General features: G+C 41.6%; 3 protein-coding genes across 6 annotated transcripts; 1 reads left to right on the forward strand and 2 right to left on the reverse strand.

Moving 5' to 3' along the window:
* Positions 1–4,459: 4,459 nt before the first annotated feature.
* Positions 4,460–49,935, reverse strand: prkd3 (protein kinase D3). 3 transcript variants are annotated; one of them, XM_054741484.2, is made up of 19 exons: positions 49,602–49,935; positions 48,608–49,199; positions 23,042–23,180; positions 19,011–19,205; positions 18,645–18,802; positions 17,876–18,071; positions 17,723–17,800; positions 13,549–13,732; positions 12,242–12,365; positions 12,077–12,154; positions 9,671–9,947; positions 9,021–9,073; positions 8,570–8,642; positions 8,342–8,448; positions 8,109–8,270; positions 7,445–7,543; positions 7,102–7,369; positions 6,705–6,790; positions 4,460–6,168 (listed from the first exon to the last, which is right to left on the reverse strand). In XM_054741484.2, the coding sequence occupies exons 2-19, from the start codon at positions 48,878–48,880 to the stop codon at positions 5,995–5,997; spliced, it is 2,724 nt and encodes a 907-aa protein (XP_054597459.2). In that variant the 5' UTR covers positions 48,881–49,199; positions 49,602–49,935; the 3' UTR covers positions 4,460–5,994. The 3 variants fall into 3 exon arrangements, with proteins under 3 accessions (XP_054597459.2, XP_054597460.2, XP_015825906.3); XM_054741485.2 differs by having other exon boundaries at positions 48,608–49,203; XM_015970420.3 differs by having other exon boundaries at positions 19,011–19,142; positions 49,602–49,933.
* A 3,990-nt stretch (positions 49,936–53,925) lies between these two features.
* Positions 53,926–60,071, reverse strand: mocs3 (molybdenum cofactor synthesis 3). Of its 2 annotated transcripts, XM_070546726.1 has the most exons (14): positions 59,884–60,071; positions 59,679–59,773; positions 57,304–57,436; positions 57,128–57,220; positions 56,778–56,898; positions 56,320–56,394; positions 56,094–56,211; positions 55,905–56,013; positions 55,754–55,816; positions 55,316–55,479; positions 55,195–55,242; positions 54,639–54,735; positions 54,447–54,554; positions 53,926–54,131 (listed from the first exon to the last, which is right to left on the reverse strand). In XM_070546726.1, the coding sequence occupies exons 2-14, from the start codon at positions 59,769–59,771 to the stop codon at positions 53,974–53,976; spliced, it is 1,380 nt and encodes a 459-aa protein (XP_070402827.1). In that variant the 5' UTR covers positions 59,772–59,773; positions 59,884–60,071; the 3' UTR covers positions 53,926–53,973. The 2 variants fall into 2 exon arrangements, with proteins under 2 accessions (XP_070402827.1, XP_015825927.1); XM_015970441.3 differs by having other exon boundaries at positions 59,679–60,070.
* Positions 60,072–60,527: 456 nt separating this feature from the next.
* On the forward strand, positions 60,528–71,044 carry qpct (glutaminyl-peptide cyclotransferase). Its single transcript, XM_015970431.3, has 7 exons — positions 60,528–61,198; positions 62,647–62,793; positions 64,116–64,397; positions 64,786–64,953; positions 67,399–67,498; positions 67,988–68,104; positions 70,197–71,044. Exons 1-7 carry the CDS (start codon positions 61,079–61,081, stop codon positions 70,376–70,378), a joined length of 1,116 nt encoding a protein of 371 aa, XP_015825917.1. The 5' UTR covers positions 60,528–61,078; the 3' UTR covers positions 70,379–71,044.
* Positions 71,045–71,716: the final 672 nt, after the last annotated feature.

Genomic DNA, 71,716 nt, shown 5'->3' on the forward strand with positions numbered 1-71,716 from the left:
AACCGTGTCACGGACACCCTGTTGCTGGATGAAGCATCTTATTTGTTGATGATGAAGAGAAATATACAATTAGTTCCTTGTCATTGATTTGTTTACTTATTCAATGCCATTTATACTTGAACATTTGGATTTGATTACATAGTGTAGTAGTTATTTTAGTAATTTGTTTAAAGTGGCTATTTGTTTTAAATACATATTTTTTAAGGTTGACTTGTACAGCGCTCAAGTCAAGTGTGGACTGGAGTTTTAGATTTTCATTTTGATAATGAAGAAAACAAGTATATGAGAAAACAAGTGGTGTTTCTTTGATTTGTTTACATATTGTTTATGTTTTGAATGTTTGGATTTGTATCATTTAAACCTGCACTGACTACTGTAACACGTTCCAGAAAAATAAGCTATTTGTTCCTTTACTTGTGAAAAGTTGCACTTTTGCTAAGGCTTTGTGTTATTTTAGGTTTAATAAACACTGTTAAACCTTTTCAAAACTATTTCAGTTTGTGTAGAACAGGACTATCAATGCTTTCTGAACATATGCAACACCGTTTAAAAAATACCGCGATAATACCGAAAACCGTGATAATTTTGGTCACAATAACCGTGAGGTTAAATTTTCATACCGTGACAACCCTAGTGCCAATTTTTGAATCTTGAAAATGTAGCATCAGAACTTTATCAGCATGCTTCCGGCTAAAGTATTTAAAGTTATCAAATGAAATGAATTTGAAAGTTTCGTCTGCACAACATTTCACCAACCGTTCCAAAAAGTGTCCCATTTTTAGTAAACATTTGCAAACTGACGTAGATCTATTGTAGGATTCATTGTACTTTTTGAAAAGTAAAAAATGTTATGAAACTGTGTGGAAAATATCAGAGTAATCTACTTTCACACAACTGTCCTAGGAGGAAGGAGCTGCGTGTTTTTCCACTTTAGTCTTCGTCCGAAGCATGTTTCTTACCTGGCTCTATGAACAACCTCAGTTTAGAAATACGGAGATTAGTTTTGAGCAGAAAGGTGACCTAATACTAGTCTTACTGCCAACTCAGTTCAAAGAAGCTTGTGCAAACCTTATTTATAAACTTTTACGTCCTTATAAATTTACTGATAGAATTCTGGTTGTTTACTACAGAAATTAGCTTCTGAGCTAACTAATTTAGCACTTATGGCTCATTTCTATAGGAATAACCACAAAATGTAAACTAAAGGGAAATTTAGGAGTCATAAAATAATGTTTAAAATAACTGCTGAGAAATGTTAGAGGCGGGAATTGATCTGAGAATTCAGGGCTAGACGTTAGTTTTGTTTAGGGCAGCAGTAGCTCAACAGGTAGAGCGTGTTGTCTAGTAATCGGAAGGTTGCAGGTTTGATCCCAGCAATTCTGCTGTTGTGTCCTTGGGCAAGACATTTAACCCACCTTGCCTGCTGGTGGTGGTCGGAGGGACTGGTGGCACCTGTGCTCGGCAGCCTCGCCTCTGTCAGTGCGCCCCAGGGCAGCTGTGGCTACATCGTAGCTCATCACCATCAGTGTGTGAATGGATGAATGATACACTGTAGGGTACTCCCCCACAGATCACAACATAGGTTATAAATTGTAAGTCGCTTTGCATAAAAGTGCCTGCTAAATAAATAAACATAAACATAGTGTAAAGTGCTTTGGAGTCCGTACTCTGAGAAGCGCTAAACAAGTGCGGGTCATTTATCATTTATTTATCATTTTGTGTCCTTATGGCTAATCTGTTTATCCAAACTGAGGCCATTCAAAAATAAATCAACAGCATTTTCTCTGCAAGAATTAGGTTTGAATGCTGCATTTTTAGCACACGGTGGTTTAAAGGGACAGTTAGCAACATTTTCAATTTAAAAAATCATTTTCTTGAGCCAGTATGTGTTAAAATGACCCTTTACAGAGTTAATGAAATGCCACTCACCCACTATCGCCCCTATGACCAGGGGGCAACAGTGGGTGGGTATCTCATTTGCAGCTTCACAGTTGCTGGTCCGGTCTGTGTGACAGGATCTATTCCCATCTGTACCGGGTCGGCCCGGGTAGCGTAGGTTGTTTACATATCTGGGTGGCCTGGTATTTTTCCGGGCCAACCAAGGCTCATTCTCAGCCCTCTTCTCGAGGGGGTCTGCTTCAGGCCGACCAGGGCCAACACACCCACTGCTGACAGCAAATTCACACCTTCCATTAGAGCAAGACTCTGATTGGTGGGTAGAATCAGCCCACATGGGCTTAAGGCAAGGATGTGTGGAATCAACCGGGCCAGGCTGGGGCCGACTGGGGCTACCCAGCCCGGGCCGACCCGGTACAGATGGGAATGGCCCATTAGAAAAAATTGAGCTTACAAACCTGTAGCTGCAGTCTGCTTCCAGCACGTTTCCTGCACATTTTAGATCATGAAAACAGCTGATTTGCTTAATTTAGTGATTAATCACTTCTGTACTAAGGAAGGCTGGGAGACATTTCAGCTGTTAGATCATTCAATCAATCAATACTTTATTAATCCCATAAAGGATTGATTGATTGATCTAACAGCTGAAATGTCTCCCAGCCTTCCTTAGTATCTGCATCAAAGCCTAGTTTATACACCTCCATCTGCAATGGCGCAGAGACACGCGCCAATATCCATCCTTGGGAGGGCTCTCCAGCAGGCTTGCAAGAACGGACGAGGCGAGCCTACTTTTCTAAACATTTGTCAGAACTTAAGCTTGTGAATGGTCCGAACGCTGCTTTCGTCAACGGCACCACCATTGCGCTCTCAAAAATATTAAGGGAGCTGAAGATATCTAGTAACAAACACAGAGAAGTTTGATGAATACCTCGTTGAAAAACTCTAAAAAGTATGAATGTTTTATTCACCTATGACTGGAGGAGTAAAACAAATTTGCAGCGAGCGTTGTTTTGGTGGGTGGAAATGACGGAAAATGTGGGTTTAGAGGTGGTGAGCGCATGAAGAGATGGAGACGACTGAGAGACAAATTTGTCCGTGTTAAAAAGTACAAAAAAACGATATTAACGCATCAGTAAACGCATCAGGGGCGGCGTTAGGCCTGGCTACTTGGGCTCAAGCCCCAAATGTTTTATGAAAAGCCCCGGATCTAAAACGTGGAAGCAACCCGCAGTACCAAAGTCCAACAGAGAGGGAGCAGCTGGCAGTAGTTTGTATACAGCCTGCCTGAGCCTCCACCACTGAAGAAGCCCTTCAGCAGCCGGCGTCTTCTACGGTCTCTGCCTGAAACGCATGTGTGAAGATGGACATGAGGGTGTTTTTTTAGACCAAAAGTACCGTGACAGATCCCCAGCTTTGATGAGACTGGTGTTGACTCAGGTTTGTGAGTCTTATTTGAAAATATTTGTTGTGCAGCTGGTTTGCCTAAAGTTAGCTTACTATCAGGTACAGTTGTTGGAGAAAGAAAGGGAATATTTACTATCATCTCACACTAAACACTAACAGGAACAATACTCTGCCCTGAATATGCTTCATATGTAGCTTCAGATTAAAATTATGTGGTACAAGACAAATATATATGATGTTGATTAGTGCATGTCAAGTGTGTGGGTGTGTGCGCGCGCGTGTGTTTAGTCCCTGATCTTCTTCAGTCCTAAATCCGCCCCTGAGACTCACCATCTTGGACCTGATACCTCTGAACAGCGCTACGCCCACTGGTGTCCAGGTGGGGTACTGCTTTGCAACGTTCTCTGGGAGATGGAGAAGTCTGAGAGAAAAACACCTTTATCAGTACGTGCGTCTCTCCCTTGTAGAGCTGAAGCACAAACTAGGCTGAAGGTGCTAAAAAGACGAACGCACAGCAACAAGATAGGTTACAAACGGACACTAGGGGGTGCTAAAAGCAAGCCTAAACTGCCTAGTCTCCCTTTAAGGAGTCTAAATTAATGTAGTATTATTTGCAAAAAATCTCACTTAAATAGATCTGTTTTTTTAATGAGTGCAGAAATATCCCTTTCATTGTTGTGCAATCCAAAAGGCTCAAAGTGCTCAATCAGTCAGACTGACGGGTGCAAAGAAAAGTTGATTTTCACAAAACAAAAAAGAAAACTTCCACTAAAAAGAGGCAAAACGGACACTTTGAATGTAGTTTTATATTAATAAAAGCTGTGTAGTCTCTGCAGTATTTTATAATAAACATAATTCAAAAAACTGAAAAATGAGTTTTTACTCAATAAACAGGAGCGGAGTCATTATTTGTGGCTTAAATCAAATGAATACTCAGTTTAACCTTTATCACAACTGATTTCAAAGTCGTCCGCAACCCCCCTCGCCCCCATCCTCCTCCTTTACTTTGTAATTAACTCAGTGTGGTGAGACAATCATATCCAGCTGCTGGAAACATCACAGGATCTCCATCAGGATGCACAAAACCCAAATCAGAGGTGTTTCTGTGCCCCAGTCTTCAGTTTCTGATTGAAATCTCTGAAGAAATAACCAGTAAAGGCTTTGTTGAAGGTTTTATTCCATTGGTAAGTACTGAAATATACAAAACATCTGCCAATCCAGTGGCAACAAAGATGGAAAAATGACTAAAGGAAACTGAGACACACTCCCAAACACACAAACAGAGCTACAGTCTTCTAAAGGCAAAACAAAGCTCGTCTCACTGCTGAAGGAAAAGCCGTTTAAATGGTCCGGACAGGTTTACCTGCAGAGCATCGGTAAGTGCTTCAAAAATTCAACAAAACTCAAAAGAAAAAGACAGAAAAAGACAGACAAGCGATGCTGTAACGCCAGAGTCCACAGCTTGTTTCCATCTCATGATTATCAACCAGCTTTGTGTTGTTCAGGAATTTGGTTTTCACAGGAAATTCACAATCTTTAGTAAAGAAAACAGCTTTTGGTAAGTAGATTAGGAGTCCTTCGTGTGGGGGGTGGGGGGGGGGAGAAGGGTTTCTGCTGGGAACAGCTGAGCAGACAGATGGGCCATTCCCATCTGTACCGGGTCAGCCCGGGCCGGGTATCGTAGGTTGTTTACATATCTGGGTGGCCTGGTGTTTTTCCGGGCCAACCAAGGCTCATTCTCAGCCCTCTTCTCGAGGGGGTCTGCTTCAGGCCGACCAGGGCCAACACACCCACTGCTGACAGCAAATTCACACCTTCCATTAGAGCAAGACTCTGATTGGTGGGTAGAACCAGCCCACATGGGCTTAAGGCAAGGATGTGTGGAATCAACCGGGCCAGGCTGGGGCCGACTGGGGCTACCCGGCCCGGGCCGACCCGGTACAGATGGGAATGGCCCATTACACACTACTAGCTGCCACTTTCAAACCAAACCTAAAACACAGAAAATACCTGCAGCTAATCCGGCGTGAGCCAGAAACCTGCTGCTGATCATCCCCCGTCTGCGTTACAGCGGAAAAGTAAAAACTCTCTGTAGCAACGAATAGTGTTTCTATTCGGTTGCTATGCCTAATAGTCATATAGTGCAAAAACCTACTAGAAATACTAAATACATTAAAGAACATACAGGTGACAGTTCCAGTTCACGCCCAAGGACAGTTTCACAAAGACTTCAGGAGTGAGAGTGAACTCCGACTGCACATCCCTTGTGAAAAGTGCCCTTTACTCCTGCTGCCGGGCCTTTTTTAGCTGATTTCCTGCAGAACTTTATCTACATTTGCATAATTCAGCTTGTGATTGTCCCAAAAATCATCGAGAAAGTCCTTGGAATGTTTGTGGACTTTTACAGTGATGAAGAGAGAACCCTCTTCTCTCAACAGTCTCAATGCATTTCTGTCACACGCATCTCTCCTGCTCACCGCGGCGGAGCGTCGTGCTACAAAATCTGACGGGTTTTTCCCACATCTGAATCGTCGGGGGAGTCATTCTCCACTCGATCAGCTTTAATCTGTTTCTACAACAAACAAACAGTCTGGAGGGGAAATCTGCCACTCCCAAAAGCGTCTCACAAAAAGTCCCTGCGACAATCCCGCCCCCATCCTTAAATCTAGACCTGATCCAGTGTGGCTTTAGCCACTAGGGGTCCTCCTCCATGTCATCCAGGTTGGAAGCCATGATGAAATGTTTAGGGTAAACGAGACAGTGTTCATCAGCGTACTCCTCCCACCGCGCATCGTCGCTCTCGTGGGTGATGTAGCGCTCGCCGCTTCGCGTCTCGAACTCCCTCAGGTCCAACCAGGTCTGATAATCCTAAAAAGAACCAAATGTGAACGTTAAAACTCCTCGTTGATTCAAAATATTACCTTTATAGGAATAATTGGTTGACTCTGAGGAATTTAATACCTTTAATTCATTTAAAAAAGCTTTTAAAATGAAAAATACATAAAATAATAATAGTAGTAATAAATAATACTAACAATATAAATAAACTAATAAAAATGATAAATCATACAAATTATAAATAAATAACTTTAGGAATAAAATTTCTGCCTTTGAAATCTATTCTGTTCTACTTTCAGAGCTTGATTTTCTCTTTTATGTTATTTTTTTTCCAGAATTCCTCATTTTATTACAAAGTTTTATTCATTTATTAAATTAGTTAAAACATGTAAAAGATAAATAAATAAATAAACAACATTTTCTAATTCTCCTATAATAACTTAGAACCTCTTTGCTTTCCTGGTTTAAATTTGCACAGAAACCTGTACGAGCATTTCCTCTTTACACTGACTGCTGCTGCTGTTCAGGAAACTCGAGGGGGGGGGGGGGGGTGTCAAATGTGTCACCTGCAACCAGGGATGGCTGAGACACTTGTCCACGCTGTACCGCTTCCTCATTTTCACTTGGAGAAGATTGTTGATCAGATCTGTGGCTGTGAAGGAAACAAACGTTAAATCCAAAAGATCATGCAGCACATGTGGAGGTCAGAAGTACAGCGAGATCCAGACGTCCTAGAGCTGGATCGCAAAACACGAGGATGTGTTTGTTGTGGGTGGAGGAGGAGCGGCAGCTTGGACGTCTGAGCAGAACCGAAAGTGACTCATTCCCACCGCAGACAGAGAAAAGCCAGACAAGTAGGTGGGGAGGGGCAGTTCTCAAGCTACACGTCTGAATTTCACTTTGACAGCAAACTACAGGTGCAACCATGGTAACGTAAACGAGGGACATAGCAGACGCTACTACCTTCTGCTGAGATGTCCTTCCAGGGCGCCGGCGGGTACATGAAGGCCGCATTCTGGATCTGATCGTTAATGTCCTCGTCCTCGTTGAAGGGGAAGGTCCCGCTCAAGCTGACGTACACGATGACGCCCACCGACCACATGTCTAAGGAGCGGTTGTAGCCTTTGCTGCGCAGCACCTCGGGAGCCAGGTAAGCCGGGGTGCCCACCACCGACCGCCGGAACGATTTCTCACCGATGATACGAGCAAACCCAAAGTCACACAGCTTTACCTGCAGAAAAAAACTCGTATCGTCAGCAGACGTACTCGCAAAGAGAAGAAAAACACACTTTTAGATGTTTTTTACCTGTGGAAAAGGCTCTGCGGAGGCCAGTAGGACATTCTCCGGCTTCAAGTCACAGTGAACGATGTTTTTGAAGTGCAAATGCCTCAAGGCAACCAGGATCTGTCGCAAACACACGTCCAATAATTACAGATCTCACTCCACATGTTTACACATTCTAATGTTCTAAGCAGACAGCTGATTGTAGAAGCTGTGCAGTCGAATATATTAGATGAACTTCCACTGAAGACATATGATCTCATGTATATTCCCCACATTCTGGCTCATGGCTCTGTATGAAAGCCACAACACGCCAGGCTCCCCAATCCTGACCCTGGATTTAACAGAAGTCCTCCTGGCCACATCAGAGCCGGGTCCGCCGCGGCTAACGGAGCTGCTGTTGATGGCCCCACTCCCGTTTGGGACCCAGAATCCACGGAAACCCGAGGGCCCCAGCGGCTTTTCTAATCAGGCCACGAAGCCGCCAGCAAACTCCAGGCTGTAATCCACGGCCAGGGAGGAGACCGTGATGCCGTTCCCGTAAACATTTACCCCCCCCCCCCCCCCCCATCAGCTCACCACAACTATGATAAACAGGCTATAAATCTGAAGCGGAGCCCCATCATACACACCCAGAAAAGGAGACAGGATTTAATCTGTGTGAAGAGCGCTTTTCCGCCACACACACCTGAGTGACCAGGAACTTGGTGATTCGTTCTGGTAGTTTGCTCTTCTCGCTGGACAGGATCATCTCCAGCATGTCGCCGTGCAGCTTCTCCATGACAACAAACACCCGCTCCGGCGTCTCAAACATGCACTCCAGGTTAACGATACCTGGATGATGCAGATTCTAACAACAAAAGTAGATAAATAAGCAGAGAGAGGAAACAGAAAACTCTGCTGAGTGTTTTAAATCTTTACCTGCAATATGGCCACCTCGTTCCTGAGCTGGCTCTCCTGCTTGGTGGGAAATCTCATCTTGTCTATCACCTTGATGGCGACATCCCTCCCACTTTTTCTGTGCTTCCCTAAAATTGAGTAAACTGGTATAAAAATGACCTCAAACCCCACATTATGACATTTAACACTACTCCAGGTTGAAATATAGTGGATATTATATGAAATTAATAAAAAAAAAGAGGAACCTACCTCCATACACAATGCCAAACTGGCCGGATCCCAACACCTCATCGGAGAATATCTGATACACCGAGGCGATATCCTACACGGAGAGCATTTGTTATTTCATGAACTTCCCATGCATCATCAACAATGACTTCATCTTTGGTTTGCCAAAACAGATTCTTCTCCTAAAGTTTTCTGGGGTATTGCCAAACATTTGACTTTCACTCGGTGCAGAAGTGGAACCGAATCTAAATGCCCCGTGAACCCCCCGTTAGAAAAGAAATCTGCAGTTTCCTCATTTGTGCAGGGCAACAAGTTCCACTGAATGTTTTTATTAAGCTACAATTTCTGGTTTCACCACAACAGCCTCTCTAATAGCGGGCTAATGCATGCATCTGCAGGCAGCTGCTGGGAAATTGTGCAACAGTTTCTGAAAAAAAAAAAAAAATACAAGAAAGAAACAAACTCCATTTACCACATTCTCCTGGATCTGGCAGTTGGACACGGATATGCTGATGGACAGCTCTTCTGATGGAGGAAAAAAGTGGAAAAACAACATTTCACTCATGCATTAAGTGACTTTTACAGACTTCAGTGTGATTTTCCCTCCAAGAATGATCCCAGCTGCATGCAGTCATAATGAAGCATTTTATTAGACTATAAATAAATTAGCAAAAAAAAGCGACGTAGATTGTTGCAGATCTGCAAACTAATGCAGCACAGAAGCGTTTCGTTTCAGCGGAGAAACAAATGCATGAAAGTTACCCAACCCCCAGACTTTAAAACAACGCCGATACAAGTTAATCTGCATGATAAATTAACCTAAACCAAAATAATTGGTGTTTTGATCGGTTTTGCTGTTCCAGAGCATCATGTGAATCCCCAACCTACATATAAGCCAGATAAAGTCTCTGCTGAGACTAACGAGAGTCTGGTTTCTCTTCGGTCATGTCACCTCAAGTGACTTCACGCTCTTATTTCCTAGTTTGCAGGGTTTCCCCCTTACTCTAAAAGCCACACTAGGTGAAAGAATAAAACTTCCAACACGCAAAAAGTCAACACATTCACTCAAACAGTCTGGCAGGTGAAAAATCCTCATTAAAAGTGTTTTTTTTTTAAACTCACTGTGATCTTTGCCCTGACCAGCAGCGCTGGCCACGCTGGGCTGAGGGGTGACGGGCATCAGGGCCTGTCTTATGGCCTTCTCCCAGCCTTGGGCCACCTCCATGCCCACCCCAGAAGCAGCCAGAGCAGGACTGTGGTAGTGGCTGCCATTGTTCTCGCCCACATAGTAGACCATGGTGGCTGTGATGATCTCAAAGCAGTGAGGGTTGCTGCCTTGAGCCAGATTACTGTAATCCCTGAACGGTTCCACCTGGAGGATCTCGGACAGAGGGATTTCCTGTAAAAAGGAGCAATCGATGAAAAACATCAGAGAAATGAGGAGAAGAGAGCTCTGTAGGTGACAACACTCCAACAAAACTCGAGTAAAAGCACCCGTTTATTTTGTTTTAGCTGTTTTAAGGGCAATACATCAAAGTAAAAATGTTTTCCAAGAGGAAAAATGAAAAGATTTAAAAGTAAAAAATAACATTTTTCTACTAATATTTCATTATTTTTAATGTATCTTCTCACAAATGTATAAAATCATCCCTTAAGTTCCTATTATTAAACATTTAAAGCAATTTTTGGACTAAACTGCTGCAACAAGTCAGAAATATGAAGCAATAAAAACACAATACAAATAAACTCACATGCAACAAAATACCACAGAAATCTAAATATGACAAGAGATCAAATATCTGCACAAATCAAACAGGAATATATATTTTTTAAATGACAAAACACCTGATAAAAAAATTCTATAATTCACAGGTTTAATGAATGGTTTTAAGTCAAATTAAATTTATATTGTAAAATCAAGATTAAATATCAAATATCTCCTCTTTATAGCAGCTAAACAGTTTGTATACATGCAGTCACACTCACACACTCCTAAAGTTGGTCCAAGCTGTGAATTTCCCCCGTCCTCATGAGCACAAACTGAAAGCAGCACTACTAAAAGTTCCCCTTCCACTTGAAACTCATCAAATCAAAAGAAGGAGGGAGGGTCAAACTAAAATAAAATAAAAAAACAGCCAATGGGGGCTGAGAGGAGCGCACGCTGTCCCCTCCACGCGGCTCACCACAGAGTATCGGGTGAAGTGCTTGTGGTTAGCGGGACCGGGTCACGTGATCGGGTTCTGCGGCAGCTGAAGTGCTCTGGTTCCCTGATTACAAGGCAGGAGCAGCCAGGGGCCCCGTCTGAGCACGAGCCACTGGTGCTACCGCGAGCCGCCGGGACGAAGACAAGGAAACTTACCGCCCCCCCCCCCTCCCACCGCACAACCACCGCCACCCCACAGGAAAGAGTGTGAGAGGGCGTGTGTGTGTGAGTGGGTCCAATACTTCAGAGTGACAGTGCAGAGACAGAGAGAAGCCCACCCCATGAAAAGGTTCTTCAGAGGAAGCCACAAGTACAGGGGTCTCATCTTCAAACGGAGAACCGTTATGACTTCCAAATGGTGAAAATGGCTGCCATGCCGGGCGGGCAAGCCACCGCGCGACCACCACTAATCAAATCAGAGGTATGGAGAAAAGAGAGGGGGTGGCCACACACTGATGAGCAGCAGCAGGCAAAAAAATTCAAACCTTAGAGAACACGAGTACAGAAAAAGAAATCATCTCATGTTATCCATCAGAGGAGGGAAAAGTGGATTTTCTACCCTTCAATTTGCCTCCTGAAGTTTTAAAGTGCATCTCAGTGCCAAGTTGATAATAAAGAACCACATAAAGTCAGCAGTAAACACTCCCAGGGGAGGTTTAGGAGATGCAGGGTGGGGCGGAATAATCGGGAATAACGGAAGAGGAACGTTAGCCTGAATCCAGAGCAAGAAAAAAATTATAATATGAAACCTGCTTCATCCTACTGCTCCAAAGCCACAGCTCAAAGAAGTGTCTCAGACACACACACACAAAAAGCTAAACTAACAATAACACACACGAGGAAGGCTGTAGTTTCCTCCCTCAGTCCTCTGTATGTAATTACTGCCTTATTAAGCCCCTGTGGCTGAGTAATGACTAACTACAGCCAGGGAAGAGTCACACAATCTCCTCAAGTGATTTTACACACTCAGATGACTGCGTTCACTACAGCTAAAGGCCTCCGAATGCCCTTTTCGTTTCCTTTCTGCAGCACCGGCAGCAAAGGCTAAAGCACTGAGACTGTAATTAGCGGCATGACCTGGGAAAAGGGACCAGACTGCATGTGTGTGTGTGTGTGTGTGTGTGTATATATGTGTATACGTGTGTGTGTGTGTGTGTGTGTGTGTGTGTGTGTGCGTGTGTGTGTGTGTATATACATGTATAGGTGTGTGTGTGTGTGCGTGTGTGTGTGTGTATATACATGTATAGGTGTGTGTGTGTGTGTGTGTGTGTGTGTGTGTGTGTGTGTGTGTGTGTGTGTGTGTGTGTGTGCCTCTTAAAACGTACTTTGTAAAACTTGGCTCCAGTGTCATTCTGGAAAAGACTCAGACTCTTACTGTCCAGCCTCCAGTAATGTCTCTTCCGCTGTTGAAAGATAAAGAAATGCACTCATGGGTTGATTTTTGTCTCACAAAATACTGAAAGGTTAACTTGTTAAAGTCCAGCGGTTACCAGGTTATCCCTGCTGGTATAATGAACCATCCAGCCCTCCTTCACCACAGTGGAGCTCCGTCTCTTGGTGTGTTTGATGGACTGGACCACTCGCATTAGAGGGATGTTGCTGCTCGTGGATGGACTGGACACAATAACAAATGAATGTGTGACAAAACAGAATAAATATTTAAAGTGTACAGTTATAGTTTATAAAATGATATTTTGGCCATTCTGATGTGTCTTAATGTAAAAAAACTATAAATAAATCAATAGCATCTTACTCATTTTATTAAGCTTTCTGAACTGCATTTGCTCATTAAAATAGTTTTTAACGTGCAAAACATCATAAAGAAGCTTCAACCTACAAAAGTTAGTGCAAACGTTCTGTTATGAATCAATACTCACTCGTTTAGCACAAGAAACAATATCTTTTATTGTTGCCGCCTCCAGTGAATGATAGTTTAAGAATTAGGGATGCTCGATATTGGCTTTTATACCAATTTAGTGGAATTCTTCATTTCTGATACCGATAGAAATTGATAGCAATATATGCAGGGTCGCACTGTCATTAAGAAAAGGAAAGCTAAATCTTTTTAAGTAACCAACAGCACCTATCTCCTATCATTTGTTACAATTTAATCATTATAAACTTAAAGTCCTGTTCGTCATCACACAGTGGTGAAGTTCATCTCCACGTTTGACCCATTCCCAATGGGGAGCGGTGAGCAGCAGCAGTGGCTGCGCTCGGGAACTATTTGGTGGTTTAATCCCCCAATCCAACTGTTTAAAGCTGAGTGTCAAGCAGGGTGGCACTGGGTATGACTCGACTGGGATTTGAACCCCGATCTGCCAGTACCAGGGCTGACACTCTACCACTAGGCCACTGAGAAGGTATATAATTATAATTCAAATGTAAACATTATTAGTGCAAAATAAAACAACCGCTTCAATTAAAGTTGTGCCAAAAAAACTAAACTATCTTAGAAACTACATCGGAGATATCGTATGTTGATGTTATGAGTGAGAGACGTGGCTGCAGCGTTTGATGTTAAAGCTTGTATCATTAAAGAGTAAAAATGATACAGATCATTTCCCATGTTGCATTTTAACACCATTATCGGACATCCCTAAGTAAAACATCAACGGTGGTGCAAAGGTTCATATTGTAGAATTAGAAACAACAATAAGGTTTTGGAAATTAAAGTCATCTTATGAAGGCAACAACTCTAATTTATCATGGCTGCACTTGAACTGATATGCTAAAGGCTAGTTTAAGTAAAACAGCAATTGTTTCGCTCAAAACTGCCAAAATAACCCTTTAAGACCTTATAGTTTTGATGGGCTCTTCATCCTTCTCTCTGTCAACGAAGGGGGAACCCATGCCAAACATCCCATCCGGAGTGGACGGCTCGTCCGGATCATCCAGTCCTCTGCCACTGTCCAGATCACTGCTGTCCACCTCCATAGTATCCATGGTGGTGTCGGAGTCAGGTCCAGGGCTGGCTGGTTCTGCTCGTTCACACCAAACATGGTCAGATGTCGTTAAACATTGGTGCTTACATGTTTGAAGATGGAAAAAATTCAACATTTATGCATCCTAACGTTAATCCTGGAGGTTTTTGTCATGGACACGGATTAGGATTGTTAGAATTTTAATTCTATTCTAGATTTTTAGGTTTATTTCAGATTTCTTTGTTTGGACCAATTATTTATTAATTTATTTGTAATTTTCCTCGTTTTAAATCTACAAAGTAAAACTAGGATTACATTTCTGTGCAGGAACTGATCTCTTTTTAGTGACTGTGGATTTTATATACATCATTTATATTTCTAATATATTTTATAAAACATTTTATATTTTGCTGCTTTATTTATGATATCTGTTTAATTGTGGACCTGGGTCTGTCAGTAAAGTGTGACTGGATGATATCAGCTAAATTATGGTTTAACACATACATTTTTAACATTTCATGCATATTTTACACTTTAAAATCTTCTGTTGTTTTTCCAAAAGCACAAAATAAGAATAAGAGGGTGAAAAAAGCTAGACAGAAGGGTTTGTAATGGTAAATGGTAAATGGCCTGTATTTGATATAGCGCCTTCTAGAGTCCTGGAACCCCCCAAGGCGCTTTACAACACAATCAGTCATTCACCCATTCACACACACATTCACACACTGGTGGGGATGAGCTACGATGTAGCCACAGCTGCCCAGGGGCGCACTGACAGAGGCGAGGCTGCCGAGCACTGGCGCCATCGGTCCCTCCAACCACCACCAGCAGGCAAGGGGGGTTAAGTGTCTTGCCCAAGGACACAACGACAGCAACAGACTGAGCGGGGCTCAAACCTGCAACCTTCCGATTACGGGGCGAGCACTTAACTCCTGTGCCACCGTCGCCCCATCCCTGTAGCCGTGTATGAATGTGCATCCTGATTTATTATCCCATATCCCCATAAATCTTATTAAACAAGGTTCTATTCGCTTCAGACATGAAGGCGTTTCGAGTTACCTTGACATGTTTCGACCGTCGTCTGCGGTCTTCATCAGCAATGTCACAGGTGTTTGTGTGACGCGTCTATCAGCTGTTCTTCTGGTGGGCGCCACCAACCCGGATCTGTCAGATCTACCGGGTCGGTCACGCCCACCTCCGCTGGCTGGTCTTTGGAGAAGGGAATCCCAGGTGCGAGACAGCTGATAGGCCCCCTCGTCTCTGTTCATGTTCCAATGTTCCCATTTCCTTATTTCTATTGCCTCCCTGACCCAACGCTTGAACCGGTTGTTCTCGGTGATAATTTTCCCTCGATCCCAGTCCGTGATGTGATCATTTCGTTTGCAGTGATCTGAGATTACTGACTTGAGGGTTTGTTCCTCTGCTTTTTTCTTTGTTGTCCTTGTGAGGCTTTCTGTTGTTTCCTTCTCACATTCCTTCTGGTGCTCTTTTCTTCTTATATCATATGTTCTGCCGGTTTCCCCTATGATGTTTTATTGCACGACATGCATGGTATTTCGTAGATTACATTGCATTTCTTGTCTGGTTCTATTTTGTCCTTGGGGTGTACTAGTAGCTGTCTGAGTTTCATGTGTGGTTTGACGGTTGTGTTGATTTGTTGTTTTTTCACGGCCCTTTGTGTACGATCTGTGACTCCCCGGATGTATGGAATAGTAGCGTTGGGTACCGAATTCTGTAATTTTTAAGGTACCGACCGAATTTCATAGTACCGACTGAGCACCGATTCATGCCATCTGAAACAGTGCCTCGTTTCGGTACCCGTCCTTCATAACGAGAACTTGCCTAGACAGCTGCGCATGCGCAAGAGCGTTACGTCGGTTGCTGCGAGCGAGTTGTAAACAGAGCAGCATGGTAGAAAGAACGCACGCTAAAGCTTGGGTCCACTTCACTAAATGTGATGGGTAACTGGGTGATGATGAAACCAGCAACGACGATCTAAGTGAGACATCCTCATCTTAATCTGCTCCGTTAGGTAAATAAAATGTTTAAGATAACGTTAGCTTGATATGTTAGCTTCCGTTCCGCTAATGGTGCGTTCGCTTTCTCCTCGGAACTCCGAATTTCCGACTGGAAGAACATGAACGCGCTCTGAAGTTTGGCTTCACTTTACTAAATGCGACGGGTGATTGGGTGAAGATGAAACCAGCGACAACGATCTAAGTGTGAGGCATCATTGTTTTAATCTGCTCCAGCAGCTAAATAAACTGTTTAAGATAACGTTAGCTTGATAAATTAGATTCCATTGCCACCATTGTTATCAGCTAATGGTGCGTTCGCTTTCTCCTCGGAAATTCTAACTTCCCAGTGGGAAAAATCAAATGAAAAAGGACGGCAAAAGGAATGAAGTTACACAGTAAATTTAGTTCACAGTAAAGATGTTTGCTTCAGTTTAATTATCAGCTTATAAAACTACAAGGACGATGTTAAAATACAAACAGTTGATATTTATCAAATATGGTTATATATTGAGAAAAATATATATTTAATTACAAAAGAGAATTAAAATATTAAACACTCAAAAGTATCTAAAATTGGTACCGTTAAGTACCGGTATCGATTCCTAGGTACCGGAAATTAGTACCGAATCGATTCAAATGTCAAAGGTACCCATCCCTATGGAATAGGGATGGTGTCTGTGTGCGTGTAGTCTGGTCTTTGTTTTCTTTTTTGGTCTCTCTGTTTTTTTGATTTTCTTTAACTTGTTCTCCTTTGTCTATGGCCCATTTTGGATACTGACAGAGGGTTAGTGCTTGCAGGTCCGGGTTGGTCGTGCCCACCAGAAGAACAGCTGATAAAGACGCGTCACACAAACATCTGTGACATTTCTGATGAAGACCGCAGACAACGGTCGAAACATGTCAAGGTAACTCGAAACGCCTTCATGTCCGAAGCGAAAAGAACCTCGTTTAATATTAAAAAAAGAGGATTTTTTTTTCTATCACACCAATCAGCCACGTCTTTGTAAGAAAAAATATATAAATATAAATAAATTTTAGGTAATTTTTTGTAAAAAAATTCTGTATGAATAATAATAATAATAATAATAATAATAATACATTTTTTTCTAGCGCCTTTCAAAGCTCTCAAGGTCACTGTACAAGACAAAATATAAGGAACAGCAAGCAATACAAACAAGAATTAACTGCTAAAATTAGTTCCCAAGTGTAGAGTCAGAGCAGTACAATGGATAATAGACTAAGAAGAGTAGATGGAAGGAGGACAGTTACAATGAGTAAGCCAGGCGGATGTGAGTTTTGAGTTGAGACTTGAAGGTTTATATTGCGGAGGTCAGGCAGTAGAGTGTTCCAGAGTTTTGGAGCTGAGTAGCTGAAAGCTCTGGCTCCCATAGTACTGAGACGAGTGCGAGGAGCAGACAGGGAAGGTGAAGATGATGATCGGAGAGAGCGAGTGGGAGTGACAATGTGGAGGAGATTAGAAAGATAAGGGGGAGTGAGATTATGGATGGCTTTAAAGGCATGAAGAAGTATCTTATAGTCAATTCTGTATTTGACAGGGAGCCAGTGAAGTTGCTGCAGGACAGGGGTGATGTGATCAAAAGTGGAGGTCTTAGTGATTATCCAGGCAGCTGAATTTTGGACTAACTGTAGCTTGCTGAGTGATATTATAGGGAGACCAGAGAGGATGGCATTACAGTAATCGATGCGACTGGTGACCAGGCTGTGGACCAAAATAGCAGTGGAGTGCTGACTGAGGGAGGGGCGGAGCCGATTGATATTGCGGAGATGAAAATAAACAGTTTTTATTGTGTTGTTAATATGAGGAATGAAGGATAAGGTGTTGTCTAAGATGACACCCAAGCTCTTAGCTTTGGGGGTGGGGAGAAGTGTGGTGTTGTCGAAGCTGAGTGAGAATGAACTGGTCTTAGATAGAGAACGTCTTTTAAAGATTTTATTTGGGGGGTTTTTGGTTAAGTAATAAGGAACGTGGACAAGCGGAGGACAAAAAAGAGAGGCATATAATAGTTACCTCCATTGAAGTCCACCTCTCCTAAACAGTCTCTGGGTACCTTGGAAGCACAACGCTTGTGGCAGTTAAATCTGCAATCTGACAAGAGATGATTCCGTTATTGTGTTTCTGTTTTTATTCCTTGAGGAAAGCCGTTTGGACACGCTGTCCCACCTTTACACTGCATGCCCTGGCGAAAGAGACCCTTGAGTAGACGCTTGCAGTACTGGCAGATGGTCGGCCGGGTGTAGGTGTGAATGGCAAAGGTGTGTGGCACCTTAACCCGCGTCTTCTCCATCTTATCCATCCAGATGGGCCTGCCGCTCCAGGACAGGATGCGCTTCCCTGCCTCCTGGTGGGAACGCTGTTGCTGAGGTTGAAAATTGAAAAATACACTAAATAAATATGACTTAACACATTATTCACATTTTGAGTGACACTGACGCTAACAAGCTTTTTATATTTGTGATGTTTTACCAAATATGGAATGCTCCTATTTTAATGTGCATAAATCACTCAGTCTGGAGGCTTCCGACACACACAGGAGGAACTCTTTCCATTTTATTTCCAGACACAAGAAGTTGGACTTGAGTGGAATCATTAGCATAATTACATTTCCACATGACCTTTTGCGCGGACACAGAATAGAAGGGAGGATTTCTGTGTGAGCTTATGCAAAAGCGGTTTCATAAGACCTCACCGAGGAGATCTCCTGAGTCAGTGCAGCTAAATTCAATTTTCTGCATCAGTGGTATTCCACAATGTGGCCCTGGAGAGGCGGCTGTGGAAAGGAGCCAAATTAGATAAGTTTATATACATCTAACAGCGGTGACGGAGCTTGTGAGCAGCATGTGGACGGAGGGTTACGGCAAAACCAGAGGAAGATCACTTTAGGTGAGAGGACAGTTAAAAAATTCATCTCTGTGCATCTATTAGAACTCGCCTCGTCAGGAACCACCACCGCATTTTCAACTGGTAACGGTCTCGGGACCGAGAGGGACGGTCCGGGTAAGGAGACATTGGACAATCGCCTCTTCCTCACACCGGTACAGTTATTAGGGATCTTGAAGGCACAACGTTTGTGGTAGTTCAGCCCACATCCTGGAAACAGAAAACAAACAAACGCAAAGTCAGAGTTGGGCTAAAGACATTTTTCATTCAGCAGATACACCACAAGGTGGCTCCACCGAGAAAAATTCTACTATGCATGATCCAAAAATGACCTCAGGGTAAGATTAGCAGAGTAAGGAAGCAAGAGGGCTAATAACAAAAAAGGGTTCTGGATTCAACCAGATGGCACATTTCTAACCTTCACATTTGAGGCCCTGGCGGACGAGACCCCACAGCATCTCCCCACAGTAGTCGCAGAAGGTGGGGGCCTTGTAGGAGTGAACGTAGAGGGCGTGAGGTCGGATCTGGAAGTCTTCAACAGTGGCCTGGGCTTTAAAAATATTTTTAAAATATGTACAACTCAAAAAATAAAAAATCAAATCAAAATAGAAAACTAAAAAAAATCATAAGAAAATAAGGAACCAAAAAGAGAGCAAAGAAGATGATTATTGTTTTTAACTGCTTAAACTAACAAAGTATCTTATTTTTTATATTTGTTAAGTTCTACTGATCCTGAATAGCTATGTTACAAAGAAAAGAAGGAAAAGCTTGGGTCTAAAGAGCTGTATTGTTAAAAATTAGAAATAAATCACCTAGTTTCTGTGTTTACAAGCCTCTATTTATTACTGGAGTCTCTGCCAATTCAAAAAAATTATCAATTTCTGACTATTTGGTTTAATACCACTTTCAGTGAGTCGTCCAGATTAGAAGGGTGAAAAAAGTGAATGTAATTTGTAATTTACCATTTGGACAATCTTAACAAAAGCCTAAAAAAAAACAGCATTGCCTAAAAATGTGATTCTGTGAGTCGAGAGTAACCAGGCGGGCTATGTGCACCCTCGCTGTGATAAAATCCAAACAAAACTGATGCAAAAACCTATTAAACACATTATACGGGATAATTTGCTTCATTAAGATGCAATTCTGCTGTAGTTAAACCAGTTGCAATGCCCTGATTTCTCCAGCAGAGGGCCTCACATGTGCAGCAACACACCTTCAGTGTATTCACTCCCTCCATCATGTGACAGACACACCCAAATCAAACCAAAAGTACAGAAAAAAACTTGATTAATCACCCAGTTCGTGTTTTTATTAACATATCATCCAATCTGGAACCGTTCTAATTCTGCCTCTCATTTTTCTTCATCCATCCCTTTGTTTTCCTCTCAAAGGCATCACTTAGCTCACAGTTGGAAGCGACTCCTGATTAATCATGGCTGTGAATAATCCAACGTGTGAAGATGAGGTGACGGCTGCCAGTATATTGTGCTTGTAACTGAAACGTGTGTTTTCTCGGAAAGCTTCGCTGCTGTTCCCATGCTCCCGTGCAACTTATTTATGCAGCCGCGGCGACCAGTAAGGGAATGGTTCATCTCTACAGTGAGGTCAGGCAGTGAAAACTGGATTTGTGACAACGGTGATGTCATCTGGTCTGTTAAGAGGTGCACTTTCACTTTGCAAGTCATTCAACCAAAATTCACCTCATTCTGGGAAGAGAGGGCGTGATTGGATGTCATTTTTGTGGTTTTTGTCACTTTTTAGAGTCAAGAAGGTGATTTTCTCCATCAATTTCAATGATAATATAAGCCAAGACTATCCGGCCTGCTATTTCCCGGTTCCAGTAAACCACATTGACTTGTGTGTTTGTAGTTTGATCAAAGAAACCCCAGTAGGTCACATGTCATGGGGAGAGCAGATGAGTGAAAAGGCGGCTTTCATGAGCCTTTTCGCACATATCTGCAAAACAACTGGCTGCTTTGGAGCTGCCATGGGGTTGCATAACATCTGTCTATCAAATTAGCATCAAACATAAACTCAACATGATGTTTTTTTTTACAGTATTTCTCACCAGAATGAATGCAGTGTCTGTTTGCAGAGGGGAAATGAAAAGGTTTTATTTTTGAGGCCAAAACTTTCCAGCCGACGAAAAACAGCTCGGAGTGTTTACGACAAGCAGGAGGCATTGTAAAATATGTTTTTCTCTGTTCCGCTGGTGGTGAATGAGGAGCTTGTGAAAGTGGGTGGGATTTAAACAGGAGTGAAAAACAGAACAAAGGGACAATCGGTCAGGCCAAACCTCAAACCTCAAAGGGTCAAGAGGCCCTGCGTGGTGTCCGCTGCGTCCAGGGCCGCCCTGCACATCAGAGCCTGTTTACACCCCGTAAGTCTGCTACAATCACTTACTGCAGGAAAAACAAACGCTTCTCTTTGAGCGTGGAGCCAAGAAAAAGCAACGTATGCCTCTCTCTCTCACAGAGAGGACGATTCTTGTATCATCTCTCTCCCACAGCTGCAGAATTCAGCAACACACCCGTGATGAAAAAATTTAAGGAAGAAAGCAAGTTTTTGTTTCAGAAAAATCCAGTTTCTGGCCTGCAGAGGTCATAAAATTCATCCGAGATCCTCTACAGAAGCTTTTATCATAAGTCATCCAGCTCCACTTTTAAAGTTTACACCTGCAAATGAATTTTAAAAGGTAGGAGGGATTAGGATTCAAATGCGACGAGGGACAGAGAGCTACAAAGACTGAAACAAAAAGCTCACAAGACAAACACAGACAATGAGAAAAAAAAACGTAGGAAGTTCTCCAGTCTTAAGTCGACATTCCTCAGCCCTGATGCCTGAAGAATCCTAAGATCCTAAACCTATACAGTCATCCGCTGTCTAAATCCCTGCAAACAATACTCCACAGCCCAGGAGAGGCGGTGGGATATTCAGCACAGGTGGCATCAGGTGCTTCCCAGTAGAGACAGATGGAGCTGGAGAGCAGATTAAAGCAGAATAGATATTCTGAGCCATTTGCTAGTCTCCGCTCTGCAGAGGAAGCTGATTCATTCATCGCAGGAAATGAGAGAGAAAAACCCGACACCTGTGAAGCTGCTACAAAGGTGGACGATCTGGTGGAAACTGTGATGAGGAAGAAAGAAAAAAAAAACAGCAGAATAAAAGCAAATGATCTCTCTTTAAGACATGAATTTAACCTGGGGAGTTTGAATTCAAATATAGACTCCATTAGTCCTCCTGAAGAGAAAAAAGGCGGGTTTACTGGAAATGGTGTTAAAATGGATCCCAAGAACCTCGCTCTGCTGTTTTTGTTTCTGACCATTGTTTGGACAAAAAGGTCGGGTGAGATCAAAAACGACCAGCGTACGATATCTTCCTACGGATTATGTTTCAACGTTTGGTGGGCTCGACGTACACTTTATGGAGCGAGCCACCAATCACAATTGTTCTTAACCAGCTTGTGCAAACAGGCCACGGGGGTTTGTGTGAAATGTCGTTGTTTTACGAATTTCATTTGCTTTTTGATTAGTCGATTAACAAAATACCGTGCAGCAAATGGTTGGAGCTACGCATGTGAGAGTTTTGTTTGAGATGGCTCTATTCTTTCTGTGATTTGAGGCTTTGAACTGTGAGTTGGACTTTATTTTGAAGTGTTTTCTGTTATGATTGTAATCTTGGTTGGCACTCATCAATGGAATCACTACATCCTGGTTTTCTTTCATGAGGTATAATATGTGTAAGTACACAGTCCCATCCTCGGGCTGGGCAATAAATCGAAAACTTATCGTTATCGAAATTTCTGACTCTTATCGAGATCATTTTTCCCATGTCAATAAATCTGATAATAAAAAAAACTAAAAGATGTGTGTAGGTTGGCAGCGTTCATGTCCCTTTAAGAAGCGGTACCGCCTTGAGTCACGTAAAAATGTGACTCTACATGATACATGCAACAGCCCCATCTAGTGGACAACTTTTGTTTCTGCACACACCTGTAGTTATCGTCCACTTATCGTTATCGAGGTGAAATCCTCAATATATCGTGACATTAAATTTAGGCCATATCGTCCAGCCCTATCCCATCCCATCCGCAAGACTAATTCTATGACATAAAATAGTCACTCTTAAAAAGAAAATAAAACACAATCACTGTCAAAGATGGTAGAAAAAGTTGTCCAACAGACCAAGCTTATTGGAAATTTAAATGTTTATTGCAAAAAGTTTTGGGTCAATTGCATCCCATAAGCATTCGATTTCTCTGTATTCCACTTGATTTTGACTTTGAGCATCTAAAATAGAAACAATTTTTTTTTGTTTAAATTTTAAGCAAATAAGTAAAAAGCTGTAAAGCTTATTTCGCAGACTGGAATTTGCCCTAAACAGCGCGAGTTATTTTCAGTAATCTGAGATTACAGGAAAAAAGGGCCACCAGTGTTTGTGCAGACATACCAGAAAGCACCACCTCAACGAGGTCCCCTTCATGGATGTCTTCGACCGAGGTCAGCCTCTGCAGGATGTTCTCGTCAGTGAAGTCATGGCGGAACAGCAAGATCTTGTCATACATTCCAAAGAAGCCACACTCTGGAAACTGGGAAGAAAGAGAGATGCGGAAGAAGATAGTGAGTAAAGATGCACATCTGAGGCTGGCAATCAGGACGTTGATGGTCATTGCATTAGTTCACAGAACACAATCGATGCAGATCAGTCTGGTTTATCTTTATAGCCTCCAGCAAATACACACAAGCATCTGTGATCTTATTACGTCACTTCCAGTGGCTTACATCACCACTGGTGAGGCTATTGGAGGTTTCTGAACCTGATGACTCAGGAAATGAGCCCCTGCTCAGGCCTCCTTTCCTCATTTCAGAGGAATTTGCACTATAAGGTAGGAGGAAATGCGACTCACAGGAGCCCACGCTGAAGAAAAGTTCCCATTTTCTGCACCACAATAAAACAATTACCACACTTTTAACCCTCAGTGGGTCATAAAGGTGACTCACTCGGCTTTTTGTGGCACTCCAATGCGAAAAATGAAAGATTTTCAAGCAGGAACACAAATAAAGACGCTTAAATTAGCTGTTACTGTCACTTATATGACGAAAATGGTTCAGATTACATTAGGAGGTGAAGAAGGCGGGAGGGGGACTCAAGGGAAAGGAAGACGAGGTTTTGACAGGAGTAGAGGAGAATCAGAGAACAGGAAGTGCAACTCCAGTCAACATAGTCACTTCCTGCACTGAGAGCAGCTTTGTTGTCACAAATAAAGTAGTGTGTAAAAGTTTTAAAAAGTTAATATCATTACTTCCCAAATGTAAATGTTAATTGAGCTTTGAGCTTTTATTCAAGCAAAAATCTGATGTTTAATAATATTTTAAATTTTAAAGAGAGATTCATATTTTCAGCATCAGTGGCAACAACAAAAAAACACCCCAGTAGAACAACAACACATTTCTGCACCTTTGAGGACGGAAAGTGTCAATCAACACTAGAAAAACGATGAAGGCGGCTCTGCGTGGTTGTATCAGAGTGGGAATTGGGGCTTCCACTCTGACATAAGCCTAGATCTAATGCCAAGCTGGTACTGATGGATCCGCCAGCTGTTTCCCCCCCGAACCCGAGCCACGCACAATGGGCTGAGCAAAACAATGCCACAGTGGCCCGGGGAGCACCAGAGGTTGGCATGGTGTCTGAACACGGGACCCATAAGACACCTGGAGCTTTGGAAGTGCCAAGAAAGACAGACAACAAGGCAGAATGGTGGCTAGGGACGCATGAATGTATCAGATGGCTCCAGTAAACAAGGACAGAAGGATAAAACTAACAAAAATGGAATTTTACAAAGAAAGTGGCAACAATTGTGTCTTTTTGCGGTAATTAATTTGGATAAACATTTCAAAATGGGACTTTGCTTTTCTTTTCAAGGAACGGAGCGAGTTACATGATCAGTTACGGCTTTAGCTGAAGTTTTTCTTTTTTTCAGTTAGTGCTTTAATAAACCATCACACCATCTTCCTTTATGCGCTACAGTGTTATTTAGATAACATGATAAGAGATTATGCCTGGTGTAACGGAATGAAATGACTGTTTTCCACCAAAAGTCATTTTCCCCCTCTCCTCTGACACAGAACTAGTCTGCATGAGATATGGCCTCAAGGTCTCATGCATTTGCTTCTAAACCGCTTTCTTTTCAGCTCAAGAGAAGAATGAAGAAAGGACTCTCTCCTTTTAATTAATCAAAGAACTCTATTTTTAATAAAGCTAATCAAACAAAGTGTTAGTCAATAATATAATGTTGACCAATCTGTGAAATCAAAATATTAATTACTTTATTATAATCCTATAGAATATAATAAGTAATGTGACTTTAAATGTTTCCACTAGGACTGATCTCACGTAGCGTCAAGAGATGACACATTGCTTTCACTGATCCAATCAGAATCTGCCAGATCTGACGGAGGTGTGGTTTGGGTGGTGTTTGGTAAATCTGTCATCTTTTTATTCGACCATAAACCAAAATATCCAAAGTATAAAACTATGCCCACGTCATCTCTAACGCCAGTTCAAAGCGTTCTAGAGAAGTTGTCGGAGTGGCCAATCCGTAACTTTCCTCTTCAGCCAAAAGAACCCACGACAAGCTGGATAAAACCTGTTACTGTTCCAACCGCTGCAACGGTTCCTTTCAGAATAAAAGCTGAACCATCACGGCCCAGTTTTGGGTCTCGCTAGATGCCAACAAAACTGCCGTGACCCAGAAGTATCTCAAGACTGGCAGTCGGCTGCCGTGGCTGTTTCTACAGACTTCGGCTCCATAAAGGTCAAGCTGGACCTTGTTCATGTTCTTCCAGTCGGAAGTTCGGAGTTCCGAGGAGAAAACGAACGCACCATTAGCGGAACGGAAGCTAACATATCAAGCTAACGTTATCTTAAACATTTAATTTACCTCTTAGGTGTGTTCTTGCTGTGTCTTTATAATTCCATGCTTTTGTTCTTTTTAAACACAGAAACAGTTTTGTTTACCTGTTTTGTAGCTACAGTTTCGCCGACGGCTGCCGGCTTCTTCAGGCTGACGCTGATGGTAAACGGAGAAGGAAGTGACGCGCCACCATCAGCGTCAGCCTGAAGAAGCCGGCAGCCGTCGGCGAAACTGTAGCTACAAAACAGGTAAACAAAACTGTTTCTGTGTTTAAAAAAAACAAAAGCATGGAATTTTATTTACCTACCGGAGCAGATTAAGATGAGGATGTCTCACTTAGATCGTTGTCGCTGGTTTCATCATCACCCAGTTACCCATCACATTTAGTGAAGTAGACCCAACCTCCTGATCAGACGAGGACTTCCGCTAAGGGTACGTAGACCGACAAATGGCGTTGAATGTGTTTATGAATCTCCTAACCAAAGCGTAACACGAAGACATCACCTTCATTTCCCATCAGAACTAATCGCTTCTTCAGATTTGCTGGTTCTGAGCAACATTCCACATCACACCATTCTCCGTCTCATTCACCTTAGTTACACCATACATTTAGTGTTAAAGTTAGTCTAGTTTAATTTGTTTAGTAATAAATCTTTAAACTTGACTCTCTCTCTTCTGTTGTATCTGAGTGAATACGAAGCTGTTATCTAATCCCTGCAATAAAAAGTTCCAATCTTCTGGTTAAACAGTACCCACAGATCCATAAGGTTGATTTCATATTTCCTATGGAATCTTATGGCTTATTAAATAACATGTAAATTAACTCATTACACTGGCCGTTAGCTTATCAGTCCCATCACAAAAAACAATATCCTGATTTATTTTTCTACATTAAACAATTTCAGTGACTATTATGACTAATGCATGAAGCTTGCATCAGTTTTAATAACAGCCCAAATTATTGAAGAATATTTTATTAAAATAACCACTAAAGCTCTAAATCTATAATATATTTTGTTCTAATTTTTTCTTTTTTTTTCAATATCCTGTGTTTTATGTTTTTAATAATTTTTTCCTCCAGAAAACATTAATCATCATGCAATAACTTCATTTTCTACCTAAATTCATCCTATATTTCATATTTATTATGGTATGTGTATGGTAATCACCTATTTGGTTCTTGTTGATGACGCCACAAAAAATGTGCTCCAAAATAGCTGAAATATCCCTATAATGATCTAATTTGAGCAAAAATAATTAACCTTTATTTTTCTATAATTACAGGAATAAAAACGTTTCTGCTCATTTCTGGGTGTGTAAAAGGGCACGTGTCTGCCTAATGGACCACATCCAACTCACCCCCTCCTTCTGACACATCCGCATCCTAAACCCTGTCACGCTTTCAGGTGATTATTACCATTAGGCACAAACCAACCCAGGCCGGAGAAAGAGGAGCATCCTTCCTGAGCCGGCTGCAGTGTCACTGTGGGGGTTTCCTCCACTGGTTTAAATCATTGACTTTGACACGCAAAAAGAAAATGATGTTAATGCCGTCCAGCTCCAGTCGCCTCCTCTTGGCTCCATGTGCAGCACTTTCCATCAGTCTGAAGCTGGAGCATCAGCAGGCGAGCCTGTAATGGTTATGAGGGAAGAGTGCTCAACTTTCCATGCCCATTAAAGCAGGAGAAAGCAATCGCTGCAAAAACAAAAAGGTTTAAGATTCACTCGCCCAGATTTTGAGACATCTCCAGCCGAACACTGACACATTTTCATGTCCTGCAACCTATAAAAACCATTAAACACCCTCCACACATGCTACAAGTGACTTATCTTGTTGAAATCCATTTATGCGAGCACCCACGACCACACACACACACACAAACACCAAAGACTGGAGCATAGAAGAGCTGTGTGTGAGGTCCACAAGTCAGGCTGAAAAGACTAGTGGAATGCGGCTTTGCAGTTGTAAGCTTTTGTTAAACGATCTAATCCACCATTGATATGTTAAATCTTGTTATAAGGAAAAAGATTCAGGAGGGCCAGAAGAGAGAAGTGATGATAGGGAAGAGTTTTACTAATAAGACACAGAAGGTCCAACCACTGTGCTTTTAGATGCCAGATGGGACTCAAGACAAGATTATTAGTTATTTTCCTAAGTTGCAACAGCGTCGAAGACAAACAGGAAGCAGCATGTGAGTTCAGACAGGTGTGCTTACTGCTGGACCTCAAGCTGCTTCACACTTTTATGGGTCTGGCTGTAAGCCAGGTGGATGTGTTCCAAATAAAAGTTATGATGTTGGATGGAAAACAATGATGGGTCCTTTCAGCAAAAATCTTCAGAACAGATGTGCTTCTAAATGAAAATGTTGTTAAATCGCACAACAAATTGAGGCTTTATTACCTGTGGCATGACGCTGTTATGCATGAAACCTTTCTTTCTTTATCAGACAAACACCTAATCAGAAAAAACTAAAGTTATAACTTTTTTTTCTGATGTTAATCGATTTCCGTTTTGAGATCATTATGATTTTAGGACTTTGTTTTATTTTGTTTTGATTAGCGATGGGTACAGAATTCGGTACTTTTTAAGGTACCGACCAAATTCCATAGTACCGACTGAGTTTCGGTACCCGTCCTTCATAACGAGAACTTCCCTAGACAGCTGCGCATGCGCAAGAGCGTTACGTCGGTCGCTGCGAGCCAGTTGTAAACAGAGCAGCATGGTGGAAAGAATGCACGCTAAAGCTTGGGTCCACTTCACTAAATGTGATGGGTAACTGGGTGATGATGAAACCAGCGACAACGATCTAAGTGAGACATCCTCATCTTAATCCGCTCCGGTAGGTAAATAAAATGTTTAAGATAACATTAGCTTGATATGTTAGCTTCCGTTCCTCTAATGGTGCGTTCGTTTTCTCCTCGGAACTCCGAATTTCCGACTAGAAGAACATGAACACGCTCTAAAGTTTGGCTTCACTTTACTAAATGCGACGGGTGAAGACGAAACCAGTGACAATGATCTAAGTGAGACATCCTCATCTTAATCTGCTCCGGTAGGTAAATTAAATGTTTAAGATAACGTTAGCTTGATATGTTAGCTTCCGTTCCGCTAATGGTGCGTTCGCTTTCTCCTCGGAACTCCGAATTTCCGACTGGAAGAACATGAACGCGCTCTAAAGTTTGGCTTTACTTTACTAAATGTGACGGGTGATTGGGTGAAGATGAAACCAGCGACAACGATCTAAGTGTGAGGCATCATCGTTTTAATCTGCTCCAGCAGCTAAATAAACTGTTTAAGATAACGTTAGCTTGATAAATTAGCTTCCATTGCCACCAATGTTATCAGCTAATGGTGCGTTCGCTTTCTCCTTGGAAATTCTAACTTCCCAGTAGGAAAAATCAAATGAAAAAGGACGGCAAAAGGAATGAAGATACACAGTAAATTTAGTTCACAGTAAAGATGTTTGCTTCAGTTTAATTATCAGCTTATAAAACTACAAGGACGATGTTAAAATACAAACAGTTGTATGCTATTTATCGTGATATTTATCAAATATGGTTATATATTGAGAAAAATATATATTTAATTATAAAAGATAATTAAAATATTAAACACTCAGAAGTATCTAAAATTGGTACCGTTAAGTACCGGTATCGATTCCTAGGTACCGGGAATTAGTACCGAATCGATTCAAATATCAAAGGTACCCATCCCTAGTTTTGATCTTTGTGATTCTGTCTGTGATAAGTGTTATAGAAATAAAATGTACTTACTTACCAATCAGATACACCCAGAGACCCTGCACAGGACTTTTATTTTGCATAGTTTCTAGTTGTTTTACACTGTTTTTGTGTTTGACTTCCTGTCTGGCCTGATCTGAACTGTTAAGCTTGATGCGTTCTGGAAGCGCAGCACAAATAAGAGACTCAAAAGTGCACCTACACTTCTGTAACACTTCCAAACGGTGGAAACACACTCATCCTCTATAACGGCAGCTGCATACTACGTTTTGCAGACGTTACACAAAGCTTGCAGGTCCAGTAGAAAGTTTTACAGTAATGATGCACCCTGCTCATTCAGCCCATGAACTATTCACCCTCCTTCCCTCGGGCAGTAGATTGAGCAGTCTGACCACAGATGCGTAATCGTTGCATTAATGCCTGTGAAGCGGAATATGCAGCTAAAAGCAGCAGGCCTGGCATGGAGTGGCACGTCTTGGCTGCATCCCAGAAGCGTTGTCGCAGTGCTCCGCAAAATTTACACTTTGGATCAATTTTGTCATACGCTTCCAGAACACATCAAGTTCAATAGTTTAAATCAGCGGTTCCCAAACTTATTTAGCTGCTGTAACGTGAGGAAATATAATAATACATTTCTCCAAGCATAGGCTGTTAGCATAGGCTGTTCATGAAGTGTCTACAATGGTTAAGATGGTAAAGGATTCCAACACAAAAACACACTTAAGAGCCAAAATATTCCTTTAAAGCTTTCTCCAAACCATAAAAGCCCAGAACGGTCAGATACACACATCCCCAAACCTTGTTCAAAGACTTTTCTTACAGAAAATGACAAATATCATCTCAAAGTAGGAGACCTGAGCTCCTTTCTGCATCAAGTGAGTCTAAAGAAAAGAAACCACAAAATGCTGGAAAGCATGAACACCGTGTGGTGTGTATTTAGCTGCAGATTCAAAGTCCAGCTGCAGGAGCTGAAAATGAATAAGCAACCAAATTTACATGGGAGGAATATGGCTAAATTATTGCAATGTTGTGCAAAACTTTAAAACTGTCGCTTACTAAGATTTTTCATCCAAGAAGACATTTTAGTTCTTAAAAGATAGTAAGAGGTTGATTCAGGGAAGGAAAAACATAAATAAATGAGGTATCCATCAAGACTTTTTCAAACACATCTATTAACAAAGTAAAAGCTTCTCAAAAGCATTAAAAATTTCTAAAATGTTAACTTTTTTTCATCAAGGTACAAAAATCTTGTGAAACCTTCTACCACAGTCAGGAGATTGAAGGCCTTTGTTTATGTGGCTTTAGGCAGTGAGATAAAACTGATCACAGGTTCAGTGATAGAAGGTGCCTTTATTCACTTAATAAATAAGTCTATTGACTAATAACTTTGGATGTGTTTGGCACTGAGATGGCAATCCCACACACCCCAGAGACACTTCACCAGAAGAAGAGCTTTATATGCTGGATTGATAAACGCGACGCTTACATTCAAAAGGTTAAAAGCGATGAGCGATGAGTACGATGAGGTCTGACATTGTTCTGCTGAGCCACAGTGAAGGTGCCTCGAAAAGGAAAAACCTTGGTGGATTTTAAACACCCACAAAAGATTAAAATGTGCCTCGATACTTCAGTTCATCAAACAACTGCAATGGAAATTCCAATTATGTGCTAGCACGAACGCTGAAGGAAAGGGATGCAAAGTCTGTCCAAGTCGCATCAAACACAAATGTGGAAAACCGAGTTAGTTCATTAAAGTCAACAGTGGAATTCAAGATGTTTGAATTACATAGTATTAATAAAGTACTGCACGAAAGCCTTCCAAGCAGCATGGTTTAATAAACACAAGTCAGCAAATTAAACAATTACTAGACTGAGAGGAAAACAGCAGCCAAGTAAATAATCGGACTTCTAAAGCGATGCGGGAAAAGAGAGAACGCTGGAACTACTCTGGTTTTCCACTGTCTTGTTTAACAGTGTGCTTTTTCATTAACTGGTTCCATATAATTTGGTTTAATAACTACAGAGAAGTCACTTTGATTGTAGAAATGTGCCCTCAATAGACTTAACTGTAATGAAAATTGAGTGTAAACACAAAAGAAATCGTTTTCAGAGACGTGTCATTTTTATTTTGTAATAATTTGAAAGATGTTCATTAATATTTTATACACGCCTAATGAGTAAATTAATCCACAATCATGTTTAGATGATTGTTAAAGGTCAGTAGGCAAAGTTCAGGGCATGTTTCACGGTGGTGCCATGGGAATATGATACTTCTTTTAAGTCTACATGCTCTTTGTCACAGTTCAGGGTGTTATCAAACGCCTCATTTTCAAAGCCATGAAAGGAAAAATGTCCAAGCTTTAGATGAAAAGCAAATCTGGTCAATGATAAATGACCTGCATTTCCATAGCGCCTTTCAGAGTCAGAGGACTCTAAAGTGCTTTACACTACAGTGTATCATTCCTCCATTCACACACACACACTCCCACGCTGACGATAAGCTACAATGTAGCCACAGCTGTCCTGGGGCTCACTGACAGAGAATGACAGACAATGCAGGCTGCACCACCATGAGTCCCCCAATATAGCGGGATTCTAGGAGATGCTACGTAGCATCACAAACAAAGAGGAGGTGCTACGTAGCATCATGAACAAAGAGGAGATGCTACGTAGCATCACGAACTAAGGGGAGATGCTACGTAGCATCGCAAACAAAGGGGAGATGCTTCGTAGCATCGCGAACAAAGGGGAGATGCTACGTAGCATCGCAAACAAAGGGGAGATGCTACGTAGCATCGCGAACAAAGGGGAGATGCTACGTAGCATCGCAAACAAAGGGGAGATGCTACGTAGCATCGCGAACAAAGGGGAGATGCTACGTAGCATCGCAAACAAAGGGGAGATGCTACGTAGCATCGCAAACAAAGGGGAGATGCTACGTAGCATCACTAACAAACAGGACTGCTCTCAAACTGTGGGATTAATACTTTCCCTACAAACAGGAACCACATGTGATTTTGAAGGCTCCAGTATGAACACAGCCACCAGCGAACGTGGCAGAGTTCACTGTGACAACAGACACTCGAAGCAAAAGACACATGCTATATAAAATCCCTGCCACAGGGCTTCAGAGGGTCCCCACTGAGATTATAGCTGAACTTTAGAAACTGTGGCATGTTAGCCACATGCTAACATGAGCTGGTAATGCTACATATTGCTACAGCTAATGATGGCGTAAATCAGCAACTCACTCTTACATCCAACAGGCTAAACAGAAAAGTCATCACCAAGTAAACATCACTTTCTTTATTTTATGTATATACACTAAAGCAATCAAGCTGTGTCACGTTTAAAACAGTCTGGGAAGAAACAATCCTCCCAAATTTATATAACCCTGTCACACACTTGTATGCTTACATTACATTATGTCTGGTACACAGCTACTCTCCACATTCGCATGTCATATAAACCAGACCCACAGGTCTGAAGACCCAGACCGGGGCTTAAGACTGCACCATAAAAATAACAGTGGTTTTACAAATAAAATATGTTTGACTAAACATTAATGCAATACAAATCATGACTATGAGATGTGAAGATCTATCTTCTATAGCAGTGACCTCAACTCCCATCTTCAATATTTCAGTCTGCTCCTGTGAGCACTTCCAGACACAGAGATGGATCTAAAGAAGAAAAAAATAAACTTGCTTATTTTTTATTATTTTAGCCTCAGAAAAGAGTAATAATAGATTACTATGAGCATGTCCTGCACCTTGTATTATTTACTTTAAAGTAGGGATGCGTCAAAACCGATACTGGTATCGGTATCGGTGCAGATACCGATACGATACTGGTATCGGTGTCGATAAAAGTTAACCGATACCAGGAACCGATACCAATGGAGTTGCTTGAAAATGACTTAACTGTAACTTATCATTTCTGTTCACCTAATATTTTAGTTTTGTGATGATTTCTGTTCATATATTTTACTTTTTAATCTACCTCACAGTCTTTTCCTGTTGAAAGCAGAGAAGAAAATAAAATCTGTATTCCAAATCATTGCATTTTTTTTTTGTGTGTGGTAGAAATATCGGTAATGGTAATCGGTATCGGCGAGTATTCAGATCCAAGTATCGGTATCGTATCAGTTTGGAAAATGTGGTATCGTTGCATCCCTACTTTAAAGGGAAGCAAATAGAACATTTGAGACAAGCTGTTAACGAATTCTAAACACTAGTTTGTAAATAGTAAATAACCTGAATTTGATATAGCGCCTTCTGGGGTTCTACAACCCCTCAAGGTGCTTTACAACACAATCAGTCACGCAGCCATGCACACACATTCACGCGCTGGTGATGATGGGCTACAACATAGCCACAGCTGCCCTAGGAACACTGATGGAGGTGAGGCTGTCGTATACCGGCGCCGCCTTTCCCTCTGACCACCACCAGGACGCAAGGCGGGTTAAATATCTTGCCCAAGGACACAACTGTGATAGACTGAAGAGTCAATAAAAAAATTAAATCTTACCACAACTCTATTCAATTTTAAAATATTGACTTTTTTTGCTTTTTAGAACATGGCGTTACAATATATAGTAAATAAATATGTTATGTAAGTAATTCTTTGTGCATGAATACATCAAATGATCAAGTAAAAGAAAATGACATTTCACAAACTGCATAGAAAGCGTCTCCTTTTCTGCTCTGTGCACACAAAGGTCAAGATGCACGTTTTGCTTCAACTGTACATAATATAAAACAGTTTGCTCCTCTGTTTGCAGGCACAAGCCAAGAAAAACACACACCACAGCTGGAGGCGGGAGAAGTGGGGGGGAGGTATGAGCTGCAGCCTGACAAACCTCATATGGTAAATATTCAAGAAGTCACCCCATCACTGTGCACAACACCTTCACAACACAAGTTCTTTTCCTCTGCAAAAGGAAAACTTCACCCCGAGTTATTCAACTGAAACAGCCACATGCAGCACAAAGGAAACTGGTGAGGTAGGTGGCTCCGCGACAAGAGAAGCGGCGGCTTTCGCTCTGCTTGCTGCCAAACTTGTTTTCTTCCACGCAGTGGAATATGGCTCACCGTTCATTCGTCGCTGTAACTTCTCCCGTTTACCGTGTCATCACGGAATGCAGCAGCAGGATCTTTGAACCAAACACGTGCAGCCTGAAACACACTTGACACTCCTGTAAAGTCTCACTGAAGCGTGAAATAAGGGCTTTACCGAAATGTGTCTGGAGCTCGAGTCCTCTTCGATGTGCACGACATCGCAGCATCTCAGTACGGTAACACTCAAACTGAAAACCTTGGCTTGGTCATTCAGGTGCGATTTGATGCTATTTACACAGCAACAGTTGCCTTGCAAGGTAACCGGCAAAATATTGACATATAATAAAACTTTTCCCTCTTACTTCTTACACTTTACCTTCAATCTTTACATCAGAAAGTTGTAGCTTAGCTTAAGCATCGCTGTAAGGCAAGAAGAGAAATGTTGGGGTTTGAAAAAGTTCCAGGCCTTCATTTGCAATTAATTCCCTCCTGGCATCTTTCTTACTCCAAGTTGAAGGTTGTGTGTGTGTGTGTGTGTGTGTGTGTGTGTGTTTGTGTGTGTGTGTGTGTGTGTGTGTGTGTGTGTGTGTGTGTGTGTGTGTGTGTGTGTGTGTGTGTGTGTGTGTGTGTGTGTGTGTGTGTGTGTGTGTGTGTGTGTGTGTGTGTGTGATTGAAATCCACGTGAATCTACAGTTTTTCTGTGGTGGACTCAAAACTCTAACCACTGAGATTAGGTGAACAGCCTTGTTCAGACCACAGCGTAGTAGGAGAGTGTACACCTGACATCCTAAACCTCCTTCAATCATCACGAGACTCTAGGAAAGCTATACCACTTACCCAATTTACATGAACCACAATAGAAGATGACTTCAAGCCAAATCTCCTTCTGGCTTGACAAAACGGTAACGCAAGGCAGTCCAAAGAAAGTCCCACCACTTTTGATTATTTTGATCTGGAGAAACAATCTTCCTCTGAGGTAATTTGGCCAAAATTACAAAAGCATTGAAGTGAGCTGGAGATAATGGTGCTGAGGTCACTGTTTGGATACAAGCCATTGCATCCCTAAAGCTACCAGGTGGCTTCTAACCCAATGTTATAAAACTTTTACATACAGCACTGAACAAAAAACTTGTTATTTTGGTTCCAAAAAGCCTGATTTTCTTCTGTCCTTTAAAGGGGCATTATGGAAGTCTGACAGCCAAAACATGTATAGAAATAATAAATGTCTTCTTCATGCATTCTCCTGCAATGCCCTGGTCCTGTAGAATGAGCCCTGGCATTTTTACTGTGATTGCCTGTTTTTCTGTAAAATCACAGAAAAAGAGAGATGCTCGGGTCGAGCAGGCTGCTTCATGCGCGTTCACGCTCAGGCATAGCCCGTAGCATTTGCTATCCGTAGCTTTAGCAGCAGAGAGAGAGGCAGTGCCACTTTGTCGCTGTTCCTAACGCCTAGTGACAAAGCTAGCTACATTTCTGAGGACCCTTAGCTACTTTCTGTAGAACTTTCTTCTAGATATTTCCTGCAAATTAGCAACAAAATAGCCATTTTCGCTCCGAACTGTTCTTTGGTTTGATGTTGTTTCAGCTGTCATCAAGGATATAAATGTTACCGGTACAAAAGACGTCACTGGTGCTTTAGCTCACCTGGTAAGACGTCGGACTCTCATGCGGAAGACCTGGGTTTGATTCTGGATGTGAACATAGTTAATTTAAAGTTTCTTTTTTACATTAATGGTATATCTTTTACAGTAAGATGCCCAAATTTTTATTTGAGACTTGCCGAACGGCATTGAATTCACAGATAAAAAAGATGTGGGTTCAACTTTCATTTTGGAACAATTTTTCAAGCAAGGGACGGGAATGATCTGAGCATGCAGGAGGACTGACCCATCATAAACCTTTGTCGGCTGTGCTGAAGAGAAAGGTACAGAACCTAATTATTTAATTAATTAGCTGCGCGTTCTCCTGTCCTCTGCCCTCCGGGCCACACACACACACACACACACACAAGGGACTGTCTCAGCTGTTATTTTCGTTAAGGAGTGTGCACGTACAGCATGTGCGCCTCGTGCACGAGCTTACTATTGAAGCTGCCGTTACGCTTTTGGCCTGAGGGGGCAATCACGAGCATAAAAATTCAAAATTCCGTAAAGTCCCTTTAAAGTTCTTGATCAAGAAACTTTCTGGGGGTCTTTCAAAGTTTTTCTTTGCACTTTTTGTAGTTTTTTACCCTCAATTCCAGTCTAATACCCGACTATTTATCACCACTGAAAGGCAAAAGGCAGGAAAAAATGTTCTTCCCTGATCGGTGTGTGTGTGTGTGTGTGTGTGTGTGTGTGTGTGTGTGTGTGTGTGTGTGTGTGTGTGTGTGTGTGTGTTAGCAAAATATCTCCTGGGCCAGCGGATAAACTTTAATGAAACTCCCAAAGTAAGCACTGGATGTAAATTTAAAAGTTTTAGAGTCAACTTGATTCAAGATGGCCATCACAGCTAATCAGCATTAGCAAACACAAAAATGATGAAGACTCGGTCGATGTGCTTGGTGTGGTTGTAGCCAAAACTCCTCATGTGCAAAAACTTCACTTTAAACTTTGCCATTAACAGTCTGAGTCAACCCAGCTTATCTGATGAACTACTGGACCAGTTTTATTTTCACTCTCAGAAAGTTGAAGGTGGATCGTCTTTGCCACATTAATAAAAACCTGAGAGCTGAACTGGGCTTTTAACAACCTAATAACACCTGCCTTCATTTAAGAGCTGGGGGAGGGACTAGTTAAGTTTCATATCAAGTGTGTTGAAAAGGTTTGATCACATTGTCCCTATACCTTTAAAAGCACAAAACAGCTTATGGTTCACAAACTGGACTCTGTTTAAAATGCCAGAGTTTTGTCCGAAATCAAAATTTTGATGTTTTGTACTTTGGTTACGAAACAAACTTCTAAAAGCTGGATGCTCACGTTTCATAGGGGGAGTTTGGCACATCTGTTAATCTTAAACTGGATTTTATTTGACATGACTTTCTACTGGCATTGTTGCGTTTTGATGCATTTAAATGGTAAACGTTTAGCCCGTGCCACCGTGACCATCTCCCCCTCAAAATAACAAACATTCATTTCACATCTTTGTTGAGTGTAAACCCCATTCAACAAACACCCAATAATACGGCTCAATTTTACAGACATCGCATCATTCACAACATCCTCCCAGAGCTAACAGATCGCTCCCAAATTACCGTGAAATTGAACATACCGTTAGGATTTGAGAGAAAACGCTTTAACGCCATAATTTCTCAACATATTAGTTTAAAACTCCTGCATGAAAGGAGATAAATAGTTTTTATTTTCTGTGTAAAGAACTGAAGAGTGGTTTAAAACTTGTATGACTGTGTCCAGATATGCCGTCATGCATGTGTGCGTGCGTACGGGTTTAGGCTGTGTCCAGGCAGAGAAGAGGAAGACTGACTCACAGAACCTAGAGCCTTGCAGGAAGACAGCAGTGTGATCTAAGACATGCTTGGCCAGGCCCCCGCACACTACTGATGAGTTATAGCCTCGCTGCAATCCTACGCCAGCACCTCTGCCTTAAAGATATACCGCAACGCGCACTCCATCTTCTCTCTGGAGAAGCAGCAAGCAGGCGCCAGATTCACCTTCACCAGGGGGCAAATAAACAGGTGAACCTGAGGGGGGTGGCGAAGGCGAGATGGATTGCGGCTGCGCTTTCTCGTGCTCTGTTGGTGCGGGAGGTCAGAAGGTGTGTGGTAATTGCAGGATGCAGGAACAGGCTGCTGTTTCTCAACAAAAATTAATAATTGCTGTGGGGTCTGTTCCAGAAGGTCACTAGGAACACGGAAACACACAACTAAATAAGCTGTCCGCATTCCAACAGTCAAGCTGTCACCTACTTAGAGAGTGAAACACACCGTTAGGTCATTTCTCTAAATGTTTATACACACAGACAAGAATAATGGCCGGTGCAACGTGGAGAAAAGCCATTTCACAACGACTCGAACAGGCCGTGCTGCTCTGCCGACCACAGCAGATTGGAGAGCGGGAACAGGGGGAATATGGAAACAGGGAGCGGCTCTGAGGGGAACTAACCAGCGAAAGAAACGGCGTCAGACCAAAACTGTCGCTCGTCACGTTTCGTCCCAATCGAATGAAAGCAGAACCATTTCCTTTGAGTTTAATTTGCTGCCTTGCTAATTGCTGATGCCTTTTGTTGGACCTTTACCCTCCAAACTCGAAAGCCATCTTGTTATTTTAACATGTAATTTCACTTCCTCTGCCACCTCCGTATCAGTTTGACTGATCACTCGCTGCACTGAGAAACAGGAAAGGCAAACAGTGCTGAGAAAACAACACAGAATAAGACATTCTGCAACCTGCTCATGCAGCAGGGATCAATAATGCCTCGCTGATATGATCGAGAAGCCACAATGGAAACCACGTGGTCTTCGTGGCTGGAGAAAGTTCTGGTATGCAAGCAGATCTGCTACAGTAAGAGTAATTTGTAACCTTTTGGGTCAGAGTGTTGCTCCAGTCAGCAAAGTGAAATCAGTGATTAACTACGTTGATGCGTTATTTAGAAAAGGGTCATGTTTCTGTCGTTAATCCCAAGTTCTCCTCAGCATTCGTCACGCCTGGCATTCTTAAGTGTGCTGAAGTGAGCGTAAGGTGGAATGTTGACTGTTAATGAGTGAATTAATAAGAGGAAAAGACACATCCTCTTTCAGTGCAAAACGTCGTGCCACGGTAAGAAATTTATGAACGGAAACTGACGGAGCCTCTCAGGAAGCTCTCCTAAATCACGACACGTGCTCGGCTCCACAAGGACAAAGTCACCAGGATCCCTGGGTATTAAATGGCTCCACGCTACCACACCACTTCCAACATAATCACAATCATTCCAGCTAGCATTAGCGGAGATTGGAGTGGTGCAAGATTATCTCCCAACAGTGGCTGAAGTCAAGTGCGGTGGAGGACGTTTGTGGCGACCTGGAAGCTCAGAACACCCAAAGCAAAGCTGCGTTTAGTTTAGTAGCAGAAGCCGCCTTCTTTTGATGGTTTTGGCAAAGAGAACCGGCCGTGCAGCGCCCACAACCCCCATCCAAAGCCTGCCAAGAAGGCTGTCCCAGCCTCCCCCTGTCCCCGGAGAGAGCCGCGCCGCTCCGCTCTGTCATTCTCCGACTCTTGCGGCCAGGCCCTGTGTTCTGCCTTGCCACTTTACATTTAAAGTAGAGCAGGGCGGCAGAAATGTGCACTGCAGATGGTAGAAATTACTTAGGTCACTTAACTTCAGAGATACCCCCCCACCACCACCAGTTTTCTTCTCTCTTTCCCTTTTCCATAAATTACTCCCAAGCCCAGGAAAATTGATAGATTCCTTGTGCAAGAGACGGCTTTAGGCTGTGCATGTGCATCAGTTCCCTCCGTGTTATAAATTTAGTCAGCTCCACGGTTTTGGAATACATCAGTAAAGCCTGTAAATAAACACTGAAAACCAGTAAAAAGAGGCTATTACCATGTCTTCAAGAACCAAATTGTGAATATACTGACTTATGAGCCGTTGTTTTTTCTTTACAAGAAGTAGAAAGTGCTTTCCAGGAATCTTTTGGCCCCATGAACATTGCACATAATATCCTTCACTGCCGGGACGTCTTCTGGGGAGAAATATGCTCTTCAGTTCCAAAGGAATAAGCAGATGGTGACTTATTTCCTGTGTCTTTCCATTAATGTTGGTCAAAGTGAAGTTCGGTTTTCTTTACTCAGTGTTTCACTGGCAAACTTTCACTCTTTCTTCTCCTTTCATTAAACCTTGCCAACCCTGAGCTTTCTAGACACGAAAGCTTTAAGTAAACACCTAAAGCCCAAGAACAACCAAACCAGTGTTCCAATCAAATAGTTTCATCTTGAACAGGAGTGCGGAAAGGACATTTTCTTTGCAAACAGTTGCATGTTGCAAGTGATATTATTCATATGATGGAACTGCTTCTGTATGTTCTCTAATGCAGCCCCTTTCTGACTCAAAAAGGCCTTTGTCTCAGTAATTACAGAGGCAGCTGTACAACCCTCAACCAGAGACTGGGTTTTAACAGCAATGAGAAAGCCGGGGGGTGGGGACCTGTGGCAGAGGCAGCTGCATTCACTGCCTTTTCAGCTGCACTGCAAAAGCAACAAAGAGGACAAGCACACCAAAGCGTTCTTGAAACCAACTTTGCAGGAAGACGGTTTGTTCTTTCATGTCACGTTTCGTTCCCAGTTGATGCCCTAAATCCTTTCCACTGTCAGAAAGTTCATTTTGCTTCTGAAACAGGTTTTTAGAAGCTGCGGGAGGACAGAAGAAACGCTAAACAGAAGCAATCCAACAGCAAATTTCTGAAATGTTTCACACCGGCCGCAGAAAAATGTTTCACTTTCGTTGCAGTTCCATTCCTCTCGTGTCATCACATCGTCCTCCTAAAATTCCTCGGGTGAAGAGGAATGTTCTGAAGCTGGATGGCCCATCTGGGCTGGTCAGCTGGCTTACTGGGATCATTCTCAGAGAGTCGTGAACTTTTGTCCCTCCACTGCTCCCTCACTGGCTGCACCAGAGGACTTGGGCGACACCAAACAGGAAACGCTCAACAAGTGGAAGCTATGGATGTTTATCTCGCTCCATTCATCAAGCTCCCAAAAAACCAGACAGAGACGCCAAGACCCAACCAGTCTCCAGCTAAGAGACACATTTAGCCAAAAATCTGGCTCTTCTTATCCTTTCTCGAGGTCTTCAAGGAGCTCAGTTAGCCAACTGAGACATTACACTGAGAGAAGTCATTTTTCTGCTCGACGAGACTGAAACCGAACCAATCAGGATCAAGTTCCTCCGTACAAAACTGACCTTAACCAACTTCAGTTTAATTGGCCGTTGTGGTCCAAACCACTACTGTGCAAACCAGCATCAGATCAGCTCAGACAACAGAGATCAGAAATCTATACCATGGAAGCAAGCCAGGTCATGTGGTCCAGTCTGTAGCACGGAGAGGAATGGGCTGGACAAAATCTATACAACTCACTGCTATTATTGCAGGCTGCGTGGCTCTGTCCAACAACGGGTCTGATTCAGAACTACAGGATTAAAAAAATGGTATGAAAAGGCTATTTTACAGCCACAAACATCTGGGTTAATTTACAGCAGTAGAACAGGAAAGAGTGACTAAAAAAAATCCTAAAATTTCATTATGTTGTTGTCAGTTAGGACCAAAAACCTCGCAATTGCCAAGTGACAGGAGAAAATGTCATCAGAAGCAAACACAAAGAATAAGTTACACCAATTTTTAGGGAAAGCAAAGACTTCAGGAGAAAAAAATAACTAATTTTGTCCTTAAGCTATGATCACAAGTTTCAAGATGATACCAACAAATGTGACTGCAGATTGTGGATATCAGTACCACAACAGGAATCTCCCCAAGGGAGGTGTTTCGGGCATGTCCTGCCGGCAGAAGGCCCCCGGGTCGACCCAGGACACGTTGGAGAGGTTACATCTCCAATCTGGTCCGGGAACGCCTTGGGGTCCTGCCGGAGGAGCTGGTGGACGAGGCCGGGGAGAGGACGGCCTGGAGCTCCCTAGTTGGGATGCTGCCCCCGCGACCCGGACCCGGATAAGTGGAGGAAGACGACGACGACGACGACGACGACGACAACAGGAATCTGTGTTTCTAACAAAATATGTGGTTGTAGGACATTGTACTTGGCGTTGCACACGACTTATGCAGCCAAAGGATTTCAAAGTCCAACTATATATATATATATATATATATATATATATATATATATATATATATATTAGGGCTGCACAATATTAGGAAAACCTGTGATATTCGATAACAGTGATTAATATTGCGATGACGATATTACTTGCGATAAATAAAAACTTAACTCAGGAACAAAAATAATCAAAAACAAAATGAAAAAAATCATAAAAATGAGAAGAGCAAACGATGTGACGAAAGGGAAAAAGAAAACAAGAAAAGGCGATCAGTGGATCCCGGGAAAAGCAGAATCAGCAAAAAGAGCAAAACAAAGCTAACTGAGGTGTTTGCTGACCATCAAATGAAGTGCCGTCCGCCTCGGGGGCGGGCATCTAACCTATGAGAACCCACCCGATTGGCCTAATGGATGAAGAGCTCCATTTGATTTGTTAAAAAAAACATCATGCTTCCGTTTGATTGACAGAATGCATTATGAGTAGCAAACATTTGTGCTGACCATTTATTGCTATATTTATCTGTTCTTTGCGGTGTGCATATTGTGCATGCTGATATCGCGATAACGATATATTTATGATATATTGTGCAGCCCTAATATGTATATATATATATGTATATATATATATATATATATATATATATATATATATACATATATATATATATATACACATATTTATAAATATATACATACATATATACATATATATATATATACATACATATACATATATACATACATACATACAGTATATATACATATATATATACATACATACATATATATACATTTATATATATATATATGTATGTATGTATGTATGTATGTATGTATGTATGTATGTATGTATGTAGATAGATAGATAGATAGATAGATAGATAGATAGATAGATAGATAGATAGATAGATAGACAGATAGATAGATAGATAGATAGATAGAGAGATAGAGAGATAGAGAGATAGAGAGATAGATAGATAGATAGATAGATAGATAGATAGATAGATAGATAGATAGATAGACAGACAGATAGAGAGATAGACAGATAGAGAGATAGACAGATAGACAGATAGACAGATAGAGAGATAGATAGAGAGATAGATAGATAGATAGATAGATAGATAGATAGATAGATAGATAGATAGATAGATAGATAGATATGAGCATAGAGTTGCAATAAATATAAAAGTTATAAGTGTCACCTGTTGAGTGTTATTGTCATTAGTCTTTATGAGGTCCTCTCAAGCCAAACAACAGAAGATTCTGTAAATGCTAGAAGAACTCAGATATGAGCAAAATACAGGTTAGGAATTATATCGTGGTGCAAAAAAAGTATTTAGCAGCTACTGATTGTGCAGGCTGTCTCTCTTAAAAGATGAAAGAGGTCTGTAGTTTTCATCGTAGGTACACTTCACCTGTGATAGACGGGTTGTAAAGAAAAATTCAGGTGATCACAATGTATGATTTGCACATCGAAGAAATTATTAGTATATTGGTGCAGAAAATAAGTATTAAGCAGCTACAAACATGCAGGAATTCTGGCCCTGGCAGACCTGTTACTTCTTTAAAAGGTACTGCTATTCTCCATTCGTTACCCGTCTAAAAAACACCTGTCCACACCTTCAAACTGTCATACTCCAGCCTCTACCATGGCCACCCCCAGAGAGCTGTCTAAAGGCAAGAGGGACAACATTGTACACCTGACTGGAATGAGCCAAGGAAAGTAGCTTGAAGAGAAGACATCAACCATTGGAGCAATTATTACCAAATGGAATAAATACAAGACCACTCAACCTGGGGCTCCATACAAGATCTCACCTCGTGCGGAACAAATGGTCTTGTGAACAGTCAAGAAATAGCCCAAAACTACATGGGACAAACTGGTTAATGACCCAAAGAGAGCTGGGCCCACACATTTAGTAACACACTACATCTTCACACATTAAAACCCTGCAGATCTCTAAAGGTCCCCCTGCTAAAGCCAACACATGTCCAGGCCCAGATCATCTGGATGATCTATAGGAGAACTGACAGAATCTTGTGGTCAGATGAGACCAAAACTGAAGTCTTAGGTATTAATGCCACTTGTGTTTGGAGGGGAAAGAATACCGAGTTGTATCCCGAGAAGTCCACACCCACTATTAAACACGGGGGTGGAAACATCATGCTTTGGGGCTGCTGATCTGCAAAGGGGACAGGACGACTGGTGCATATTAGGAAAAGGATGAATGGGGCCACGTATCATGAGATTTTGGGCAAAATCTCCTTCCATCAAATGAAACATACCTGGATCATCCATGACAATGATCCCAAACACACCACCTGGGCAATAAAGGAGTGGCCATGTAAAAAGCATTTTATGGTTCTGGAGCAGCCTAGCCAGTCTCCAGAGATCAACCCAATACAGAATCTTTGGAGGGAGTTGAAAGCCCGTGTTGCCTAGTGACTGCACCAAAACATCACAGCTTTAGAGGAGATCTGCGTAGAAGAATGGGCCAAAATAGCAGCTACACTGGTGCAAACCTGGTCAAGAAGCCCTACAGAAAATGGTGACCTCTGTCATTGCGACTAAGATTACATTTAAAAGTACTGAGGCAAACTTTTGCTATTGACCAATTTTTTTCTGTATCATTTTACAAATAAATTCTTTAAAAATCACACAAGGTGATTTCCTGGATTTTCTTTTACATTCTGTCCCTCACAGAGTACCCTACAGACCTCTTGTACAGCTTGCATATCCAGTGGCAACCAAATACTCATTTGCCCAACTGTATTTGGTAAAAAAAATATAAAAAAAATGTTTGAAGCTTTTATTTCCTTCTGTGTACTTAAAAGTAGATTCCTTACTCTTGCTGCAAAACTAGCATTACCGATCCAGCTGAAACACGAGCAGTTGATGAATCCGTAAAGAAGGAAAACAAGAACAGAGATGGGACACGTTTGGAAGGAGAATTTAAACTTTTAAGCACCCCGAAGCAACCTGGATTACAATAAAATCTCCAGGACGTGCATCCGGCTCGCCGTGTTGCTCTGCTGGCACGTTAGCACAGAACCGCGATCGGCAGGCAGATGGATTAAAAAAACAGCTGATGCACAATTTAAATCACGGTTCTGAGGTAATTAACTCTAAAAATTGACCCAGCAGAAAACCTGACACTAGTCTGCACAGATTTAAGTTGGGGATAAGCATCCCTGTTTGCTGCGTGACTGAGAGGTGAGTCACTTAGCGAAGCGAGCCAGCTCTCAGTGGAGGAAACGGCACCACAGGGGGAAACATCCATTTTTCTATCCCCGTGCAGATATTAGCAGATGAGGCTTTCTTCCTGTCTTGCCTCTGCTGACAGACACCTGAAGTTCTGCTGACTAGAAACATACAGGGGCAACCACCACTGGCTAGTCTAGCTCGGGTCAGTGATCCTCCGCTGGAAAAGTTGGCAAACTCTGCAAAAAAAAAAAAAAAAAAAAGATAAAAACTCCCTGCTGTTGTGCATTTTTTCAAGTGAATTCTGAGGCAGGGATGAATTGAAAGCACACGATGATGCAGTCATATTTTCCATTGATATCAAAGCCATTTGGCTGGAATTCATCAAATAGTTGAAGCGGTGCACGACAGACAAAACTTACAATAAAAATGGATAAGCAGTCGGAAAAGGTGGATCGTATGAAGCCAGTTGCATCTACTGTAGCTTCAGAGATAAAAACGCATAATTAAAAGGCAATCTTAACCACAGATCATCAGTTCCTACTCCCTCTGATATTCCTCTAAGGGTTGTCTTTAAAATGTCACACTTCCAACCTTCTTCCTGCTCCACATTCTCACAAATACTCCAATATGTTACAGTATTTATCTAAATGTCTGTGGCGATCAGATTTTCTGCTCTGCGGACCAGAACGCCTCATAACTAGCTAGTGAGAATCAGCAGACCTCGTAAAGAGCAACAACATTACCCAGCTCCTCTGGAATGTCAACTCAGAAAGACGCAAAAGACACAAACTCACTACAGATTCAACATCCTCTAATTGTTGCTCCGTCTACCTTAGATCCTCGTTTTATTTCTCACCATCTCAGACATCAATACTGTCCCGGCCTCCCCGCCACGTTCAGCTTCCCTTCGTTGATGGAATTGCTTTGTTTAATCATGCGCTCCTTTGTTCAATCGCTGATAATTACAGACACAAATGGAGTCATCAGCATTAATCCAAAGAGGCTAAAATATTGCAAAAGTGGACGCCATTTCATTATTCACATAATCCTGTACGGCAACGAAAACCTGCGTGCACGAAAACGTTACCGGGAGTTTGAAAGCACATGAATGTGTAAAAAATGCTTTTTAAAGCGTTATCCGTTAGTCACGTTAAGGCCAGTTATAACGCGTCCTAAAACATTTGCGATCTCAAAACGATCTTAAACACTCAGCCATTGCTTTAAATTTTACCTTTCGTGGTTATTCCTGCAAAATTAGGATAAAATTCCAGCCGCAAGCCAATGGTTGGAATTTCCCCAAACCCACTTCCTCTGCTAATAACCACAAAATTCCATGTAAATGACCGTGCAATGGAAAATTTAGGGTGGTGGTGAAGTTTATTAAACAGCTTTTGCATGATTTTTTTAGTCTAGAGTTGTTCCGAGACAGCACAAACACTTTGTGACTGGTCCCGCTCGGACCAACCATCTGTGCAATCAGACTTAAAGGGGGCAGTATTCAAAACTCAGGTTTTACATTATTTTGTGCTGCCCTGTGGGTCTCAACTTCCTGTTTTCTGTCAGTGTTTGGTTTTAGGAATTACGTGCCTAAAACAAGCCGTTTCGTCTGTCGCCGTTTGTGATGTCACAAACGGCGACAGAAAAATAGAACCAGCTTTTTTGAGCAAGAGAGAGCTGCCACTGGAGAAGCAGCAGCTCTACTCTAAGCCCCTTCCAGATGGAGCTTCTCAGCTTATAGCAGCCTGAGAGGGGAATGGGTGGGCGTGGCCAACTACAGCTTGTTTTTTTAACTCATTCACTGCCATTGACGACTAAAGTCATCATTTTAAATCCAACCGTTCACTGCCAATGACGACTAAAATCGTCATTTTGTCATGACTCCCATCCTTCACCCTCATTTCACCTTCATTCAGCTCACCTGGTCCCTTCACCAAGCTCCTGACAAGCCCCGTTTCCCTAGCAACCACAATACACTCCATTCTTCTCACCTGTTCCTGTCATCAGCTTCATCCACTTCACCTGCTCCTGACTCCTCAGCTCATCTACACACCTGCTTCCCCTGCTATAAAAGAACCATCCACCCATCCAGTCTCTGCCAGATTATTACAGCCCTGCCAGTAATTCTCCAGCGATTCTCCCTGCCTGCTCTCTGCCTCCAGACCTCGTTTTTCTCCTGACCCCTGCCTTGTACTCTGCCTGCCATTGTGACCTTCGCCTGTCCCCGACTCTGACTCCAGCCTCGCCCATCTGGTAACTCTGCTTGAAATAAAGACTTTTTTTATATATTTTTACTATGTTGGCGTCTTCACGGGTCTTCTGAGTTCTGTTCATGACACATTTCCATTTTTTTACAGTGTGGGCGTCGGAACAAGCCCCCGCACCGTGAACAAACATCTCAGCTCTAAAGCCGATCTTCATCCGCATACGTCACACGTCACGTGATCAGGAAGCAGAAAATCCATGTGTTAGGAGATCGATTTGGGCCGCTGCTGTAAAAAAAAAGTGAGGCGCGAACCGGAAAAGCTTCCGCCGATCACAATTCAACAACGGATTATGAAAGAACGGATAACGCTCGAAACGCACGGATTCTTCCTGATGCAAGAGGTGTGTCTCCTCTTTGTTTTGGTTGTTTTGGCGTCGACATCATCCTAGCGTGCAACGTTCTGTGACTCTTAAAAAAACTGTAAAAACGGTGAGAAACGCTGGCAGCGAATGAGTTAAGTGACAGGGGGCCCTGAAACGGCTCATTCTGGAAGGTACTGAAAGTGTCAGGAATAAAACTGCACGCATCGCCTTATTGGAGAGGCCTTCTGAATTACGTTTTGTATCGACTATAAAACTACTATACCTTGAGAGAAAAAAAGTCATAATTTGTCCCCTTTTGTCTTTGTTTCTCCAAACGTATGTTGATCGAACAAGTAACAGGTGAGATATTAATAAGTCCGATTATTATCTTTAAAAATAAATAAAGAGGTTTGCAAGAAAAAGAGAACCTGCATGGCCCGTAAATGTCTGTGCACTTGCTTCATGTAAAGTAACATTACACCAGCACGTAAACAACTGGAGTGGGTACGCGGTGCCGTGTAACTGGAGGAGCTCCAGTGCAATTGTCCGCATGTTTCTGCAGCGTTTGACTCGTTTGGAGGCGCAGGGCACAGATGTCTGCTTTGGAAAAACAAAACCTGAACAGATGAATATGGCAGGAGACAGCAAAGCACATGCTGGTGGGAACAAGGCCACTTCTGCTGAGCACTAGTGACGTTTGTGGGAACCTCTCCAGAGTTTGACGATCTAAATAAGTGAAAACACAACTGGATTTTATGATCAAGAGGCACTTGAGGACATTCTTACCTTTTGATCAACTATGGAGCACACCAGGTCTTTGACAGCAGACAGTGAGAGGTCGCCAGACTCTAAGTTCACCGTCTCTCTGGTCAGGCCGATCTGCAGCAGGAAGGACACGCCATGGAAGGAGCTGCGGGAGTTGGTGGGACTGAGGGCGCTGGGGCTGCCGTTGGACAGCCGCTGGTAGATCTGTCCGGGCAGGCTTGGCAAATGGGCGGACGGCGAGGACGGGTGGTGCGGATGGAGAGAATGGAGGAATGGGGAAGAGGAGGCAGACATTGGGGTTTCTTCCAGTTGCAATGTGAAAGGCTGAATGGTGGAAGAGTTCAGTGAAGGCTTTTGCAGACAGAAACACTGCTCTCTCTCTCTCAGCAGACAAACCTCCTCATCAGCACTGTTTATTTTGCTGTATGCTATTTATCCTTCCCACCCACCTGGGCTCACACAACACATGCATTATTAACCGGATGGGCAGGTGATGGGGAACGACTCCGAGCAATCCACAGACATCTGCAGGAGGGTAACAACACACTTCATATCCTGGAGTTCCGCTGGTTCTCTTCGCTGAAGTCAGTAATCCAGTGTGACCACAGGAAGCCTGCCTCCACAAACACACATAAACACTATTATTTAATTATAAAACACAGAAAATCGTCAAACGTGTGCATTTGATCCAGAAGCACGTGTTAATTGTAGTTTTAGCTGCATTTCTTTAGTTTTAAACTTCCATTTCACTCATTTTATAAAACTCGTTCAGGTTGAGTCAGTTGCCTCCTGACACTGAGGCTTACGGGAGAGTTCATTAATCAAATTCAAGCTTCGCGAACATCTGGAGCCAAGGCGTTCGAACATCTGCACCCCTCCCACCACCGATCGGAGAAAACGCCATCAAAACAAGTTACACAAGCGACGAATTTTGCACTTTCTGAGAGCTCTTTGTTGTCCGTGTTCCGAGTTTTTTAACGTCGACACGAGAGCGCCGCAGCGGGGAAACTTTTACCTCCACGTCCCGCGAAGAGCGCCTCTCCTTCCATCGCCGCCACGCAGCCCAAGGGGAAACTTTTCAACTCCATCAAATGAGAAAAGCCCAGAAGTTTTATGGTGTTTTGTTCGCTTGTTCAGGACGTAGCTGCGGTGAACGATACAACCACCACGTCGTCGCCTACATCTGACAAACACCAGCGGAAGTTATTGACTCGCTGAGAAAAACGCTGCGTCCCATTTCTGATCTTTTATTCCACATTGTAAATTCATGCGCATCTTATTATCCTTCCAGCTGTGACTGCTCCCCCGTGCCCCCCTCGTGCGTGACGAGTAAAAAAGAGAGGGAGGGAAGCGGTGCTTGCTGGGAATTGGAGTCTTTTTTCACTTCCGCACAAGCGACTTAGAGTGTGAGGAGGGAAAACTTGAACTACAGTTCATACGGAGTCATGGCGCTCCCGAGTCTGCAATAGTCACTGCGCATGCGTGTTTCTTTTCCGTTATTTCAACTTGTCTGTGCCAATTAAAAAAAATTCCACACGACCCGAATCGGTTTGGAACACGTTTTTAAACTTATATGAATTTAAACGATTAAATAAACTATGTTTGTGTGGTTTTAATTAATTAATGAAAGTTTTTATTTATTTAAAACGACTGTGATTTTAGTTATCGGGATGCATGTTGAACAACTTTTAAAATTATTCAATGAAAGAAAAGTGCAACGCAGGAAGGCCACTCCATCACTGTGTGTGTGTGTGTGTGTGTGTGTGTGTGTGTGTGTGTGTGTGTGTGTGTGTGTGTGTGTGTGTGTTGTCAAAATGGCACATTAGTCTGGCAGAGGAAAAAAGTGATATTAAGGCAGAACTAGACACAATGGATGCTGTAATGACATGTAAAAAACACAATCATGACCAAAGCATATCAAAGACATTGATAAAAGTAAAAATATATATTTTTTCATGTACTTAGAGGTGCAGTATGTAGCAATATGGTGAGAATTTTACAATGAGGAAATCCCAAAAGAGTCTAATGTTTCAGTCATTTTGGAAGGAAGGTTGTACTGATACATATTTCATATCCAGCAGGCTTTGGAGATTGTCAGTTTTTCTCCTTTCAAAACAAAGGAAGGAGGGACGTAGCTACTGTTTATCATCAGTGAGTGTGGGGGTGCTGAGTCTCCTGTGAGCTAATGCTGCAGCGCCGTCTATTGTAATTTGACAACAGCATGCAAAAAGCTCCAGAGTTGTTTAAAGTGGTTGCAATAACCAAATTTTACCACAGGATGTCATTTTTACTTCATACATAATGCACCTTAAATTGTACATTTATTTTCAATTCTGAACTGTTTTTTCATTGTGTCTTATATTAGTAAGCCTGCAGGTGACTAATTCTTACAGGAAATTGTTACGTTCAGGGTTAGATATTGTACTTATGTTGGATCGCTCTAATATAAATACATTATCTATTGGAAGGCATTTAGTTTACATTTTTACTCCTTTCTTTTAAACCATACTGTCTATGTGATTATTCAGCTTGTTTTAATTGTGCAGCATTTTAGTCAGCTGTAACTGCTGTGTTCAAAGTGCTTAAATAAAATGGAATGGTACGGTAAGGTTACTAAAGCTTTATTGTGAATAGGAGTTATTTGAACATGTTTCTTCTGCCTTCATTTGTTATTTTAGAATGTAGTTAAAAATGTCACTTATCTTCAATTTTGCCCTATAATACATGTCATATAATTTGAAGTTTTCATTTGTTTGATTAAATAAGTTTATCAAATAAATCAACTATTGTGATCAAACATTTACTCATTTTGTTAAAAGCTATTGAAAGAAATTGTTTTTTTATTTATATTCGGTTTTCATTTTATTTATTTGAGTATTTACATTCATTGTGAAATCCAATAACAACATTTCTTATGTTTAAAACAAAACATAATCATTTTCAAACCATGTCTGTGTGTGTTTAACAGGGGAAAAGTTTAATTAGAAACTATAAACGTATTCCGGTAAAATGTTGTAACTAGCTAGCTGCTTGTGTTTCCTGCTTTGCCTCGTTGATTTAATTTTTTTGTACACAGATAATTAACATAGCTTGATATAAATGTATTAGTTTAGTAGTTTGCATAAGGGAAGACGTCCTGACTTTACCCTTATTTAATCTTATTTTAATCTGTTAACACTAATTTAAAACCCGTAGTAATTTTAAGAGGTGTGTTTTATTTTGAAAGAATCTACAGGAAATACTAATGAGTGATGTCTTGTTTAGCTTTATGAACGTTGCATGTAGTAACAAATTCGGTCCGCTAGAGGGGAAACAAGTCCCTAAACTCCAACGTGTTTCTCGTGTTTCCGTCCAGTTGACATGAATAATAAACATGCCTTTTCGACCAAGTAGTGGCCTTTAATCAAATCAAACAAAAGATTGCAAGTAATTCATTTAGACCAAAACAAACAGCAAAATAAAGAGTTGAATTTTTATTTTGTTACGTTTTATGTTATGTTAATTTGTTTATTAGATGCACTCGGACATGTATTGGTCTTTGAACTAAGACTTAATACTTTTATATCTGACTTTTTTTTCACAAACCTATAAATATGTGATGGTAAAATATTGTAATTAAGTATGTTTTTAATATGTTACCAATTATTTTACTTTTAAGATAAAAATCCTTTGAAGACTACCCTGAATTTATTGTCGCCTTTTTGCCACTTGAGGGCGTATGATTTGATATATCTGTTGTCCTGTTAGCTAGCTGCTAGTACTTTCTGCTTTAGCTCTTTGATTAATCTTCTTGAACACAGATAATGAACATATACTTTTTGAAGTTTATTGTTTAATAGGTTTGTTTATAAGTGACGATATTCTGGCTTTTGCGTTATTTAGGTTAACTATGCTGTTAACAATAATGTAAACCCCGTTGTAATTTTAAGTTGTGTTTTATTTTGAAGGAACCTACAGGAAATACTGATGAGTGATGTCTTGTTTAGCTTTATAAACGTTGCATGTAGTAACAAGTTTCGTCCGCTAGAGGGCGAACAAGTCCCCAACCTCCAACGTTTTCTCGTGTTTCCGTCCAGTTGACATGAATAATAAATATAAATGCCTTTTAGACCGAGTGTGTGGCCTTTAATCAAATCAAACGAAATATTACAAGTAATTAAATTAGAAATTAATTTAGACCAAAACAAACAGCCACATAAGGAGTTGTATTTTTATTTTGTTATGTTTTATGTTATATTAATTCCTTCATTAGATGCAGTCGGACATTGGTTTTTGAACTAAGACCCAGTACTTTTATATCTGACATTTTTATTACAAACTTATAAACATGTGCTCGTAAAATGTTGTAATTAAATATATATTTTCATAAATTACCTATTAATTTATTTTTAAGATTAAAAATGCCTTAAAGTCCACCCTGAATTTAGTGTCACCTTTTTGCCACTAGAGGGCGTATGGTTTGCTTTGTCTGTAGTCCTTTTAGCTAGCTGCTAGTACTTCCTGCCTTAGCTCGTTGATTTAATCTTTTTGAACAGATAACTAACATATACTTATTGAAGTGTATTAGTTAAATAGTTTTTATAAGTGACGACATTCTGGCTTTCCTGTTATTTAGTTTAACTAAGCTGTTAACACTAATGTAAACGCCGTTGTAATTTTAAGTGGTTTTATTTTGAAGGAATCTACAGGAAACACCGAGTGATTTCTTGTTTAGCTTTGTGAACGTTGTATGTAGTAACAAGTCCCATCCGCTAGAGGGCGAACAAGTTCCCAATCTCCAACGTTTTCTCGTGTTTCCATTCAGTTGACCTTAATAAATATAAATGCTTTTTAGACCGAGTATGTGGCCTTTAATCAAATCAAATGAGAGATTCCAAGTAATTAAATTACACTTAATTAAATATAGTCTTACCCTTTTTATTATTTTATTTAATATTTAAATAAGTGTATTTATTTTATTCTTTTTTTAATACTTATTTAAATTTACAACAACACTGAAGCTTTTTTTTTAGTATGATTCCTATTCTGATATCCACAATGATCATTCTACCAAGGAAAAATGCTAAAACTGTCACTAGGAGTTGTTAGACATATTTAATTTTCCCCTTTCCTAGAGGCCTTGTTGTGTTTTTTGTAAATATAATTTCATTTCATTTCATAATTCAAATGATAAGATAAATTTCATAGTGTGAGTGTTTTTATTATATGTTACAATGACCTGCCACAAAATGACTCAAGCTCTTTATAATGAAAAAAACTGAAAAGGGACCTTATTTGATTTAACAATTATTACACTTCAGTGTCAATCTGCAAATAAAAATAAAGAAGAATCAACAAGGTAAAAGCATGACTTTGTAGTTTATTAGCAGAAAATGACTGAAAACATTTTAGTACTGTGGAAACGTTGGGTCTACGTTCATCGCCCAAGCCATGAGACCTCCACAGATGTCCTTCACTGCGATACTTTCCACTTCTGATCCACTCATCTTCTCCAGAACCTGCACCGCCTTCTGGGAGTCATTCCCCAGTTTACAGATCACATAAACTGAGATGAAACCACAAAGAAACAAGAATCACATCTAGGAACATTTAAATGTTTAATCGTTTCTAAATCTGTGTTAATATCCAGGATGAAATGTCACTAAACTAACCCTCTGATTAAAGAAGCAGACCAGCTACTCAGGTCAATGCTAATTGTTTTGGAAAAAGGGGTCACCTAGCAACCCCATTAAAATCCGTCCAAAGTGGGATTCTGTTCCTGCAGCTTGAGGCCACACAAGAGGACCCTGAATATGTACACATGACTCAGCACGGGCGTTTGTTTCTAACATGAGACACAGATCATAAAACGGTGTCGTACCTGCTGGCTGGCCGTCACCTGCCATCTGCTGCTTCAGCTGGCTGATTCTCTCCTGCAGTAACCGGATATCCTCGCTCCGTCTCTCCTCTAAACCGGAGAGAGGAATATCTAGCAGCAACATAAGGAGAACATTTGCACAGAAATGGGAAGCAGGATGATTTTTTTTACAACGCAGCGAATCAAAAAGGATACTGAGAGAGATGGGTAGGTGGCATATATCCACTTCCACAAGAGGGCGCACATCCAATAAGAGATGTGGCACCGAGGTGTCCACTATTGATTTATACTCCTGGAATTACACATTCATAACACACATCTACTGTTAACTGTTGATATTCATCTTTAGCAGAATTTTAAAAAAGAAACTACAGTTGAAACGTTCCTACATTTGGGATTTTTAACAACTTTCCTTGAAATCACAGGAAGTAAAACTGTTTCTAAGTGGTTGCACAATTACCACGGCACCTCAATCAATCATGATTCACATCTCTGAGCGGCATGACTCAGCGGGTTTGAAAGAGCCAATCCTGCAGAAGCACAAACGAGGAGCAATCCAGCAGCACGGCTCCCGGCTCCAAACAGAACCTGGAATTCTTTTCTACAGGCAGTTTTAGTCATTTCCTATTTGAGGTTGGGTCGGAGCGGAGATCTAATCAGATCATGAATGCACATAAAAACTGAGAAAATTGAGAGTAATCATAGAATAAATGGTGCTAAATACATAGATGCACGCACTGTTTAGGAGTACCTGGACTGAGATCCTCTGACCTTTGGACAGGAGGTTAAGTTTCCGGCACTGAAAAGAGAAAAAGAAAAAGCTTATGAGAAAAAAATCACACGACAAAGCAATATTCCTGAACAAATCTGACCTTATCCGTGGCAGCGGAACCGCAGAAAGCCTCATAGTCGACGAGTCGGGTCACGCTGGGGTTGTCTCCGCACACCGCACAGTCGGCCTGCTTGGGCCGCAGCCGGATGGACCTGAATCTGAGATTCTGGGCGTCAAACATCAGCAGCTGCGGACTGCAGGAGGCTGGAATTCCCAGTCAAGTGAAAGTTTGTGGGAAAAAAAAGGGATTCTGAGAATCGGCTCCCACTGGTGAAGCAAGAAAACGGCAACATGGAGTCCTGATGGGAAAACCAGAGCAGGACTAGCTGAGCGACGCATCGCAGCGGTGTTAAGGCAAGCGTGCTCTTTACCACAAGTCTGAACATTAGTGACAGAACACAGAAACGTGGAGTTGATGCACCCCGAATACCAGACAGAAGAACGGCGTGTGAGGCGGAGATGAGAGAATAAAGGATACAGCTCAGTCCAGAGGCCAATTTCAGGACCTCTAGAGCCTGGAAGCAGCCCATCACACCTGGAACTTAAGCAGAAGTGGGACTATTTACAGAAAAGTATCATTTACACACAAAAAAACACGAGTTTTGTAAAAATACATGAACTAAACTCACCCACTCCCAACACCCCTCCATCAGAACAGTTTGTCACCGTCTCTGGTGGAGGAGGAACGGGGTACAGACATCTGTAGCATGGTCCTCCTTGATAGTTATACACTGTCAACTACAAAACATTTCAAAAAGGTGTTGAATCTTATTAAAATGATCACACTGACGCGGAAAAGAGGTGGAGTGCCATCATACCTGCCCCTCTAGTCGTAAGGCACTGGCTGACACCAGAGGCTTGCCACTCAGCACACAGGCGTCATTCACCAAGTAACGAGAGGGAACGTTGTCAGAACAATCAGCCACAATGTCGTATATGAGGTCAGAAAGGTCAAGGAGTTCTCACGGTGTATTAATATAATAAACGTTTAGAGATTCCTGCTGAAAAAGGCTTTTGGTGCAACGCAAGCCTGAAAAAGGTTACTGCTGAATGAGCTGCAGGGCGTTCTCTGGCGTGAGCTGCAGGTGGTAAGGAATACACTCCACAGTGGAATTTAGCCTGCAGACACACACCCAGAGGTTACACAGGTCAGTGTTGACCCCAGCCATCTTAAAACGCCACCACCGTCTACACCGTAAGCGATCAGAACAGAAAATAAAAGCTTTAGTCTTCTGTTAATTGGAGAAATGTCGCCCCCATGTGGCTGCAGCGGAGCTACATGCACCACAGCAAACTCCCTGTTCAAACGGAGAGGCCGTCTCTGAAATAACATGTTTACACAGAATCTGTGGGCTGCGGGGGGGAAGGGGGACGCTAAACCAGATATAGCCTGTGGTGAGACTGGAAAACAGAAAAAGTAACCCAAAGTTACCAAAGAGTAACACGAAGGGTGAAAACACACTCATTGCCATAGTTAAAGCAGAGAAGGATGATGAATTTACCTTTTGACTGACCCAGCAGCAGACAGAGCCTTGGCCTGGCCCTGGTTCTCCTCCCCATGAAGCACCTGTCTGTGCAGGTTACTGAGCTCCACCTCGTCATAGTCTAACAAACCAAGTCGCCCTGGAGGGGAAAAATACAATCCGTGTTAATCCGATCATCACATAGTAAGACCATCAAGTGGGTCGCCTTTACCGTAGTTTAAAATAGGGTCCGGCTCATTCCACAGGTTGTAAAAGAATAAATGACTTAAATCACACGAGGCTCTGAAATTTAAGACTTTAACGAATCAGAAAGAGGTTGTAAAACCTCTGTAGACATCATATTAGGTCAGACCAGCGTTGCTACCTACCAATGCCTGCTGCTGCCAGATACTGAGCCAGGGGGCAGCCCAGTCCTCCACAGCCCACGATCAGCACCGATGTCTTGGCTAAGTTCAGCTGACCTGTTGAGATCTGGGTTAGATCGTCATAAAAGTCACCTGACAGAATGATTTCTGCGGTAAAGTAACTCTGAGAGGTTTTATACCTTTCACGCCGAGCTCAGGCAGGAGGAGCTGTCTGCTGTATCGCATGATGTCCTCGTTGCTGAGTGCTGTTTTGACTGTCAGGGGTCTGATTGGTGTCACTTTGTCATGTAGCTTCAGGACTGAGGCGTGACCCTAACATCAAACCATGACTAAATGAATACACAGCACCAAAACTGTCTACTTGTAACATTAAAGACGTTCATCTCTCGATAGTTTGCAGAATGTTAATGTAAATGTGTTTGAGTTGTAAAACATAATCTGAGTATTTCAATAATAAATAAAGCTTATGTGTGAAAGTAGCAAATCAATTCAAGCACGTGACAAATAGTGAAGGACGTTGACCAATCCTCACACAGTATTATTATTTATAAATAACTAGTGAGGCTGAATAAGGTGGAGATCATTTTAACCATGACTGGTGTTACAGATTAATGTCTTCATGCATTTTCCATCAATTTATTATATGTGTGTTGAGAAAAAAAACTGCTGAAAATACTTGTGTGCTTATATGGGCGTCTATCTACTAAGGTGTACAACACGTACAGGGAGTGCAGAATTATTAGGCTAATGAGTATTTTGTCCACAACATCCTCTTCATGCATGTTGTCTTACTCCAAGCTGTATAGGCTCGAAAGCCTACAACCAATTAAGCATATTAGGTGATGTGCATCTCTGTAATGAGAAGGGGTGTGGTCTAGTGACATCAACACCCTACATCAGGTGTGCATAATTATTAGGTAACTTCCTTTCCTTTGGCAAAATGGGTCAAAAGAAGGACTTGACAGGCTCAGAAAAGTCAAAAATGGTGAGATATCTTTCAGAAGGATGCAGCAGTCTTAAAATTGCAAAGCTTCTGAAGCGTGATCATCGAACAATCAAGCGTTTCATTCAAAATAGTCAACAGGGTCGCAAGAAGCGTGTGGACAAACCGAGGCGCAAAATAACTGCCCATAAACTGAGAAAAGTCAAGCGTGCAGCTGCCAAGATGCCACTTGCCACCAGTTTGGCCATATTTCAGAGCTGCAACATCACTGGAGTGCCCAAAAGCACAAGGTGTGCAATACTCAGAGACACGGCCAAGGTAAGAAAGGCTGAAAGACGAGCACCACTGAACAAGACACACAAGCTGAAACGTCAAGACTGGGCCAAGAAATATCTCAAGACTGATTTTTCTAAGGTTTTATGGACTGATGGAATGAGAGTGAGTCTTGATGGACCAGATGGATGGGCCCGTGGCTGGATTGGTAAAGGGCAGAGAGCTCCAGTCCGACTCAGACGCCAGCAAGGTGGAGGTGGAGTACTGGTTTGGGCTGGTATCATCAAAGATGAGCTTGTGGAGCCTTTTCGGGTTGAGGATGGAGTCAAGCTCAACTCCCAGTCCTACTGCCAGTTTCTGGAAGACACCTTCTTCTAGCAGTGGTACAGGAAGAAGTCTGCATCCTTCAAGAAAAACATGATTTTCATGCAGGACAATGCTCCATCACACGCGTCCAAGTACTCCACAGCGTGGCTGGCAAGGAAGGGTTTAAAAGAAGAAAAACTAACGACATGGCCTCCTTGTTCACCTGATCTGAACCCCATTGAGAACCTGTGGTCCATCATCAAATGTGACATTTACAAGGAGGGAAAACGGTACACCTCTCTGAACAGTGTCTGGGAGGCTGTGATTGCTGCTGCACGCAATGTTGATGGTGAACAGATCAGAACACTGACAGAATCCATGGATGGCAGGCTTTTGAGTGTCCTTGCAAAGAAAGGTGGCTATATTGGTTGCTGATTTGTTTTTGTATTGTTTTTGAATGTCAGAAATGTATATTTGGGAATGTGGAGATGTTATATTGGTTTCACTGGTAAAAATAAATAATTGAAATGGGTATATATTTGTTTTTAAGTTGCCTAATAATTATGCACAGTAATAGTCACCTGCACACACAGATATCTCCCTAAAATAGCTACAACTAAAAACTACTTCCAAAAACATTCAGCTTTGAAATTAATGAGTTTTTTAGGTTCATTGAGAACATGGTTGTTCAATAGTAAAATAATTCCTCAAAAATACAACTTGCCTAATAATTCTGCACTCACTGTATTTTTGCTTTTAAAATAACATTTAATGAGAAAATGATCACTTTGCGAGATTATTAAGATACGTTAAAGTCAAATATGAAGGTAAATGGGCAGGGATACTACCAGAAAATAGCTTTCTATAGTGTACTAAAATATATACTGTAAGGCAAAACAGTAAAAAAAAAATCTAATGTAACCTTTACTTATAAATCTGACGTCTTTTCGGACAACCATATCATTAAAATTACGGGTATGTGAGTTACGGACACCTTCAAAAAATAATCTCAAATCATTCCACTTTTACTACCTGTTCCAGCTGTGCCAGTTTATTTTTTAGAGCAGAAATCTCCTCTTCTTTGTCTTTGAGCAAAGCCTTTAAACTGCAGACTTCCTGGTCCATCGCTTCCAAGAAGCATGAAGAAAACACCCAGAAAAGGTTTAGATATACCTTAAAAACTGAAACAATATACAAAAATGCGTGTAAAGTCGCTGTAAATAACAGTGTAGCCTACTGTGCAGTGAAAAACTTCCGTATTGCCCACGTGGTATTACGACGACGTGCTGACGTAGTAAGAATTTTCTTGAAAATAAATGGATACATTAGATTATCAAACGTTTTATTTGACTGGAATTGGTTTCTATATGCATTTTTCGTTAGCAAATAAAAAAACTAAAACATAACTGCGCAATCGCACTTCAAGAGAAATTAATGTGTTACGTTGAAACGGGACTCTGTCGGAAACGGTTTTCCTACTAGCTTTGTTCCGTTTTGCTTTAGACATTTGTTGTTTTATGCTACGTTATTTATTAGATTGCATCTCAGTAAATACAATAATTTATGTTTTATTCTTTGTCATTTTGTCTGTTTTAGCAGGAATGAAACATCGCCATTTGCGTACTTGCCTGAACTTGTCTGCTCACGTACCTCTTCTCAAATCGGAAAATAAAACACACTTTTACGTAGCTACAAATAAGTTTATAATTATATGTTAATAACACACTCATCTACGTCTTTTCTGTTGTCATAAATTAATATTTGTACAATTTAATATCTGGGTGTTGAACTAGAAACATAAAACATCATGTTAGTGTCCTTTTTGACGGGGACATGTTTCGATGCAACACAATGTGATGTTTGTGGTAAATATTGAAGAATATTGAACAGTTGTGTTGTTAATATGATTTGTTTGCCTTTTACCGGCTCTAAGTAGTTTTTGTAATTTAATGATTACATTGTTTGTTATCATCTTTTGTCATATGTGTTATTTCTATTGTTGTTGTGTTATTAGTACGTTATCTATTATTACATTTATACAAATTATTTTTACTTTATTTTATGCTGTATTTAGATACTTTCTTGTAACAACAATGGCTGCTCCAATTTAACAATCAGAGAGAGATGCAACAAAGATGTGCTTGCGTTGCTCATATCAGTTACCATTTGCATTGATGTCACATGTTTTTCCTAGTGATATTATCACATTATTTATTATTACATTTATACAGTTTACTTTTTCATTATTTTTTTGTGTTGTATTTCCACGTTTTCTTTAAAAGATAGGCTCAAAGTAACATCATTAGAATAATAAATACATTCAACTGGTCTCCACTTAACAGCAGGCTTCAGTGACGTGGTGCTGAAAGCCTCGGGCACTCCCTCCTGCCTTCCACATGATCTGAAAGCTCCCTCTGAGGAGAGACGGAGGAATGTGGAAAGGAGGGACAACATCGATGTCTTGGCTCTCCACAATGCCTTCTTTCTACTCTGTAATAATCGGTGTGACATTCATCTTCCACACTAATGGGATCCCATGGACGGAAGAAAAGGTAAATCAATTAACTGATTCGTTTCCCCTTTTGTGCTAGGATACGGGGGTTATTATGAGGCTGTTTGATGGTTAATTATGAAAGAAAGAAAAATGCAAAAATAGAAAAACCTGACATTTGTAAATATTTGAACCATTATTGTAATTTTAACTGCCTCATTTCAACACTTTTTATAACATGTATAATAATATTTTAAAAACGTAAAACACAGTATTTACTATATTTAATAGAAAATTACAGCTTTCAGTTGAGATGCACCTGAATGTGTCAGCCCGTTTGTGTTCCTCACCAGTGTTGTTCTCTTCACCCCCTTATCTAGTTGCCATGGCAGCACATTCATCATCCCTGATCCTCCAATTGTAGGTCTCTGTATTTATAGACCCTGTTTTAACCCTCCGAGCCCCAGCTGTGTGTTTGGTCATCGACCACATAATTATACCTTCCACGGCTGTGTGCCACTGCTCTGTCATTACAGAACAGATGTGATTCAGGCAGCGTGGGTCCTGCTTGGAGCAGGTTTTGCATGTCACTGTTTGTGAAAAAGAAAAATGTGCTCAGACTTCTTTGTCACTGAACAATGAAAACATAATAATTTCCTCATAAAAGATTTAATCAGTTGTTCTGGAAGCATTTATGGTCTGAGGAGTGGATTATTCTTTCAACACTTATTTTAATTTAGTAATTTAAAATAAAAGAAACTAATCTGAAACAGCTAGTTTTAGAGTTTGAGTCTGGTTTAAAAAGTAGCAAGCTGAAAAAATGAATTTTAGGCTGAATTCAATGGATTTGGTTACTGGGTTCAGGAAAAAATGCAGAAGTGCAGAGCAGAGACGACTGGCTTGGACGGGTCCTTCATCATGTTTGTCTCCCTCTTTGTTGCCAGGACAACCGTGCTTCTCAGCAGGTGGACTTTGGGACCAAAAGAAAATGATGCAATGACGGATCAGTTTTCTGTTTAAGTGCTATCGGCTAAATGAATTGCTCAAACAAGCTATTTGAGGAAATAAATAAAATTAACAAAAGGATTTTCTGCATTTCTGGATTAACTTTTTCGTTATTTTTGTGTATTTCCAATATTTTCAACATCTCCTCACACAGCTGCGATTGGCTCTCAGGAGGTGATTTTACCACCTCATCAAGAGGACGTCAACCCGTGCCATTTCTTTGTGATTTTACAGTTTAGGATTGTGTCAAAAGAGGAATTAGATCAACACTAAATCTGATAAATACCGTGTTAAATGTCGTTTCTGGCAATTCATGAGGAAGCACTGACCACAGTGAGTCACTAACATCAGCAGTTTCTGTTGCACAACCTAAAGACTTCATCTCCTTGTGAGTTAGGATGTGAAACCGTGACTCGGCAGACAATAATACTCCTGCAGACTTCTTCATTTCTGCTTAAGAGTTCACTAATCCATCATTTTGTCTTTTTGTGGCCTCCTGTCTAGCTCCAACACAGAGCTGTCACACTAACAGAAGATGAGATCCGTGCTGCTCTGTCTCACACGGATCTGGAGCAAATGTGGCAGCGCGACCTGAGACCCCTGTTGGTTACCAGATACCCGGGGTCTGCAGGCAACCAGGCTGTACAGAATGTAAGTTTATCACTCACACACTTATTCATAGTGCATTACGTTTATTACTAACAACAATATTTTGTCTAATGGGATGGAAATTTTTGCAAAAAAAAGGACAAAACAAAAACAATTCGACAGGATTTCCTTTCACAAAATCTGTTTTAATTCATTTAAAAGTGCAAGTTGACAGCAGCAGTTTATGTGTTTTAGGTGGAGAGTCTGATTCAGAATTTCTGGAATGCTTGAAAAATATTTGATAACTAAAAGATTCAGACCCTGCAGAAGCAATCAGAAACCTTCAGGGAACTTCGTTTTGTTCACAATAGAGATGATGCTGGAATAAGATGCAGCTGGAGGATTTGCTGAAGAGGGGCATGTGTGATAAAGATGATAAACAAACGAGGAAAAGTTCTTCATAAATGAGTCGCGAGTTAATTCAATTCAATTCAAGTTTATTTATATAGCGCCAAATCACGACAAGAGTCATCTCAAGGCACTTCACATAATAAACATTCCAATTCAGGTCAGTTCATTAAGCCAATCAGAAATAATGTTTTCTATATAAGGAACCCAGCAAATTGCATCAAATCACTGACTAGTGTCAGTGACTATACAGCAATCCTCATACCAAGCAAGCATAAAGTGACAGTGGAGAGGAAAACTCCCTTTTAACAGGAAGAAACCTCCAGAGAATCCTGGCTCAGTATAAGCAGCCATCCTCCACGACTCCCTGGGGATGGAGAAGACAGAGCAGACACACACACACACACACACACACACACACACACACACACACACACACACACACACACACACACACACACACACACACGCACGCACGCACGCACGCACACACACACACAGTTATGTGAATGAATATGAATGAGTTAACTAACTGCTAGGAAGGAAAGGTCATCTCCATATAATTACAGGGTGAATCCAAGCTTGTCTCAGAAACGTAAAAAGTCAAGAAGCTCCATCAATAATAGTTTTTTTTAACAATGTGACATTTTGCATAATTGTAAAATATAATTTGCTGGTTTAATTTGTGAGAAAGAATGTGTTTTGTTCCTAGCTAGAAACCTTTGTGCAACTTCTCCCTGTGCACGTGTGGTTCTCCTCTCACAAACCAAAAACATGCATTTTAGATTCATTTGGCCCAAAGGTGAGTTTGTGTGAATACTTGTCTCCATGTGTGATCCTGTGATGGTGTACTTCACCCTGCACAGTGGATGCATTTTTCTGGTTTGAGCTCAAAGACATGTAGTTAAGAGCCAAAGAATCACACTAAAACTTTATTTTATTTTATTATTATTATTTTTTGCGTTATGTGTCCCCAGCATATAAAAACAACCCTTGGTTCCCTTGGAGCAGGATGGGAAGTGATGGAGGACAAGTTTGTGTCACAGACGCCGTACGGCCAGCTCCCTTTCACCAACCTGATCGCCACACTGGACCCATCAGCAAAGCGCCGCCTAGTTCTGGCCTGTCACTTTGACTCCAAGTACTACCCGCCTCAGTGGCATGGAAGAGAGTTCCAGGGTGCTACGGACTCGGCTGTTCCTTGTGCTATGATGCTGGAGCTGGCACGAGCGCTGGATGAAGAGCTGAAGGCTCAGAAGGTAGCTAAGATATGTCTGGTGTATTTTTCTCTTTGTGGCCTACACGTTGTTATTATTAAATTCTAACATTAAAAAAACACTTTGTGCAAGCAGTGTGGGTTCTTCACAAGTTTCCATGAGCATCAAGGATAGAAAATGTTTTTAAAAGTAATTTTAGATGATTTATAATGTATTTTATGTTGTAAAATCTGAGGGAAAAGAATTAAAATAACAAAAATCTTAGATTTTTATTTCAATGTTTTCAAAGTCTGCTTTTGCCTTTTTCGGATTTTAAGTTTTAGAAAATATCTAAAACCTCTTTAGTTCAATGTGACCTCGTGACCACTAGATGGCAGTAAATCTATTAAAAATGGAAGAGATTGAAGTTTCTTTCCAACTCCTCATGTAGGACTCCAGCCCCGACCTGACCCTGCAGATGCTCTTTTTCGATGGAGAAGAGGCACTTTTCCAGTGGACCCCCACAGACTCCCTGTACGGCTCTCGCCACCTAGCCAAAAAGATGGAGGCCACGCCACATCCTGCAGAAGCAACAAACACCAACCAGCTGCAAGGCATAGTATGCAGCAGTTCTCTGCATCTTTCATTGTTCACGGATGAACATTCTCATTAAACACCAATTAAAACCATTAATTTTACCACTACATTACTATTTATTTTTTTCACATTTTGTATTTTTTTCTGCATCCTAACTGTCATTTCAGACATTCCTTTGCAGAGACAGAGGTAAAACTGCATCTTCTTGAAGTTGTGTGTGTGTTTCTGTCTGGCTTACCTTGTGCGTGATAATGTTTGGAACATCTGTGCATCAGGAAACATCTCTGCAGCGTTCACTCCTTCTCTTTTCTCCTAACATCTATGATTGCTTACATTCAGGTTTTCGTAGAGCTCATTCTACTGAAACAGCTCTTCTTAGGGTCTCTAATGACCTTCTGACTCACAGTGATGCAGGGGACTGTTCTGTTCTGGTCCTGTTGGACCTGACTGCAGCCTTTGACACTGTTGACCATCACCTGCTACTGGAGAGGCTGAGAGACTGGGTAGGCCTATCAGGATCTGCTCTGGAGTGGTTCTCCTCTTATCTCTCTGAGCGCTCCTTCTCTGTGGCCGTCTCCAAGTTTAGGTTCTCCACCACCTCCTTTACCCATGGTGTCCCACAAGGTTCTGTGCTGGGGCCTCTGCTCTTCCTCCTCTATCTGCTCCCTCTTCAGCACATCCTGAGCTCCTTCAAAGGAATCTCCTACCATCTTTATGCAGATGACATCCAACTGTACATCTCCTTTAAGCCCCATGAGATGTCTAAGCTGCAGCTGTTACACACCTGCTTAGACTCTATCAAAACCTGGATGGCTGGGAGCTTTCTACAGCTGAATGAAGATAAGACTGAGATCCTCATCTGTGCCCCAGACAAGCTGGTTCCCAAAGTCAGAGACTCTCTTGGTCAGCTTGCTTCTCACACCAAACCTTCCGTCAGGAATCTTGGCGTGACCTTTGACCCAGCTCTCACCCTGGATTCTCATGTCAGTTCTCTTGTTCGCTCTTCCTTCTTCCATCTCAGGAACATTGCTAAGCTGAGTCCCATTCTGTCCCGCTCTGAACTTGAGACAGTTCTCCACACCTTCATCTCCTCACACTCAGACTACTGTAACTCTCTTTTCACGTGTCTGAGCAGAACCTCCCTGAACCGTCTACAGGTGGTTCAGAACGTCTGTGCTCGGCTTCTGACCAAGTCCTCCAAACACGCCCGCATCACCCTGCTTCTCCTCCAGCTTCATTGGCTGTCAGTCAACTTCAGGGTTCATTTCAAGATGCTGGTTCTGGTCTATAGGGCCTTACATGGACAAGCACCATCTTACATTGGTGATCTTCTTACCCCAAAATTCCACTACGAACTCCGCAGCAAAAACGATCCCGTTGTAGTCAATCAGAGCTGTTCCACTACTGCGGCCGTGCGGCGCAGTGCGCCACCCGCCGTTTTGCCATCTGGCAAAAATAGGATCGATTCTATTTTTGCCGGATGCCGGATCACCTCCGCAGTCAATGGACAGGAATCACAACCGCCCAACAGGAAATGGAACAAGCACAGCTTCCGTTATTTCACAATAAATCGATAAACAAAAAGCGTTTTTTTGTTTCATATGCACAGGTTTAACAACTTTTAAGAACTATCAATGGCGGCTGAACTTTAAATGCACAAAAATAAGCCACAAATACAGTTTCCACTATCAAAGTAGTCACACTTTGTTGATCCAAACACTGCTGATCTCTCAACACAAATGATGGGCAGATTAAACAGTTCATTTCGATGCTTCTACCACACGACGGGTGTTTGGATCTAACTTCTGCGTTTATTGCTCGGACTGTATCGCAAGATCTCGAAAATCTCGCGCATGCCTGTTGGCGCACCTCAGGTCTCCGCACCGGAGCGGAACCGTTGTAGAGCGGGTACTGTATAATTTGAGTTCGGAAGCGAGTGGCAGCGGAGGGCGGGAGCGGAGCGGAGATAGTGGAATTTTGGGGTTAGTCCCTACACCCCCAGCAGGTCCCTGAGGTCCAGTGATCAAAGCCTACTGGTTGTGCAGCACCAGGCTAAAGACCAAAGGTGACAGATCATTTGCTGCTGTGGCCCCCAGACTCTGGAACTCTCTCCCCCTGAGCCTGAGATCAGTGGACTCAGTGGTCTCCTTTAAAAAGCAGCTGAAGACTCACTTGTTCAAGCTGGCTTTTGGATGACCTTCTTCACCACTCTCTCCTTATTCTGCTCTCCCCACCTATTCCACCTTCCTCAGGATCCACTGATTTCCCTCTTTTCTATTCACTCTCTCTCTTTCTTAACATTTTTTTAAATCACAACTGTCGATTTTTTTTTGCTCATTTTAAACATATTTTTAACCATTTTCTAAATTCTTTTTTATATTTTTACGTCTTTTGTTTTTGTGAAGCGCCTCATGATTTTTATCTTGAGAGGCGCTATAGAAATGATATTTTCTTCTTCTTCCTCCAGGACTTGTTTGTGTTGATGGACCTCATCGGGGCCCCAAGTCCCACATTTGGCAGCCAATTCCAAGACACTTCATCTTGGTTCACCAGGCTGCAGAGCATTGGTAAAACAGCATCCCAACATTAAACATTTTGTGAAATGCTTTAAATTTGTTGTTGTTATGAGTCACGGTGTAGCCACAGCAGTCCTGCAGCAGTTTCATCTTTTAATTTCTTCAACTTATACCTGTTCTTATTTAACTCTGGATTAAATCTTTGAACTTTGAACTTTAGTTATTTGTTTTAGGACATTTGTCAGTAATGGTTTATTTCATTTGAAACTATTAAAAATGTAATTCGTATGAGGACCAACTAATCTGAAATTACTAAGAAAAAGAAATTAATAAATAAAATCACACCAAATAAAAACAGTTGAAATTGAATAATAATAATAATGAGAATCAAGGTTTTGAATTTGAAATGACATTTTTGGGATTGCTTTGCTGTTTCTGTCTGCTGATGAAATTGTGTCCACGGGGAGTTTAAACAAATTTTCTTTCCTTTCAATGGACTAACAGATGTATGTTTTATTTTTTTCTCCTTCATAAACTCAGAGAAGCGTCTACACTCCATGAACCAGCTTGCAGAACATCCTAACAGCGTGCAGTATTTCTGGCCAGATCGTCATGTGGGTCGTGTTATTGATGATCACGTACCATTCTTGAACAGAGGTATGCACCCTTATTTAACACAACAACCAGTTTAAAGGTGCAATAAGTAAGAATTTTACAGTGAAATATTCCCAAAACGTTTCAATGTTTCAGTCGTGTATGAAGGATGGTTACACCGAAACAGGCTGCGTGGAGGACAGTTTTTCCTCCATTTAAAAAGACCAAACAGGGACTTAGTCATTGGCCGTTTCTCAATACTCAAGGACGTTAGTACGTTCTTGTGTACTAGACAAGTATGTTCTTGGCAAGGACGCCAGAAAGTCCATTTTACCGAGGACGGCATTTGAAACAACTGTACTCTGTTGCGTCATGGCAACAAGCGCTGCTTGTTTCTAGCTAAGGTTGAATGACCTGATATGAAATTAAAAGTTTAGTTTGTTCCTTAAATATCAAAATAACAATTGAAACATCCATCCATCCATTGTCTGAACCTGCTTGTCCATGTAGGGTCGTTGGGGGGGGGGGGGGGGGGGGGGGAGATGGTGTCTATCCCCAGTGGTCAATGGGCAATCAGGCAGGGTACACCCTCGACAGAGAACCAGTCCATCGCAGGGCAACACAGAGACACACAGGACAAACAATCATGTACACACACACACACACACACACACACACACACACACACACACCTAAGGACAATTTAGACAGACCAATCAACCTAACAGTCATGGTTTTGGACTGTGGGAGGAAGCCGAAGTACCCGGAGAGAACCCACGCATGCACAGGGAGAACATGCAATCCCCATGCAGAAAGATCCCAGGCCGGGAAGCGAACCCAGGACCTTCTTGATGCAAGGCAACAGCTCTAACTACTGCGGCACTGCGCAGCCCCCAATTGAAACATATTATTTGTTTCATATTTGGTCCACTTTTGATCAAAACTGAGAAAATACCAGCATTTTCCGCAGTTAAAAATTCTTTTTTCATCAAAACAGAGATACTCTGCTTTTATTTTGAAAAGGGGTTAGCTAATTAGCATTTAGAGGAATCGTGAAACGTAAAACCCAAATACACACAACAAATGTTATAGGTTACACACAATTATTTACAATAACAGACTATTTAATATTCCTTTACTAGTATTTAAAACTCTACATTTATTAGATTTCTCTGCTGTTTGGAGTATTACAGTTGCGATGCAGTGCATTGTGGGAAACTGCTGTCCCTAGTCCGCAAAAGGATGCATGGTTGCATCCTCGATACAATGGGTGGAGCAAGAACACATCTTTGAGCGAACTTTGAGTGAACTTGCCATGATGCATACTTAGGATAGGAACAGTCCTTGGGCCATCGTTGATGACGTTTCACAAGGACATGAGTACACAAGTACACACAAGTATGCATTTTGAGAAACGTCATTGTTTACAAAATGTCCATCCTCCATACTTCCTGGTTCTGAGCCAATCATACTGAGCCTGCAAAGTTGTCAAGTCTTCAAGACAAACACTGCACCCGTATTTGTAACTTGACACTGGCAAACAAAGAGCAGCAACGTTGTGAATAGAATGGAAGCCAGTAAAAGGAGCGACCCCAGAGTTATTTCTTGTAACACTAAAAAATCAAATCAACTCAAAGCTTTATTTATAAAGCGCCTGTCGGGAAGCCCAAGGTGCTGAACACTGTACGTGAGAAGACACTGCATCTTTTTGTTTTACTCTAATATCTAATATTACTCTAATTAGAAAATAATAGTTGGCTTTAAAAATATCTTAAGCTACTTTTTCAATTACAAACAACTCGATATTACAGTGAAATACATTTATGTACTTATGAATTAGTGAGTGGCTGAAAGCAGACTCTTGTTTTTAAACATGGACTATCACATTTGACCAGAAAATGTCATTCTTACGTCATGCACCTTAAAAGGGGACATATTATGTAAAACTCACTTTTTGCATCCTTTTGTGCACTGAAGTGGCTCATTCTGGAAGGTAGTGAAAATGTCAGGTATTAAACTGATGATATTGCGTCATGTGAGAGCAATTTTATGACAAGAACTTCATAAACATGTTTTGTTTCAATCGTAGGACAATTATAGCAAACGTACAATGTTGCTGCCTGTTGATAATCCTCAACCTCATTCTGCCCTTTAGGTGTCCGTGTCCTCCACCTTATCCCTTCTCCCTTCCCCTCTGTGTGGCACACGTTCGACGACAACGAAGAAAACCTGGACCGCACCGCAATTCAGAACCTCAACAAGATCCTGCAGGTTTTTGCTCTGGAGTACCTCAATGCCAGACCCGCGGTTCCCTCAGACCCACAAAATGCTCCTTAAAACTTTCTAATATATCTCATATATCGTTAATCACTGTAGAAGCTGAATGAAGACACAACGTCAGAGGTTTCCCCGCTCGGTCCAGGGAATACTTTACACCAGACATTTACTTTGAAACTATCTTGGACAAGAAGACTTTTATTTTTAAAGATGTTTTTCATTCCTGAAATCTTTTACTGTGATAGAATTGTTATTATGCTTCTCACTGAGGAAATGGTGGCCCACATGAGATGATGGTGGCAGGGGCGTGTCCAGGGGGTGGCCTGGGGTAGCACATCCCACCCTTTGAATCTGATTGGCCACCCCACTGAATTCCCAATAAATAGACTTGTCCACAAAACACTTGGGGTAAAAAAAAAAAGCATAACCATTGGTGTCACCCATGCATAAAGAAGTGCACTACCTGGGCCACCCCATTTTAAAAGATCTGGGCACACCACTGGATGGTGGACAATATATTTTTCCCTGAAGCTTAAGATACTTCCTCTGTCCCTAATAATCTGTCCAGTGTTTATAACACACACAGAGAAGTCGATCACCTCCTGCGCTGACGTGCCCGCTTCTCTTTAAATCTGCTTTTAAATTCCAGAATCAGCCTAATCTGGAATCCTGTCTTCTGAGAACGAATAAATGTTTAAGCAGAAAATAAAAGACTGTTCAGCAGAATTTGGTCTTTTTTTTTTTTGAGCGGTGGTGTTTAGGGAAAAGTTTAAAGGTCCTCTCCAATGTGGTGATTTAAGGGGGTGTGGTCTGTTTCAGACCCTGACACTTGTTCTACTTCTTTCCATTTCATGCTTTCTCCATTGGATCTTTCCCATCCTTCTGCCTGACATCCACAGGGACCTCGTGATGCCTTTAATCCTATCGGGGGGGCTTCCCTGAATTCCACACCACTTAAATCCTCCTCACCTCTAACCGCTCCCTGGAAAACTGGAATAAAGGATTTGACCTTTTCTGCTACAAGCACTGGTGCCTGGCAACAAAATACTGTTTACCTTATCTCAAAACAGAGACAATGCATGTTGGAGAGCAGTTGTTCAGCTTTAATCAGCAGCTGATTACACTGAAGCTGATGCAGAGGTGGAGTGACGGGTGGGGCCGGGACTTTCTCTCATACAAGGTGTGCTTCAGCCTGTTTGGAAACAATGAGGACGCCAACAGGTTTACTGTATGTTATGAAAAAGATTCAACATCAAAAGTAGGGTTTAAAATGGAACAAATATCAACAATAAAAGCTTTCAACTGAAATTTTACTCAATTAAACAATGTACATATGTAAAGGAAGAGCATCTTTAGCTTTCCAGACTTTTTTTGGTCATTGTTTTTCAAACATTCAGT

The sequence above is a fragment of the Nothobranchius furzeri genome, chromosome 18 (genome assembly GCF_043380555.1).
Source record: "Nothobranchius furzeri strain GRZ-AD chromosome 18, NfurGRZ-RIMD1, whole genome shotgun sequence".
NCBI lineage: Eukaryota > Metazoa > Chordata > Actinopteri > Cyprinodontiformes > Nothobranchiidae > Nothobranchius > Nothobranchius furzeri.

Coding starts and splice junctions, on each gene's coding strand:
- mocs3 (XM_070546726.1), bottom strand. CDS start 59,771: ATGGACCAGGAAGTCTGCAGTTTAAAGGCTTTGCTCAAAGACAAAGAA. Junction 57,221..57,303: donor GCCTGAGCTCGGCGTGAAAG/GTATAAAACCTC, acceptor AGATCTCAACAG/GTCAGCTGAACTTAGCCAAG. Junction 54,555..54,638: donor CCACCTACCCATCTCTCTCA/GTATCCTTTTTG, acceptor TGTTGCTGCTAG/ATATTCCTCTCTCCGGTTTA.
- prkd3 (XM_054741484.2), bottom strand. CDS start 48,880: ATGTCTGCCTCCTCTTCCCCATTCCTCCATTCTCTCCATCCGCACCAC. Junction 12,366..13,548: donor GAGCCCATCAAAACTATAAG/GTCTTAAAGGGT, acceptor TATTGTGTCCAG/TCCATCCACGAGCAGCAACA. Junction 9,074..9,670: donor TGGTCAGGGCAAAGATCACA/GTGAGTTTAAAA, acceptor TTCCTCCATCAG/AAGAGCTGTCCATCAGCATA.
- qpct (XM_015970431.3), top strand. CDS start 61,079: ATGTGGAAAGGAGGGACAACATCGATGTCTTGGCTCTCCACAATGCCT. Junction 61,199..62,646: donor TCCCATGGACGGAAGAAAAG/GTAAATCAATTA, acceptor CCTCCTGTCTAG/CTCCAACACAGAGCTGTCAC. Junction 64,954..67,398: donor CCAACCAGCTGCAAGGCATA/GTATGCAGCAGT, acceptor TTCTTCCTCCAG/GACTTGTTTGTGTTGATGGA.